Source organism: Brachycentrus maculatus, unplaced genomic scaffold (assembly GCF_059751285.1).
Source record: "Brachycentrus maculatus isolate JH-2025_06_01 unplaced genomic scaffold, ASM5975128v1 h1tg000633l, whole genome shotgun sequence".
In the NCBI taxonomy this organism is placed as follows: Eukaryota; Metazoa; Arthropoda; class Insecta; order Trichoptera; family Brachycentridae; genus Brachycentrus; species Brachycentrus maculatus.
In genome coordinates this window covers 479156-550972 of record NW_028281369.1, presented here as the reverse complement: position 1 = coordinate 550972, position 71817 = coordinate 479156, and the positions used below count along the sequence as shown (strand labels likewise).

The 71817-nt window shown below is 34.9% G+C and overlaps 7 protein-coding genes across 7 annotated transcripts; 4 read left to right on the top strand and 3 right to left on the bottom strand.

Moving 5' to 3' along the window:
- Window positions 1-893: 893 nt before the first annotated feature.
- Fdx1 (Adrenodoxin-like protein 1, mitochondrial Ferredoxin 1) lies at window positions 894-6382 on the bottom strand. Its single transcript, XM_088274102.1, has 5 exons — window positions 6216-6382; window positions 6059-6110; window positions 4371-4477; window positions 3388-3528; window positions 894-2772 (listed from the first exon to the last, which is right to left on the bottom strand). Exons 1-5 carry the CDS (start codon window positions 6337-6339, stop codon window positions 2669-2671), a joined length of 528 nt encoding a protein of 175 aa, XP_088130228.1. The 5' UTR covers window positions 6340-6382; the 3' UTR covers window positions 894-2668.
- Window positions 6383-18636: 12254 nt separating this feature from the next.
- LOC148300933 (uncharacterized) lies at window positions 18637-21505 on the bottom strand. The gene is made up of 2 exons (XM_088274083.1): window positions 21330-21505; window positions 18637-21117 (listed from the first exon to the last, which is right to left on the bottom strand). Exon 2 carries the CDS (start codon window positions 21054-21056, stop codon window positions 19083-19085), a length of 1974 nt encoding a protein of 657 aa, XP_088130209.1. The 5' UTR covers window positions 21057-21117; window positions 21330-21505; the 3' UTR covers window positions 18637-19082.
- An 818-nt stretch (window positions 21506-22323) lies between these two features.
- Window positions 22324-31400, top strand: LOC148300932 (uncharacterized). The gene is made up of 9 exons (XM_088274085.1): window positions 22324-22588; window positions 23042-23165; window positions 23574-24004; window positions 24670-24750; window positions 25567-25682; window positions 27084-27321; window positions 28237-28431; window positions 29360-29514; window positions 31187-31400. The coding sequence occupies exons 1-9, from the start codon at window positions 22460-22462 to the stop codon at window positions 31278-31280; spliced, it is 1563 nt and encodes a 520-aa protein (XP_088130211.1). The 5' UTR covers window positions 22324-22459; the 3' UTR covers window positions 31281-31400.
- Window positions 31401-32360: 960 nt separating this feature from the next.
- On the top strand, window positions 32361-45070 carry Rrp6 (exosome component Rrp6). The gene is made up of 14 exons (XM_088274082.1): window positions 32361-32489; window positions 34260-34432; window positions 35011-35206; window positions 35610-35785; window positions 36804-37018; window positions 37278-37399; window positions 38656-38819; window positions 40201-40378; window positions 40837-40985; window positions 41829-41967; window positions 43418-43530; window positions 44122-44227; window positions 44302-44376; window positions 44944-45070. Exons 1-14 carry the CDS (start codon window positions 32382-32384, stop codon window positions 44956-44958), a joined length of 1929 nt encoding a protein of 642 aa, XP_088130208.1. The 5' UTR covers window positions 32361-32381; the 3' UTR covers window positions 44959-45070.
- A 2099-nt stretch (window positions 45071-47169) lies between these two features.
- On the bottom strand, window positions 47170-58217 carry LOC148300930 (uncharacterized). Its single transcript, XM_088274084.1, has 9 exons — window positions 58026-58217; window positions 56581-56704; window positions 54246-54748; window positions 53602-53673; window positions 52273-52388; window positions 51596-51836; window positions 50304-50498; window positions 48914-49068; window positions 47170-47912 (listed from the first exon to the last, which is right to left on the bottom strand). Exons 1-9 carry the CDS (start codon window positions 58152-58154, stop codon window positions 47816-47818), a joined length of 1632 nt encoding a protein of 543 aa, XP_088130210.1. The 5' UTR covers window positions 58155-58217; the 3' UTR covers window positions 47170-47815.
- An 823-nt stretch (window positions 58218-59040) lies between these two features.
- Window positions 59041-67049, top strand: Dcps (Decapping enzyme, scavenger). The gene is made up of 5 exons (XM_088274090.1): window positions 59041-59384; window positions 61486-61631; window positions 62675-62899; window positions 63937-64054; window positions 65715-67049. The coding sequence occupies exons 1-5, from the start codon at window positions 59048-59050 to the stop codon at window positions 65864-65866; spliced, it is 978 nt and encodes a 325-aa protein (XP_088130216.1). The 5' UTR covers window positions 59041-59047; the 3' UTR covers window positions 65867-67049.
- On the top strand, window positions 66054-67468 carry LOC148300928 (uncharacterized). Its single transcript, XM_088274089.1, has one exon. It carries the CDS (start codon window positions 66054-66056, stop codon window positions 67413-67415), a length of 1362 nt encoding a protein of 453 aa, XP_088130215.1. The 3' UTR covers window positions 67416-67468.
- Window positions 67469-71817: the final 4349 nt, after the last annotated feature.

Sequence of the window (71817 nt, the reverse complement as noted above, 5' to 3'; positions counted from 1 at the left end):
AAATTGAAAGTGGTCAGGTCAAGAGAGGGAATAATCGGCAGGTATGTATGAGGAGATGCATGAATGTTGAAGAGGCGAAAATTGTTTGCAAAGACAGATGTGGTATTCTATTCTCGCCTACCTCTGCAGAAGCAACGTGATCGCTGTTTTTTTTTTTATTCCAATAATTTTAATAGTGGTTGTCAATCATGGGTAGAATAGTGTATGTTACACATGCATAAAGTGATTACTTCAAACAGCCTATGACTGGTTGTATGAAGGCTGTCTGGAGATCGGATTTATACTCGGTATAACCAAATGATCAAATGCCGCCTATACAGCGCCTGCATTGCTCCTGTTCTCTTGTACGGCTGTGAAACATGGCACCTTACAAGGGCCCAGAGCAGCCGTGTACTGAGCTTTGAAGATAGGTGTGTGGAGAATTTTAGGCGTGCGGTAGTTTTACTTTGTGAGGAATGAAGAGATAAGACGTAGGACGCAGCAAATCTTGGTCACAACTGTCGTCAAGAAAAAGCGATTCAGTTGGCTTGGCCATGTACTCCGCATGCCTCCTGAGAGCCTTAATTAAGCTTGCCTCTTTTACAAGGCATCAGGTTCGCGCCGCCCAGGACGACCACTGCTGACAATTCGTCGGCAGTTCTCGTCAGAACTTCGGTACGCGGATCTGACTTGGGAGGATGCAGGGGAGCTGCCAGCCGACAGAAAAGCCTGGAGACAGTTTGTGGACTCCATATGCTCCACCACCTAGGGAGCAGATATGGTTTAATATGACTGGTTGTAAGCGCTGTAAACACCCAGACATCTATGTTGAGATGTCAAAAAAACAAAATTAATAATAGATATATATTACCACAAAGTGACTGCTGAATCAATTAAAGAAGAAAAAAAACACATTTTAATTTGAACAATATATTTCTAAAAAATGTTCCAGTATTGATACAATACTTACTGATAACATATTTATAAATTTACATAAAATATATTTCTTAAAAAGCAAAAATAAGTAAATATCTACATTAATCTAATTTAAGCAACAAAAAGTTTAACAATGAGTTGGTTCGAGATTATTGTCCAGATATTTCATAAAAACAAAAGAAAAGCAGTTTTAATAAACATTCTTATGTTATTATTATGGTTTGTTTAATTTTACTGTCAATAAACAAGCAGAATACAGAAGTCAAAAAGAGATGTTTCAGGAGATTCAATTTTTAATGTCTGTTTACTTCTAAATTACATCTCCTTTCAATTGAAAGTAGCTACTTACATAATTTTTTCACGGCACTAAGAAAACAGAACTTTCATTCTGTATTAGAAACACACATTAAAAATTAAAATTTCACAAACTGTTAAAAAATATGTACAGGAAAAAGCCACACATCGCTCAATTTTTTTTTAAAGTAGGTATTTGTAGAAGAGGGTTGTTAAGAGAGTGTCTAATGTATTGTCACAAATTGACGGCATGTTAAATAAATGAAACTGATTAATAACTGATATGGCGGCATGTATAATCCTATAATACAGATACTGAAATAAAAACACAATATTTGTATTTTTTTAAATACTAAAATAAAATTTAAAATTAACACAATTCATACTTCATCACATAATACTAACATAATTTGTTCTTCATGCATTATTATATGTACAGAACACTTCCGATTTTCCGGGATGGATGGTGAAAAAAAATCCCATATAATTAATTAATCCAAAAACATGAAAATGTGTAAACAAAGAGAAATTAAAAACTTCGCTTATGTATACATACTTGCTTACTAAGACAACTAGAGACAACTAACCTAAAAATGGATATTATCTTCTTCTTCTTCATTTTCTAGATCCCTAAGGATCTGTTTGTGCCTCCGTTCGTAGCTCTTGGGATGTTAACTCCCAGCTGTCTTTCCACCTTTTTGGAGGTCTGCCTGGGGGTCTGCGTCCTTCAGGGATTCCTTGAAGGGCGATACGTAGAAGTCTGTCATCTGACATTCTGTTTACATGATCATTCCAGTATCGCCTTCGTTGTCGTCCCCACCTCACGATATCCGTCTTACACATGCTCCGGATGTCGGTATTTCTTACTCGGTCTCGCAATGTGTTTCCGGTTATGGATTGGAGAGTCTTCATCTCGGAGGTTCGAAGTACATATATTATCAGCTTGTAAATTATTTGTAAGTATAACACTGCAAAGTATTGTTTGGCTTAGAGGTGGGTAAGATCTGTTCATATAAAAGATCTGCATCAGTGAATCCGTGCTTTAATACTAGATCTTTCATTGGATAAATCGCACTGATAAGGCGGGGAATTTTCTTCACAAATATTATGACGACTAAGAAATAAAAAAAAAGGTTATCAAGATATTTAAAGCCATAAACATGACATATAAATGAGATACTGTTATTCTATCACTGCAGACAAAAATGTTTTCAGCCCTCAATATAAATTTTGACAATATAAGTACTATTGTGAGATATTTTTGTTATTATAAAATTGTTTTTTTTTATCATTAGATTCGACTGTCCCGGTATATCCACTTCCCGGCTAACTGGACCCCAGAAAATCGGGAGTAAACTGTATAACAACTTGATAAATAAAGCTCCTGTATTAACATATATCAGCCTCTGTCTAGGCAATAGCGTTTAGAATTGATTGCAAGCGTCGGTGCTATTAACTGCTAATGTGGGGTCGGTGTGTGTCCATCCACATAGAAGTTCCGAGTTGCTTGAGGTAGCTGAAGTTCCATCCCCTCCAACTCCCGAGTTAGGACTATTTGACAACCTAGAAACATGGCAAAATAGAAACATTTAGGTATCTACGTGAAACGTCGCTCATTAGGGAAGAGAATAGTCACTATAGCATTTGTTAATCATGTGATCGTTGTCTGATTAACCTCTTGAGTAGTAAGATATTATATAGCTCCCAAGTCACAAAATTTCTTCTATTATTCAAAGCAAACATATATATATATATATATATATATATATATATATATATATATATATATATATATATATATATATATATTGCATTAATTAAAAAAATTTTTTATTTTTTTTGAAGATGCAACAAAAATGAGATTAAAACATATCTTTTAAATTAGAGTTAGGCAATACAACAATTATTAGCTTTACTATTTTACGCCATTATATGGGTCTTGAAATTGTCACGATAGTGAAATACTTCCATATATGAGATATGATACGAACTACGCACCGTGAAATGTTCTTTTGGTGGATTTATGTACACTTAAAGAAAAAATATGTGAAATGCTCCGCGGGCCACAAATAGACACTCGGCAGGCCGCCATTTGGCCACTCTTGGGCTAGGGTATATTGTTCGAAGCACCCGACTACACTGCGTTAACGACAGATCATAAAATTGTCATCTTTTCACCTAATCTAGAATTATCCTTAAGGAATGGAGCCATGTCGAGGAGGTCGTCCTCCTGCTCTGTGGACGGAGGGAGCTGGTCACCGCGGTCCCCCAACACGTAGCAGTGACAAGTGGTGCAAGCTAGAGACGCTTCACAGGCCCCTGCAATGGTCAAACAAACAAATGTTTTAACTTATAAAGGTTTAAGTAAAATAAAGCTCAAAATAAACATTCGCATTGTGTGGAAAAATCAAACAGTTTGAAACAATCAAAGGACACTCTTAAGGTGGAGACTGACCGGAGCATTTCGTCGTAACATCGCTCGCGGCGAGCATCAGCGAGCATCCGAAACTATGGATGGAGCGCCCGGCTCGCTGTACTGACTGCCTGAATGCTCACATTGTAACGTGTTACGTTACGATGAAATGCTCCGGTCAGTCTCCACCTTAAATTGTATGATTTTTAAAAAACTTTTTTCTTCTTCTTCTAACCCTTATCCGTATCCAATGGTACATAGGGCAATACATCATATAGAGGCAGTGTTATATTGATTGTTAAATACACAAAGGAAATGTGATTAGGTACCAGTCCAGGGTCATATTAAATACACATTAAACTGAAAAAACACTAATATTAATTATGACCCTCTTGGAAATCGAACCCGGGGCCTCCAGCGTGGTAGCTTAGCGCGCTAACCACTACCCTATGGAGGTGGAGAATTGAAGTTTTACTTGGTAAATAACACTATTTTACGTGTTTCAAACACCTTATTATATTTATTACACATTATTATACGTGTATCAAACACCGCAATGAACCGTAAAATGACACGGAATACATCAAAACACGTTAAAAATGGATATTAATTACTACAAAGTGACTGCCAAATCAATTTATGAGAAAACATTTGATTCTATTCTGCACTGAAAGAAATATTAGATGTATGCGCCTGGCGCATAAGCCATAAGCCCAATGAGTTAAGCTGATGATATGGTAATAATTACCTTCCATGTGAATTCCATATCTGTGAGCGAGATAAAGGACATTGTCACCAACCTTCCCCTTTACTGGATATCTCTTTCCATTCTTGTCTATGTAAGTTATATTCACACTGAAAATTAAGGTAACTCATGAGAAATAAATTTGTACACAGTATACCCCTTCTACTAAACCGTATCCAATGGTACATTAATAATAATAATAGTAAATTTGATAATTCATTTAGCGCCATTTTCGTAAAATACTACCTCAATGGCGCTTCACTGTGAATGACTTGGGGAAAATATTATGGTGGAAATGATTTAGCAAACAAATAGAACACTATATTAGGTTAATGTGGTGTTAATGTTATAGTTTTTTATTTTATTTTATTTAATACGGTAACTAAAGTTTTTTTAATAATTATAATTCATTTATTAAACATTACTACGTACAATCTTAAAATTAAAAACGCAGTTCTCTCCAATAAAAAGACTGAACTCTTGTGCTTGGAGAGGGACTTACACTTTTTAGTTATGTTTGTTGGTAATACAATTTATTTAATATTTTTTTTTGTTTGTTTTTTCTTTCTTAGATTAACATATTTAAAATATATTGATTGATTATATAAAGGCAAATGACTTTGTGAGGAATGAAGAGACAAGGCGTAGGATGCAGAAAATCTTGGTCACAACCGTTGTTTACAAAAGGCGATTCAGTTGGCTTGGCCATGTACTCCGCATGCCTCCCGAGAGCCGCCATCAAGCTTGCCTCTTTTACAAGGCATCAGGTTCGTGCCGCCCAGGACGACCACTGCTGACAATTCATCAGCAGTTTTCGTCTGAACGTCGGGATGTAAGGGACCAGGACAGATGTAAATTTGTCCCATTCAACGCCGGTATACCCAAAACCTATACTATTGGTAAAACCGATACGAATGGTCACCTCAAGCTATGTAAATATAAAAGCCCTTTCATCAGTAAATAGTAGATCCGTAAAAATAACAGATTAATCCTTAAAATATATTGCCTATACCCAATATAACCAGCTGCCTGACATATCACTCACTCCTTTCAAGAACGTCATAAATCAAAAACCGTCAATTTTCAGTTGTGCATGTTTTCGTAATGCCCAGAAAATGTACTATATCCCAGCAAAAGCAGCATTTTTTAAACTTAATATTTACCCACTACAGGGCAGAAAGTGTTGTTTTAGCATTTTGAAGGAAAAGTATTTTTTAATATATTAAATATTTTTCAATTGGAGAAAAAACCTTCAGGTTTTACCTAAAAAGATCTGTTGCACAGTAAATAGTTCAATAAGTGGCTTGATATTTATTTTTAATACACTGTATTATTTTTTTCAACTTTAAAAACGTTCTACTGAAAAAACAAGTTTTTTGATTTATGATGTTCTTGAAAGGAGTGAGCGATTTGTTATATTTTCTCATATTTTATATTTTCTCATTTGTTTATTTTAAATATGCTTCTTATGTCTATTTATTATGCCTGTTTATTGTTTTTATATTTTGGTTATTTAAAAAAAATCTTTTTTGTAACTTTATTACTCATGTTCCAGTCTTGTTAACCTTAATCCCATGTCTCAAAATGAGAAATGGAAATTACTCATCGGGAATATTATATTTATGACTTATGTATGTAATATGTTTTGAAAAACAAATAAATAAATAAATCCGTTACAAAAAAATACTAACACTTCATCATCCGATTTGGGATCTTGCCATTCGTATTCTCCGTGAAATAATTCTGAAAAAAAAAATATTTAATAATTAATTACTGTATGAAGCTATCCAATGATCATCCCACTACAATTATGTTTATTGCGCAATATAATTCATAAAAAACACTTACGATTTGTGGTAGTTAAATACCTCCGTGGCATTGATATAGATTTTTCTTTACAACATTGCCATGTTTTCAATTGCTTCGCTCGGTTCCTTAATCCATTTAAAATATACTTCAGTCTCAAAGCCATTTTATTTTATAATTAGCGGTTGTCAAAATTTGAGGTTATGTTTACGCTTTTTACAGCTGATCAGTGCTACCATGTCTACGTAGATAATGAAAAATAAATAATTACATACAGGTTCTTACTTAACGGAAAATGTCATATGGGATGAATAGAAACGAGACTTTTATATTTACATGCCTTTTCTCAAATAATTTTCAAAACCCATATCTTATGTTATTTATTTCTTTTTAATCCATATTTTACGTATCACTCATGAAGTACAAGCTTTCTAACTTTTTACTTTTACTTTACCTTTTCCTCTTTTTTTTCAAAGTTTTTAAATATTTTTTTTAGTTTTTTATTTTATTATTGTTTTCTGTTAGTTGAGTATTCTGTATTTTGTATTAACTTTATTATTCTAGTTTTACTTCTTATAATACCTATTGTATTCTTGCCAGTGCCCTTTACTATGGCCTAAATTATATTGTTTACCTACACACAGGCCATACCTTTGTGAGATCTTTTTTTGCATTTAAATATTTTTTGTATTTGTTTTTTATATTATGTTGTATAATGCGAAAGAATTTAAAATAAAGGAAAAAAAAATCTAAAAGAAATATTAGGATTTTCAAGTGAAATATGTTTTTTTATAGTGATTTATAGGTCGTCTTCCAAAATTAAATTGAATTTATTATATTTTTCATGGTTAAGGGGTACATTTTTTCAACGGTATGTTTCTTTCATTGCACATTTGTGTTACTTGTTGGAAATTATGTTGGAAGGAAAAATTTAGGAGGAAAGAACGAGAGTTTTTGGAGGCAATAATTGTTTTTTCTTTAGTCGTCAAGAAAACAAAAATAAAAATAAATTGTGTGAGAAATATAATTTATTTAAAAACCACATAAAAATTACCTGTACAAATTAAACATCTTAACTTATTTAGATATATTATACATATTCTTATAGTTTTAAATAATCATTTAAATAATATTCAATAGTTTTATCATAAGACCAGATTAAAACGTAAGAAATTTATTTATTATGCATACATTCCGTGCTACCACACTTTGTAAAAATATATGTTTTTTTTGAGTAATGTACAAACGAAATTATAATTTTTGGTAAAAGACTTTTTTTGGTTCAGATTTAAATATCAAACAATTTTTTTTAAATATGCAGAAACCATAATATACAGGGGCTATCTACATAATAATGAACACAGTGAAACCGCTATCTAAAGTTTTTAAAAGGACCTATTAAAATAAACTATGAATGCGGGATTAAGAAGTCAATACACAAGAAGATACCATCGAGTAAAGATACCGTCCTCCCAATCTGCATAACAATTGGTAGGTTAAAATACTAAGAAGAAAACAATTTTTAGATGTAAACATTTAAAAAAGTGTGCATGCTTCTGAAAATTAAGGCACAGGCAGCGGCTCCTCTTCATCAATATCTACCTTTTCTGCTGTATCCGTTGACCTTGCGTTACACAAGCATTCAATAGTTTCTATACCACGCATTGGAATATTGTCGTTGAATGTAACAAAATTGAGAAAATTGAGAAGAATGTAAAAAACACAGACAAAATATACCAAAAATGCAGTGTAATTCAAACAATGAATGTGGTAAAATGGTAATAGAGAAACGATCAATACAATCTATTTTTGTATGAAATGAATTTAGGGCAGAAGAAAATAACGATACATCGCTCACTCCTTTCAACAATATCATGTATCAAAAATGGAAAATTTTCAGTTGTGCATGTTTTTGGAATACCCAGAATATGTACTATATCCAAGCAAAAGCGGCATTAACTTAATATTTATCCGCTACAGGGCAGAAAGTGTTATTTTTGCATTTTGAAGAAAAGGTATTGTTCAATTATTTTTTTAAATATACAAAATATTTTTCAAATGGAGAAAAAACCTTCAGGTTTTACCTAAAAAGATCTGTTGCACAGTAAAAAGTTCAATAAGTGGCTTGATATCTTTTTTTAATACATTTATTATATTCTTAAACTTTAAAAACGATCTTCTGAAAAATCTAGTTTTTTGATATATGACGTTGTTGAAAGGAGTGAGCGACATATGGAAAAAGATTATTCGAGGAACGATACATAGAGGTTTTCCTGTATTTAAAATACTTAATTCCTTATTTAATAACTTTGTAAAACCAGCTTTGTTTACTTTCACTTATTATAATCTTCAATTGGTTTCAATGCCCACAGCAAATCACTTTTCTCTCAAGACTTATTGATAACTAAAATCTGTGCATTTTTGCAACAATAAAGGTGCCAGAACTCATAAATTATTATATTATTTAAAGAATATATTTATTTATAACATAACAGTAAAAAATGTCCTTACACATTATTAACAGAAACTGATAAAACTATATAAGTATTAACAAATAATAATAATGAAGTCAAATACAGTGGAACCTCTCATACTGAGCACCTCTTATAACAGGCAATTTTTTTAATTTTAATGTTGCTCTGTTAACGAGTGACATTTTGCATAACGAGTTACAGAGAAAGGGAAAGTCCCTTTTTCACGACATTCACTTGTGAGCCGGGACTTCCGCGCCAGTCAAAACAAAAAATGTTTTGCTTAACGAATAAGATTCTGGAATAAATCATGGTCATTATGAGAGGTTCCACTGTATATCTTCTTCTTCTAATCCTTACCCGCACCCAATGGTGCATAGGGCACTGCATCATTTAAATGCAGTGTTATCTTGATCGTCAACACTTGAAGGACAGGTGATCAGCCCTCCGCTTCAGGTACCAGTCCAGGGTAATATTGAATAAATATTTCAGTGAAAAAATCACTTATATTTATTTGACCCCCCTGGGAATCGAACCCGAGACCTGCAGAACGGTAGCCGAGCGTGCTGACCATTACACTACGGAGGCGGACTGTATATACCACTGCACTGTAGGGCACTGTATATAACAGCTTAAAATGGTATCCAAAAAAATTATGAAAAACAACAATTAAAAACAGGAGGAAATTTTAAAAACTATGGTAGGTTTTATTTGGGGTGTGAGTCTATACAGGAGTTAATGTTTAAACTGCAAAGTTTAATTTTATTGATAATGCTTATCTCAGCCTTACATTCTTTACTTATATCATCATTCAATCAACTATCATACATCGTTTTGCAGCACATTCGTCTTAAAGTTAATTGAATAAGGTAATTTTTTTCAACAAGTCTCGATTTAGATGCTGTTTGCTTTGAAACTGGTTATAATTGAAAATTATAATTATCACTGTAATACGATTGTAAACCTTCCAATTGTCCCCCTCCGTAGTGTAATGGTCAGCACGCTCGGCTACCGTTCTGGAGGTCCCGGGTTCGATTCCCAGGGGGGGTCAAATAAATATAAGTGATTTTTTCACTGTAATATTTATTCAATATTACCCTGGACTGGTACCTGAAGCGGAGGGCTGATCACCTTTCCTTCATATGTTTACGATCAAGATAACACTGCGTTTATATGATGCAGTGCCCTATGCATCATTGGGATGCGGATAAGGGTTTGAATGAAAAAAAAAAATGAATAAAAAACCTTCCAATATCTAATAGGCAAAAATTAATTAAAAAATATAAAATAAATGATGCTCTTGTCATTATAAAAATATTTAAAACACAGACATAATACAAAATATTATCTGCATTTAAAAAAAATAAAATCTAAGTAAACATATATAATAATTTTAAATATTACAACAAAAAAAAATATTTTATATTAAATACATGATAATTAAGTAATTGCACAAATATTTAGGATATTAAGAAATAAATGACTCCAACTTTGTCTTTGGTTTCATTTCAAAATAAAGTAGGTTCTCGAATTTTAAAGGGATGGATGGTGAAGTCAAAATTAAATCAGTTGGTTATTATGGTTAATCGAGAAAAATGCACCATTTCAGTAGTATAATAATGAATATTGATGGTAATATATGGAATTTAAGTAGCTTGGATTTGATGTTAGTAGCAAATATGTATATGGTGAAACTCTTAAGCAAATCAATATGGCTGCAGCTACCATATCGCTCACTCCTTTCAACAACGTCATATATCAAAAATCATCAATTTTCAGTTGTGCATGTTTTCGGAATGCCCAGAAAATGTACTATATCCCAGCAAAAGCGGCATATTTTTAACTTATTATTTACCCGCTACAGGGCAGAATAAGTTGTTTTAGCGTTTTGAAGAAAAGGTATGGTTTAATTATTTTTAAAATATATAATTAATATTTTTCAAAGGGAGAAAAAACATTCAGGTTTTACCTAAAAAGATCTGTTGCACAGTAAAAAGTTCAATAAGTGGCTTGATATTTATTTTTAATACATTTCATTATATTTTTAAACTTTAAAAATGATCTCCTGAAATCTCAAGTTTTTTATTTTTGACGTTGTTGAAAGCAGTGAGCGATATATCCGGATGCCTCAGAAATTCAGTGTGGAGAAACAAACGCATGAGGATTAAGAGTAAATAATGAAGATATACAAAACATGTGTTCGACCAATAGCCACTTATGGTACAGAAGCAAAGGCAGATATGACCGATTTCCACTATATTACAATATTTTAAATAAAGCTAAATACAGTAATGTCTGTGATAATAACAGTAAAAAGAACACTCCACACAAAAGTTTATACGAGTATAAATATTAGTCAAATCTAACATCCACGTATGCTTTTTCTAGTATGTGAAAGGATATTTTACTTTGGAGTAATTAAACCAGATGTCTATAGTATGAATAATAAGCTATGTTTTAAGCAAAAAAAATGGTGGAAATTATAACCTATCCAGAGATACTGAGGTTTGAATCTTGGATACTGTGTACCAGATGAATGTCCGACATTATAAAAGGTGGCATGGACAGTGTGCTAACCGCAAGAAAAGAATGATTAAATGTAATAAAAATGAGACTTTGGCAATTTAAAATTGATCAAAATAATTGGTAATTTAAATAGATAAATTCTTTCATTTAAAATAGATAAAAATTTGACAAGCACAAAAAAAAATTATACATATTTTGGTAATATTGCCTGAATGTTAGGAAACTTTGTTTAAAATATCATTTGACGTGATATTATAAACCTATATTTTTTGATAAATAAGAAATACATAGACTCTTGATTGCTTAAGGTACATAGAAAATAATTTGCAAGATTTAAAATAAAAAATAAAAAATATTTAAAATAAAATTTTACTATATATTTCAACAAAAAACTGATAACAAAATGTGCTACACTTGAATTATTTACAGTATATTGAAATTCTTATAAAATATATACATATGTAATTCGTATACATTTTTCAAAATTTATTTACAATAAAAAAAAAACAAAATATATTATTATGTGTAATAAATTATATAAGAACTCTATTTTTAGTAAAATTATACAGGAAAATGACTCCTACTTATGTTGAAAATATGTGAATAAAGATATTAATTACGCTGGCCAAACATTTTCAACTTTTATTTTGTAACTGGCATGAAAATACCTGATTTTTATGCACTTCGCATAGCTGAATTAATGAAAGCAAAAAAAATGTAGCATGTCAAATTTTTTAGTTATGGATATTTTTAATTCTGATATTGACTAAAGTTTATCTTATTATATATGTATAAAAATATTTAAACATACAATGCTATCGTATTCATTATTTATAAGTTAATATATTTCCACTGTTACTCCAAAATTATCAATACTTTTTTTGAATCCTTTAGACCTTAGACTAAAACATGTCTAGATACCAACCACTATTACGGTTTCAACGTATGGGGTCCATACAAACAATAATATGACTGTAACATCAAAACTTGACGTGATACAAGCTTGTCACCATATAGACTTTGAATAAGAACGATTAACTTATTCCAAATCAGTCATCAAAATTTCAGTTACAAAATCATTGTTGCCCAGTATTATTAAGGTAAAATTAATTGATTTGACTGTTTGTATGCTGACAATGCTGTTCTTCTTGCCGATAGCAGAGAAGACTTGCAGGAGGTGGTGTCAAAGGTGTATAGTGTGTGCAAGGAAAGTGATTTGCTGATGAATGTTGAAAATCATCATGTGTTTCCTTTATAAGCCGCACTGAAGATATCATGAGATGTTCATGATAGTTGGAAAATGGTGGCGAAAAGGATTAGAAGAAAGACTATATATTGCATCTTACCATCAGCAACCATTGGACATTTTTTATGCTTATTTATTTTGTTATAATGTTCAATAATATAAAGTTAACTTACAAAAAAGTGTCAGTGAAAACTTCTGGTACCGTAAAGTGGGTATACTTTGCACCATGGGTGATACTTTCTGTAAAGAAATTGTGGAGCTGGTCATCTCTGATACATGTCATTTTTCATTCTACTTTCTATTGTTTCTGACAGATGGCACTTCAATCTACTTTTTAGTTTAAAGAAGTAACAGTCGGTCGCTATTGCTTCAATGCGTTTTTCCTGTCTGAACGTAAAGAAAGTTTTCTGTCTGAAAATTGTGTCCAAAAAAATCCAGTGTAATCAGTATACTGAAACAAGTTACAACAAGTGAGTGGTCTCTAAATCGTAGGTAGGTAGGCCCTGCTTTTCTCAAATGCTGTATTTTTTGGTTATGTTGTCAAGTTTATGTAAAAATGATATTTTTTTAAGAACTGACTTGTATTGATCACATTTGGGGTAACATTGCACCTGGTGCAAAGTATCCACAAAGGGCCATAGTTAATTAATTTGATCAAAAGTCTTAAAACGGCTAGTACAACTTGATATTTTTGCTAAATATCTATAGGTTTTGTGTACTTACTTAATTCCTAATGGTATATTTTTTTCAAAAATGTCAAGAACACACAAACAGCGGCCTTATGCCAGACGATACTGTGATTTTACACCGAAGAGAGTGGAGCAGTGTTTGGAGGCTATTCGAAATGGTACAATCAGTCAAAGAAAGGTTGAAGAAATTTTCCAAATCCCCAGAAGGACGATTAACTATAAGCTCAAAGGTCAGCACACAAAACCTGTGGGAAAACCTCCGATATGTGACAAGCGCGAAGAGCAATCCTTCGTAAACTGCATAGTAGACATGAGTGAGTACGGTTTCCCAGTGACTGTTTTTAACATTTGCTACATTCTAATAGCCTATTTGGATAGATTTGGCAGAAGAGTACGAATATTAAAGAACAACGTACCAGGCTCTGAATGGATAAGATCATTTTTGCAAAGACATAAAACCTTGACTGTTGCTAAAACTAGTCAGTTGCTTAATCGGTTGCCATTAAAAGCGTATGACGATGACGTGCGCCAGAGTTTTCAACAGTTTTTGGAAGAAAACAGATTCAACCCAAAGAATTCAGTCTTCAAAATTCAGAATTCAGAATTCAGAACCAGGTAAGAGCATTGCTCACGATCCAAATGTCGAAATGAACGAGACACAAATGCTACCTGAACCAACTACATCAATGATCCCACCTTCCGCATCGAAACTTCTAGCATTTCTAGCATTAACTGATAATAGTTCACACGGAAGCTTTGAGGAAGAGGGAGAAGAACAAAAACGATGACTGAAACCAGTTATCGTATTTGTTCTTCAGTTTCATTACGACCAGTAAAAAAGAAGGTGGGAGAATATGTCATATTTCATTATGAAGGAGAAAAATTTCCGGGACAGATTTTGGAAATAAAGAAAGATAGAGCAGTTAAATCCATGCAGGAGAGTCTCAAATCCTGGAAGTGACCGATGAAGGATGACTTTCTTCAATATTCTTAGAAGAATGTAGTGGGTTCCATAAAAGAACCGAAAAAGCAATCCAAAAGAGGTTTTTTTACCGTCCCGGAACTTGACCATATTTAGACCTAATTTCATTTTAATTGCTATTACCTATGTAGTACGATATGTTTTAATATCCACCATTTATTTTATATAATTTTAAACACTCAGTTTTGTAAAAAAAAAACATTTGTGTTAGATTTTTTAATATTTAAAAAAAAAAAATTCTATCAAGTGCCTTATTTTTCCATAATTATACAATATTATAATCTGCATTTAGCGAACTGTGAGCCAAAACCCTTCATAAGGTGCAACGAAACTTGTAGGATAGCCTTTACTTTGCGTCAATTTGGATTCTAGTACGAAAAGTGTAGAGAAAATATCATGGTGCAAAGTTGTACTTTACCCTGGGATACTTTGCACCAAAATATAAATATAAAAAAAAAATACAGGCAAAATATATGAAAATTTAAAAATGTATCAGACATGTTACAGGTATATGTGTTATTATATTGCAATAGTTGAAACCTCAGAAAAAGTAAAAAACCTGATCTGAATAGACAATTTTTTGAAAAAATGCAGTATTTTGGTGCAATGTATACCCACTTTACGGTATATCATTATTTGTCTCCACTGAAAATATAACTTTTTGTTTATTAGTATGTGAGATCCGAATCCTGGATTATAATCACATACATGAGAAACGCCAGAAAATATCATTTTCATTTTTATTATTTTAGCTTATAATTTGACCAGTTAATTTATTTGCAAAATTTTGAGTGTGTCCAAACACTTGTTCACAAATCTGAATTATCTCCAATTAAAGGAGTTATTATTTTTTTTCAAAAGAATAAGAACGTATACCGCAGGGGTAAGCAGAGAGAATCGAACGCCACACCTCTCTGTCTTTGCAAACATTCATCTCCTCATACATACCCGAAGATTATTGATCCAGATTTGTGAACAAGTATTTGGACACACTCAAAATGTTGTAAATAAATTAACTGGTCAAATTATAAGCTAAAAAATTACTTTTTTGTCAACGATTGTTGACATCATACACATAGATATGTTTTATTGATTTATTAAGTCACTAGAATAGCCATCTGCCACCGTAGTGTAGTGGCCAACGCTTTGTCTACCGTGCTGGATATCCCGGGTTCGATTCCCAGGAGCTCAAAGTAAGTGATTTCTCACTTAAATATTTATTTAACACATTGTTTACGGTGTGGCAAGTATGTCTGATGATAGATGGATGAAAAGGGTGCTTGTCTGGAGGCCTAGAACAGGACGCAGAAGCGTGGGAACTCAGCATTTGTTCATTGCTGGGAGAAAACGACGTTGCACTTCTCAGAAGAAGCCGGACTGTTGACTGTCATCAGCAGACCTTCCGTTCTACTAGAAGAGGGTTCGGGATTTTGTGTCCTAGCTTGGTTTATGGTACCAATGTCCTTCACTAGTTTTATCATGTATGATACCAAAAAAAGTGGTTAAAAACAAAGTTCTAGTTTTATTTTATAAATAAATATATTCCTTTTCAATACTTATTATTTAGATAAGTATCTATGTAATGATAAAATAATAAACATGATAACCGCACACCGTTCTTATCTTTATCATAATATTTTTTCAAATTGATTAGTAATTATATTTGTATTATGTTTGGGTGCTATTATATTTTATCAGTATTTCTGAATTTAGATTGGCACTGCCCTTATCAGAATTGACCAATAAACATGCAATTATGCACCAATACACTAATACAATGTGCACCTATGCATATTGTCACTTATACCATCACAAAAGAACAATGGGGACTATACTAATCCGAATGAATTGATAAGTAAAATATCAATTCAAGATATGAGCAAGGTTATTTTAAAGGTGGGTAAACTTTTCCAATAAAAGTTGTTAAAATATTGTAGAGCACACTAAACTAAGAATGAAAAAAAAAGTAATAACACATTAAGGGTGGGAAAGGTATTTTTATCCGTTCGGTCGATTGATGCTTAAGAACGGGAATGGTATTTTTACCTTCTGCCCCGGCCTTATTTCAAAGTCAGAAAACAGAGAATTATTTAATGTTTTTATATTAATATTATGTACCAATATTTATGTAAAGGTCTAAACTATATGTATACAATTATCAAATCCCGTCGCCAGCAGTCCACAGGCGTAAAAAACACCCGTCCTTAGTGTGTTAACACATTGTTGTCGGGCGGTTTTTTCACCAACCCCGACCCTAATTAGCATAATAATTAGGGTCGTGTACTAATCACAAGTAACCGCAAACCCAGCTCCGATATGTACAAAGTTTTTTGGCCTCTCATGATCTACCAAAAGTAAGCAAATAGAACACTTATAAGCGTCTCCCGCTCTCTACCAACAGTATATTAAAGACCCTTTTAAGCGTTTACCGCAAACAATGTGTTAAGATAAATAATAATAATAATAACAGTATACATTATGATATTTATGTAATTATATTGTATTCTAGGTATTATAAAAGTATTAAATTGAAAAAGAAAACTAAATATTGTATATCATCGGTGTAAAGATAAAATTAGCAAGCGACTTAACTTGAAAAATAAAAAAAATTCTAGGTGAAAAATCTAAACCATTGTCCGATTTTTAAAATATTTTTTTAACAGAATGATGTGTTGTCTAAAAGTATCGAAATCTTTCTGTCAACATTTCTTAATTTTGCGTAATCAAATGCTGAGGAAATATTTGGAGTATAACCATGAATTTTTGGTGGAATGATCGTACAACTGACCAGCCAGATCTTGAATAAATCCGCACTGAAGCGTGATTGATGATTTTGGAGGATTTTGATTTAACCCTTTCAATATAATCAATAAGTGATTCACCCTTTCAATTAAATTTTAATAATTCATGTAATATTCAAAGCGCAAAATATTTATTGCTAATCTAGTTTGTGGAGAAAACCAAATATTTAAAAAAATATAATTTAAATGTAACTTTGTTTTAAAATCACTATAAACATTTTATTATAACTTAATTAAAATGTCTACCGATATCGAAGCTAACCGCTACTTTATCAAGATTGATTAATACTATTATCAATCAGTCTTGATAATAATAGTATTAATTAGTCTTGATTAAGAAGCGGTTAGCTTGGAAACCGGTAGACATTATAATTAAGTTATAATAAAATATTTAAAGTGATTTTAAAACAAAGTTACATTTTAATTATAAAATGGAAAATCACAAAGTTAATATAAATTATATTTAAATAAATGATCATATTATTTATTGAGTATTGCAAAATAATAATTGGGACATATTGTCCCAATAGTATTGATGAGTGGGTCGTATGTGTCCCAACAGGATTTCATGATGGTGAAAAAGAAAAAAAAGTAGACAGCAAACAGCAACAAAGCACACAGGTTTGGACTTGTTTGCGAGCCTATGACCGTACAGTACTAAAATCCCAGATCCCAATGCATTTGTAAGCTTTTAAATTATTTTAGTAATTATTAGAAATTCTCTGGGACAATATGTCCCTACAGTATTGAAAGGGTTTAATAGCATATTTTTTGTATATTACTATGTATTTACTAAGATTTGGTACTACTGTATTTATTATTTTTTAAATAGGGTTATTTTCATTGTAAAATTTCAACATATACTACTGTTTACAGTATAAGTAAATATGTAATGAACGGAGGACATGTTGTAGTCAAGTCACTGCTATCTAAAAGCTACTTTTAGCATTACACCAACAGTATGCATATTTATGTTTTAATAGTACCGATTACTATAATAGATGAGTTTGCTTACACTTATCTCTGATTCACGAAGATAAGAAATACACGAGTCAGATAAATCATTAACCCAATGTCAATGAACACAAAAGGTTGCCAGAATAGTACTAAAATATTTATCTTCTCATAAAATAACTCCAGAACTGATTATAATTTTTTTGATAGTCCTCAATACACTCACAGCATCTCTCTCAAACACAACACACATGTAACCAATACAATGCCTATAAATCAACACAAAAAATGGTATCTCAAATGCATTTGGTCTGCCAACATCACAAAATTAATTGACGGTATTATTTATTTGCTTTAGGAACTTAAATATGACTTCCGTGATGTTTTCCAACCCTGTTTATGTACCACTAGTATGACTCTAGTGCGTCGCGTTTGACACTTTTCACGCCCTTTGGTGTTTAATTATAAAAATTGTGATGGCCTTCGCATGACACCCAAAATAAAAACAAATTTAAAAAATGGTACAAAAATTTCTAATGAGAATTACCCGCCCTACACACACAAGCGTACATGATACGGTGTTTTTTTCCACACTAACCCATACCACGTACGAGAAAAAATATCTGTGCCAAAAATATTTAATGTGTAAAGCAAAAACAGATGAATGAAGGGAAAAAATGGGAGAGAAACTCTCTATTATTGTCCTGACTGTAACGTGGATCTGTGTATCGCAAGTTTTAAAATTGATCGCACTAAAAAATACTATTCCATGTTTTGAAATTGATCACACTAAATCTTATTCTTTCATTTAATTTATGAAAGTAAAAAAATAACAGTGTACATCATTTACAATGGCGTGCAACCCTTGAAATTACAAAAGCGCATAAACCCATCCTAAATGCACCTATTATGTAAAAATTTTGTCAGGTATGAATACAACAAACATTGTTTAATAATTTTTTAGAAAAAAAATGAATTTTTTACACCTGTTTCTCGTAAAATAGCCTGAGAATAGTGTGGTTAATTTTAATATTGGAGTTTATCTATTTAAGTTATTGAATTGCTAATTTGATCCATTTTTTAATATGAATACTTTCAACTAATACTAGGTCGGATAGGGTAGAGGACCTCTCCGATAAAAAAGGCACGGGATAAAAAATGGCTCGGGTTTATGAGACCCATGCTTAATGATGGCAAGGCTAACAAAAACCCAAAATGTAAAAATTTCAAGTAGAAATGTTTACATTTTTACGGAAGCGACTGCAGAATTTACAGGAATCATTTCTGGGTCATTCTTGCCGATGTGTAATTTTATATTGTTATTATTTTGTATATTTTCATTCAACGAATCGAGAACGCTTTTGCTACAAATATCGGAAAATACCTGTCCGTTTTCGTAGACAGTTTCAGATTTATCGCAAGGAATATTGTCGGCACTTACACTTGTGGGAGTTTCACGAGTATCGATCGATGCTGCATCTGTGTCGAATCGCTTGGCACTTGAAATTTTATTTTTTTTACTCACTTTACGTAGCTTCTTCGGGGAAGATCCTGGAATGGAAGTAACACTATTTGGTTTCAATGTTTGCAAGTCGTTTTCAGGTTTTAAAGGTGATAGATCCGCTCCGTCGATTAAGCTGTCGATACTTAGATTAACCAAGTCTTTCTCATTGTGGTTGACAGATATGTCGTGACCTGAATTAAGGGTCTCGCTGCTATTAGAAATATTACAACCTTCGACAGGTTTATCACCATCTTTGCCATGTATTTCTTTGTGTCGTTTTAGATTGAGTAGCCTCTTCGAGGAATAGGAGCAGACGTCGCATTTGTGCCTGTAATTTTCCGAGTGGTTCAACTTGTGCTTCCGCATAGAGGAGAAATGGTCGGTGCTGTATACGCAGTCCTGGCAAAAGTACTTTCTCTTCTTGGCGTGACTCGCAACATGCTTCCTGAGACAGAGGTACGTATCGCAGGTGAATTCGCATTTCCCGCATGGCAGCCTTCCTTTGGCGTGGTTGACTTTGTGGGCGTTGAATTCGCTAGCCGATCCGGTGCTGAATTCACACCTATTGCAGTGAAACAACCGGGAACCGTCCAGATTACACTCGTGTACGGTCAAGTTGTACGGGTGATTGGCGAATAGCCCGCAATCGTTGCAAATCAAAGGATTGACGTCCGTGTCTTCGAGTATTTTGAGCATATCTTTTCGCTCGTGGGATTTTAGATGCCGTCTCAAGTGAGATCCTCTCCGGCACTTGTACTCGCAGCGGTCGCAGGCGTGCGGCTTGTCGTCGGAGTGGATTAACTTATGTCTTCGCATCGAACTTTTGTCATTAGTGAAATACTCGCAAGCCGTGCAATTTAGCAGCTTTTTATCCGAGTGCACTTGTTTGTGGGTGCTTAAAACGTTCTTCAAATCGCATGAAAAGTTGCACTTGTCGCATTGGAACTTGTGGGTGAATAGATGAGTCTTAATGTGCCTCTGGAGATGGCTGTTTCGTGTGCATTTATAATCGCATTTATCGCAAGAAAATGGTTTGTAGCCGGTGTGCGTGTACTTGTGTCTCTTGAGAGTGCTGCCGTCGTTACACGCAAAAGGGCAGAGATCGCACGCAAACGGCTTTTCGCCCGTGTGCGTGCGTTTGTGCGCTTTCAGACTGTAAGACTTACGCGTAGTGTAGTCGCATAGATCGCACGCGTATCGCTTTTCTTTCGCGTGAATCTTCATGTGCGATCGGAGCAGACTCAAGTGTTGAGTCTTGTAATCACAAATGACGCACTTCCGCAGTTCTCCCGCTGTGCAAACGTGCTCGCAGAATCCGAAACAATCGCCTATGCAGCATTCTTTTGTTCTAGAAGTGTTTATGGCACCTTTTGGTCTCGGAACGGTTAAATGACCCCCGAATTGGAAAGCATTCGGTAAATTTGATCCGTTTAATGAAACATTGTTGATGAAATGTCCGAGAATGTCCTTGGGAAGTGTAGGAACAACTTCCGTAATTGAAAGCTCTCCGCTATCTATATTTGTTTGCCATTCGTCCTCTGATTCGTGATTGTAGTATCTATTGCTCGGACGCTGTAGAGGAAACCGAGTGGAAACAAATTCTTGCAGATTGATCGATTTTCTAAATGAAATCTTGTTTTTCCGCGGATTCCATTTCTTTTCCGAGATTGTCACTACTGATCTTAATGGGCTACTATCCACACTCTTCATATTAAATTACTATATATTTATGTACATTCATAAAATGGAGCAGCATAGTTTTGAACCCAGTCTGAAAAAAAAACATTTAAAAATATATACACATCAGATTCTAATAAGAATGTACACGATATTGTAATACTTTATGAATAAGTAATATTTTCAATTTTCTATACAAGGTTTTAAAAAAAAAAGTTTCATACTATAAGACCCGAAACCATGTCAATGCAACTATAATTTTTTCTAATGGTCTGGGATAAACTTTCATATTTTTAGAGAACCAACCTTCGTTTTTCCGACGAATAAAGCACATATACAATTAATTATTTGCCTTCTACATAGATCTAGGGATTTATTATGAAAAATCTACGTGTGGAAATCTCAAATAAATAATATTATTTCCGATCAACGAAAACATACTGAATATTGACAAAACTTCAAAGTGACAGCTCGGTGAGCATAGACAATTATTTTGCATGACGACTTGTAGACGAACCGATCCTTTTATTTCGTAATATACGATAAATCACTTTGATCAACACACGGCGAAAGTATGGCGCAGTAAATTGAAAAAAGTTGCATTGCGTTGATAACGGCCAAAAATTGTCTTCAATATTTTTATTCGAGATTATTCATTTCACTTTTAAGGCTATTACGGTTGACTTCCTAGTTTGATACTTTGTTCTTTGGCTCCCCTTCTATTTACCTGCCTCTAGTGCCTCGTAGTATGTTGTTAAGTGGACCTGTTCATTTTTACGACAACGAGAATGTACCTGCGACCAGTGGATGGGGTGATCTAGAACCGCTATCGCTTACAATAATTGCAAGAAATCAGTCCTATCTGCAGGTTGACGCCATCGTGTACTTTAAAGTACAATCGAATTTAGAGTTAAAAAAGTAAATTTTATCTTACTAACGTTTTTTTAAGGATTTTAGTTTTATTTTGCATCACAATCAATTGATGTTTTTATTTTACGAATATATTTGCTAGATAGAATTAAAAAATCAAACTAAATTGCTTTGAAAAAAGTGTAGTTCTTATATTCAAAGTACTATGCATTATAATAGGAAGCAATCACGATTCTTCAACATTTAATACATATATAAGTATGTATTTGTATTTTAAGGAACCTAAACCATTTTTTAAAACAAAGATTGATGTTGTTTATTATCAATAAACTTGCAAATGTACTGCGTTTACAACCCAATTGATTTTACAATGGGTATAAATAACGGAGTATAAATAAACAGGTAATCGTTGGACAATGTTTGTGAACGCGTACATAAAATCAGTTCGTTTTACGAACATTGTTTTATTATTTATCTAGTTGACGTTTGACAGATATTTGATGTTTTTCCACCTTTTTAACACTTAAATTATAATTTGATGAATGAAAATATAATTATTTCATAAAATGAAAGAAACAGAATCATTAGGAGAAATGTGTCGGTTGTGTCTTAAAAACGATGGCTACGTTTCTATATTCACAAAAGACGATGGGATGCCGTTTTCGGATATGTTATTTGCGTTATCATCTATAAAGGTATAAAAATAAAATAATCCATCCCTTTCTTATTTTTAAACATTATTTTATGGTTTCAAAAATGTACATTAATCTTAATATATTTATATTTTACAAAACTAAATTTTACCTAGTTTTAGTGAAGCATTTAAATCTTTATTTATTTATTAAAAAACATATTAAAATCAAATTAGATGCAAAACATTTAAAGGATTTGTATTGCATTGTATTTCATTTCATGTTATGTGTTTTTCATTGTTTGTGGACCATAAACAAATAAATAAATTATAAACATAAGTCACATATATAATTTTCCCCATGAGTTATTTCCATTACTCATTTTGGGACTAATCGTTTTGCTTCTACTCTTAAGTCCCCAAAAATAAAATAAATTCTGGCGCTGGCAAAAAAAGCCCGCTTCCAATTTTTTAAAGTTCATATGTTTTAAATGATAGATTGGTATTTAAATTACAGCTAGTTCCCGGGAGCGCAGAAGCGCACAAGATGTGTTCTGTTTGCCTGTGCAGATTACGTGAAGCGTTTCTATTTAGATTGCAGTGCCTACAAAGCCAAGAGAAAATCAACACCTGCTCTAACAGTAAGCTAGTAAAACCACGCATCACCCCTTCCACATATCTACACAATTAACCTGCCCTACCCATACGAACGTATGTAATATCGCTCACTCCTTTCAACAACATCATAAATCAAAAAAATTGATTTCTCAGGAGATTGTTTTCAAAGTTTAAAAATAAAATACAAGTTTTAAAAATAAATATTAAGCCACTTATTGAACTTTTTACTGTGCAACAGATCTTTTTAGGTAAAACCTGAATGTTTTTTCTCCATTTGAAAAATATTAAAATAAACGGGCCACTAAGGCCTACAAAAATAATATAAAATTTAAATATTTGTGTAGATAATAATATATATTTTTTTCAATTATAATAAAATTACAAATATTTCACTGTAAAATGTACATAATTTTTTAAATTTTTTATCCTAGATTCCGCAGTCGAAGAAGATGCTCCGACCCATCTTCAAGAATGCTGGATCGATTCGGAAGACAGAGATTTCGAAGACAACATAACTCTATCAGAAGCCGCCAAATTGTTGAACAGCAAATCAAAGCGCTGTAAGAAGAAATCACACGGCTCAAGTAAGAAGAAAACCTTGAACCTGGGAGATCTCAAACAGATGAAAAAATTAGAATTGCTGTCGCAGGTTATTGGGGATTTCGAAATGGCGAATATCAATATGGCGACAAATCAGCTAGACATCAAAAGAGAAATAGAGAATTGTAATTATTTGCAAATCGAAGAAAGTTGTAAAAAAGAAAATGGCAAAAAGAACCAAGAATCCAATCATGATTTTTTTGTGATCAAGGAAGAATTTGACTTCGATATTGAGAGGAATACAGCGGAAAAAACCATAGAAGTAAGTGTAGAATCTTTCCTTTTACAAATATACTAGACCAGGGAAGGGGAACCTTTTCATTTCTTCTTCTTCTAACCTTTATCCGCACCCAATGGTGCATAGGGCACTGCATCGTATAGAAGCAGTGTTACCTTGATCGTTAAATACACAAAGGAAAGGTGATCAGCCTTCCGCTTCAGGTACCAGTCCAGGGTAATATTGAATAAATATGAGAGTGAAAAAAAAACACTTAAATTTATTAGACCCCCCTCTGGGAACCGAACCGGGGACCTCCAGAACGGTAGCCAAGCGTGCTGGCCATTACACTACGGAGGCGGACAAGCATTATATATAACCTAATTTTGTTTAAAAATTATTGAAAAGTTAATAATGTATACACTAATGTACCTGTATTGCTACTCAAGTACTGTAATATTAGATTGAAATGTAAAAATAACTTTAAAAATTATCGAAATGCAAAAGGCATGTACAATGTAACTACTTTAGTATAAAGTATAAATTTAGTACTGTATTACAAATTTCTCGGCCAATCTGAACTTTTCCTAATCCGAACAGGCCACAGCCCCAATGAGTTCCGATTTCTGGACTTCCACTCTATATATTGTAATTATTTATCCATTTTTTTACTGTCAAATGTTAATTAAATGTTTTTTTTTTGTTTCTAGCAATTATATGAAGAGGCAGAAAAGACAGAATTGACAGAGGTATTACCTCCAATAAAAAAGAAATCTCGGGTGAAAAAAAAGGTTATTATATTGTTTTATAAATTTTTCATTACGTACAAACACTGTAATATTTTCATGTAAATTTTGAGGTAGAAGGTTCTATTGCTAAGTTTTTATTAATATTACATTTTATTCTAAAGAACACATAATAAATTAAAAATAAGATTGCTAAAAAAAATAATTACAGGCCAAATGGTGACAAATTTCACCACACGCCAATTCAGCAAAAGAAAATGTGTAGAAAAATTTTTTTTTCTTATTTTTTTAAAATTAATTAAAAAAAAAACCACATAGATAAAAATTTAAATGTTAGTTAATTAAAAATCTCAAATCTTCTAAAGTTATTCACATATTGCTTTGAAATTTTGACACAATGTTGCATTCGAATATGAGCGTATTTTTATATACCTGGAACAGGATTAAACATGCTTTTTGTTTGGTTTTTATCACAATGGCAGCGCCAGCTGTTGAAAGTACCAGCAACATACTCTATACTATGCTAACTCTTTTTTTTTTTTTAATTAAAAATATTTTGATTTATTTTGATTTATTGACTTGGCGTTTAATTTGTAGAACTCCTTTTTAATTTACGTATTAATTTTTAAATCAAACACAGATTTTTTGAGTCTACTATGTTGTATTTTATTAAAAAAACACAAAAAATTAATATGATTAAATACAATATTAATTTTTACGTGTTTTTTTTTATATGATACAACTTAGTAAACTAAAAAAATATGTGTTTTTGATTTAAAAATTAATACATAAATCTTTTGATCTGGTCAATTTGTTACGACGGTTGAACTGAGTTAAATTGTTTTTAACTTTGTATTCTAGGGCCAGTTCTTTTGTGATATTTGCGGGCACTGTGTAAAGGTGAAATGGGACCTCATATCCCACTTCAGGATACACACGGGTGAAAAGCCATACAAATGCAGTATCTGTGACCATCGGTAAGCTTTATTATACCATAAAATCGTTCACACTACATTATATACAAACTGTACACAATGGAGTCCTGTTTCTAACCCTAATATACGGAGGCGAAGCACGGAGTTGGCAAATGAAGGATGAAAGTAGACTGAATGCAGTCGAAATGCGATCCCTAAATATAAGTGATTTTTTCACTCTAATAATGATAAAGAAAGGAGAGTGAATGCTGGGAACAGAGTGAATGGTGCACTGAAATCAGCAAATATCAAATAAAAACCTATCAGCAAAAGCTAAACTGGCAGTACACAACTGAGTCCTGGTTCCAACCTTTATATATATATGGAAGCAAAGCGTGGAGTTGGTTGAAAGCAGACTGAATGCAGTCAAAATGCGATCTCCCTGACAAATGTTCGGCAAAACGATGTATGATAGATGTTTGAATGGTGAAATAAGAAAAGAATGCATGACTGAGGTAAGTGTTATCGATAAAATTAAGAAAGGTGTGTTAAGATGGTTTGGACATGCGGAACGAATGGGTGAGGAAAGAACGATAAAACAAATTTATGAGGCGAGTGTAGTTGGAAAAAGAAGCAGAAGGTGACCGAGGAAAACTTAACACAATCAGGTACGTGAAAACTTGAAAGTGGCCAGGATAGAAATTGAAATAATCGGGAGGGGGGTTTGTATCAGGAGAAGCAATACAGATTGACTTCTGCTTTAAAAACACCAAATTCATTATAATTAAAGGCCTAGAAGATTACTTAAGATTATCTACACTTCTTTTAATCCTTATACTGTATTATATATTGAACTTCTGCTGTGAAAATGCCAAATACATTACGAACAAAGGCCTAAAAGTATATTTAAGGTAATCTACAAGTCTTCTAATCTTTAGGGCGCTTGTGCACTGGACGGACTTTACTGTCCGGCAGTCCGGTTAGCATGAAAAAACGGCTTGTGCTTTTGTCCGTCTTTCTTCGGATCAGTGCGCTCGATCGGTGCATGATCAAGGTAAATTCGATCACGCTAAACTGTCGTAGTCACTTTTATAAAAAAAAAACGGACTGCCGTTCGGTAAAATTCCGTGTAGTGCACAAGCGATCATACACAATATAATAAATTGAGCAAAAGATTACATATTTTATATTATTTTGAGAAATAAAAACACTTTGTTTTTTGATCCACTCACATTTTTACTAACCAACTAGTTTCGGCAACAACCTGTTGTCCTCTTCAGTCATAAATTAAACCCTGAAGAGGGTAACAGGTTGTTGCCGAAACAAGTTGGTTAATAAAAATGTGAGTGGATCAAAAAACAAAGTGTTTTTATTTCTCAAAATAATATATCAATATGATCCACAAAGTTGATGCTTTCAATATTCAAAAGATTATATATTTTATTGACTTTATTTGATTTTCAGGTGCGCCAACAGCAGCGGGATGGCCACCCACATGAAGCGGCACTCCGGGGAGCGGACCTTTGTGTGCGAGGTGTGCGGCAAGGCGCTGGCCACGCGGGAGACGCTCGTCTCGCACGAGCGCATCCACACCGGCGAGCTGCCCTTCCCCTGCCCCGTGTGCGGCCGCTGCTTCCGCGCCAAGCCCAACCTGCGCCTGCACCTCAGGATACACTCCGGCATCAAGAACTTCTCCTGCCCTGTGAGTCTATTATACAAGATGGCGATTATACGTGCCTGTTATACGAGATGGCATAGCCGTGCCCAGGCACCTTTAGTAGGTTAGGTTCTTTTGTATTCGTTATGAGTTGGACCGGTGAACATTGTGGATGCATTTATTAATTTAATTTTAATCCTCTGACAAATGACTACTTACGAACCAAACGTATCTGAAGAGCTAGTATATTTTTTGTTGTTATTTTTTTACAATAATCAAACCATATCTGCTCCCTATGTGGAGCACATGAAGTCCACAAACTGTCTGGAGGCTTTAAAATACCATAGACTAAAAAAATGTATTTATATATTTTTTTTAGAGGAATAACCCGCCTAACAAGCCTCTATTAGAGGCTTGTCTGCAGGTAGGATAGTAAGGATATGGAAGGTAAATGTGAAAAATACATTGCAAATACCCAGACCAATTAAAAATAATTCTTTCTTGAATTTATTTTGCACTTGGCGGGAATTGTACCCGCGATACCAGTTTCACAGTTGAGTGTCTACCCAACTACGCCACGGCGCCTGTTTAGTTTAAGTTTTACTTGGTAAATACCACTATTTCTTAAAAACTATTGTGACACGTATTTCGATGCATTCCGATTACCATTACAGCATTTTTTACCAACACCGATGCGCAATCCATCAGAACATGCATCACAATAGATTTTAAGAAAAAGTGGTATTTACTTAGATTAAAACTCCTGTTATGTAGACTTTTGACTCAACCAGATTTTAGGTTCTAGTTGATGTGGAGGACAGCATCGAATCAATGCTGTATCAACTTGATCACGAATTACATAATGGCAAAGTGATCAGTCCTGGCTCCATTCTCGAATCTACTTTATTTTTATATGTTATATCAATGATTTGTGCATGCTGAATCTGAACCTTGTTACAGATTTGCGGCAAACTATTCTACACCGGCGCAGATATGAAAGATCACGCCCGGCGCCATACGGGAGAGCGTCCGTTCGCGTGCACCTTGTGCCCGCGTCGTTTCACCGGCATCGCGAGTCAACGCACGCACATGAAACTTCACACGGGGCAGAAGGACTTCAAGTGCACGCAGTGTCCAAAGTCATTTGTTTGTCGGGTATGTTGTTAATTGACACACTTTTGTTTATTAAAAAAATACCAGCTGTATAATATGCAGTACCAAAATTATGTAATGTTGCGCCACTCATTATGTATCAAATTTCAAATATATGGTATTATTTTAGAGGTTTGGTTTTTAAACTGGCAACATGTTGTCTGTTTCTACAGACTGTCGATTTGGCAGTTGATAGTTGATTTGTAGTCAGTACGTTTTGCTATGAATAGAGTATGACCATTATGCGCGCTGTAGGTTTGGTGAACAGGCCGAAACAATATTCAGCTTGATCTTCTTTTTCAATACAAAATTTTGCTCACCGATGAGGCACATTTTAGGTTCACTGGTTATGAACCGAATTACCGAATTACCGAATTACCGAAGAATTACCGAATTTGGAGTGGAGAAAACCCAGAGGCCTTTGTCGAGACGCCCTTACATCCATTAAAAGTCACTGATTGATGTGCTTTATGGGCAGGTGGAATCATTAGCTCTTTTTTTAAAGACGATGTTGGCTAGAATGTTACGGTCAATGAAGAGCCCTACAGAACCATTATTACTGACTTCTTCGTATCTCAGTTGAATGGCATTAATGTGACAAAGCTGTGGTTTCAACAAGATGGTGCAACATACCATACGGCGGGCGCTACCATCAATTTATTGCAGGAAATTTGAATTAATTTATTTAAGGAGTGAAAGTTGAACTAATGTTTTTGTACATTTTGGGATTTAATCTGAATCCAGTGAAACAGAAACTGATCCTCAGTTGATTTTCAGGGTACATATTTAAACTTAGCTTCAGTTAAACTAATATCTTTGTACACAAACTTAGCTTCAGTTCAGCTAATGTTTTTGTAAATTTCATGAGTCAATCAGAACCCAGCATACATAAACTCAGCTTCAGTTGAACTAATGTTTTTGTACATTTCAGGAGTCAATGCGTCGCCATGAATTGGTCCACACCAATAAGAAAGCTTTTGAGTGCTTCGAATGTGGAAGCAAATTTACCCATCGCAAGTCTTTGTCTGCGCATAAAGCAAAACACTCAAAATCAAAGGATTTTGTGTGCGGCATTTGTGATCAGAGGTGAGAATAAAAATAATGTTTTTTTTTTATTAATAACTCAACACGAATAAACATTACTTTGTTTTTTCTATTACCTTTATTTGACACAAGGCACTGCATCAGATTAAGGCAAAGCTTACTTGATCATAAATCGAGGCGATCAGTCCTGCCTTTCAGGTACCTGTCTAGGGTAACTTTAAATAAATATTATAAGATAATTCATTTGAATCATTTATCTACTTTCTCTCTTTCAAATATTTTTATTTTTATAAATATTTCATTTTAATCAACATTGACCTGACGATGAAATGATTATTTAGAAACCGGGAGTCACAAAATAGTGTTTTTTAAAGTGCTATTACACAAAGTAAAGGATGAATGATAAGGAGAGTGTTACATTACCATACCACAAAGTTAACAATGCTTTTTATATACAAAATAAAATATTATAAGGTCTGAAAATGCACCCAGTGAAACGAGTTGACCACTACTCTAAGGAGACTAATATTTTTTTAATAACCACCCAAGGCTGAGTAAAGATGAAGCTGTCAATATTGCATCATGCAGAGACATCTCTTGGGATAATTACAGTATGCTAAGGCATGATAATTTTAACTAACTATGTAACTAACCAACAAGCCGCTTCTCCGAAGGGGTAGGCAGAGAGAATAGAACGCCACACCAATCTGTCTTTGGACACAACCTTCGCCCCACATTTATACATATTTCATACATATATGCCGTAATTTTAACTAACTAACTAACCAACACGCCACTTCTCCGAAGGGGTAGGCAGAGAATACAGAACACCACACAATCTGTCTTTGGACACAATCTTCGTCCCACATTCATACATATTTTATACATTCATGCCGATTATTCCAACGCCTGACCTGACCACTTTCAAGTATTTGAAATACTTTATCAAGCCAAGTTTTCCTCGGTCTTCCTCTGCTTCCCATTTCCAACCACGTTCGCCTAGTAAATTTGTTCAACTATCTTCTTCTTCTTCTAAGCCTTATCCGCACCTAACGGTGCATAGGGCACTTCATCATATAAATAGCCAATCACTAGACAATTTTTGATCGCTAAAATTATGGCTCCGACTAAAAGTCTGACCAACCTGTTCACTTTATTTCCAAATATATAATAATAATATTTTCGCTCACTCCTTTCAAGAACGTCATAAATCAAAAAACTTGATTTTTCAGGAGAACGTTTTTAAAGTTTAAAAATATAATACAATGTATTTTAAATAAATATCAAGCCACTTATTGAACTTTTTACTGCTTTTTAAGTAAAACCTGAAGGTTTTTTCTTCATTTGAAAAATATAAAGTATATTTATAAAAAATAATTAAACAATACCTTTTCTTCAAAATGCAAAAACAACTCTTTCTGCCCTGTAGCGGGTAAATATTAAGTTAAAAATATGCCTCTTTTGCTGGGATATGTTACATTTTCTGGGCATTCCGAAAACATGCACGAGTGAAAATTGACGATTTTTGATTTATGACGTTCTTGAAAGGAGTGAGCGATTTGTAAAAGAGCACAACTCTATAAGGTTTCTTAGAGAATTGAAAAATCTGGTGTAGACCATAAGAAGAAAATTATCTTTAAGTAAGTCATCAATCAGTTCAGTAAATCAATATGTATATTATATAAACTAATTGTATTTGTATTTTATTTTACAGATTTGGGTATGCTGGTAGCCTTTACGTTCATAGAAAAAGAAAACACAATGTCCAACCATCACGGATTGTAACACCGTCAGCGCAGACGGAATAGTGTTTCTAAATATAGTAACAAATGCCATTTCTACAGTATTAAATCTAGTTTTACTTTACGATACTGATTTTTATTTTAATTATGGTTTAAAATAAAGTAAAAAAACATTGAATAAATTGGTTTTCTATTTTTATTTACACATATATAATAATAATAAAACCCTTATCCGCACCCCAATGGTGCATAGGGCACTGCGTCATATAAACGCAGTGTTATCTTGATCGTATTACACATGAAGGAAAGGTGATCAGCCCTCCGCTTCAGGTAACAGTCCAGGGTAATATTGAATAAATATTACAGTGAAAAAAACACTCACATTTATTTTACCCCTAGATGACAAATATACAAAAAAATTGATACAATTAATAGAAAATTTTGTGATAAACTTGATAATTTCTATGGAAGTTTTATCATTTGTCGGAAAAATTAAAGGAACCGCAAACATTGAACTTCTGAAAAACTTCTTGAAAAATCAAAATAGTTAAAAAGGCAACTTTTTGTTTCTTTATCCTCACCAATTGGTGCATGGGGCACTAAAGCAGATAATGTAATTAAATATTAGATGAAAGCAGGGTGATCAGTTTTATGCTTTGGATGACTGGTTATGCTAAAATATTAACATATTATTTAAATTCTATTTTTATTATTTACAAAAATACTTCAATTTCATATTATTTCTATGAGCCTAAGCGGGTCATTATTAGAAATAGGTATCAAACTATGGTAGAGTGGGTTCGAACCGAGAAACTCTGACTCAAGAGTCCAAAACACTAACCACGGGACCACAACCCGACACATTTGAAGAAAAAAAACACATTCCCAGTTGACTTACAGACTAATTATTTACAATTGGAATTGACTAATTATTTACTTTAACAGGACCTCAAATGTAAAATTAAAATAATAAACGAAAATGCATCATAATTGCATATTTATTTTTTCCACATTCACAAAAATAGTTCTGAACGACCTCTATTTTTTTTGTTCTATTGTTTCGTTTCATACGTTTCGGTTCATTTATGAACACGCATTGTAATTTAACTTACATCTATGGACATACGATATTTGTCTATGAATGTCAACTGTCACCAGCACGCTGTCATGGGAGACAATAATGTAAATACGAATATGGAAATAAACGATAGTTTTCCCCCCAAAGATCCCGACGAATTTCTCCCTGGCTTTAAAAATGCCGGAGATTATGTACAGGTTAGTATTTGAGTAATTTTTATGATAAACTAGTTTTAAACAAGAATAAATTGATACTTTTTCGAATTGTTGATTATAACCTACAAGAAATCGCGTTTATTTCTATTTGTTTTTGTATTACTGTATTATTTTATAAATTTTTGAGATTATATTAATGTATGACAACCCTTTAATTATCTGTTTGTTATCGTGTTGTGTACCTTGTACACATTGCTTCTAATAACCATCAATATCTCTAAAAATATAATAAATATAAGGCTAAGATTTTAGATATTCCTCCATAACATATTAACGCATTGATTTAAAAAATAATATTAATAATAATCAGAATTTATCATGTACATCGGAGGTATTTTTTGAATATAGGAAACAAATTCGCGTATAAACAGCGCGTGAAGAGTGTACGGGAAGCGCGACACTATATTCGCATTCCACTCTTGTATACTTGCACTGTGCAAGCGTGAGGAGCTCAAAGCTCCATGTTCTCTGGCTAGCGGCAGTAGCTCTTGGGCTTCCGACAAAAATGGACCTATGCTTGTTCTGTGAGCGTTGCCAGATGATTGTTTAATGTTTTCATCTAATAAATCTAAATTATTATAATTTTTTACCTTATTTATAATTAATTAAGGGGATTAGCTATGAATGTCCGTATGTTTCCGATTTGAAATTGCTAATTTTTTATTTTGTAGTGACTACCCAACATCGGGATGCGCATTTTTATTTTAGCACCAGGGAATGGTTAAAGAACGTATATTTGTTTTTTTTTTGTATATATAGAATATATGGTATTCAACAAATATTTTCATGTATTTTTTTGAACTCCTAACTTTTCAAAACCATATAATTATTTCGATAAAAAACTTATTTTTTCAATATAAATACAGTGTGTTATAAGAAAAAAGTAAATTATTTAAAATGTTTCCTGGATTTAGATTAAATTAAGTTGCGACTTCTCGAATACTTGACTTTTTTTAAAATTCTTTTGTATTGACATGACAAACTCAAATACAAAAAAATATGAATAAAATATAAATATAAATACAAAAAAAGATCCCACAAAGGCATGGCCTGTGTGGGTAAAAAAAAAAAAAAACTAACTAACCATCACGCCGTTTCACCGCAGGGGTAGGCAGAGAGAATAGAGCGCCACACCACTCTGTCCTTGCAAACATTCTTCGCCTCTTCCACGTTCATGCATCTCCTCATACATACCCGCCGATTATTACGACTCCTAACCTGACCACTTTCAAGTATTTGGCATACCTGATCGTGCCGTGTTTTTCTCGGTCTTCCTCTGCTTTTTTTCCCACTAACATTCGCCTCATAAATTTGTTTTACCGTTCTTTCCTCACTCATTCGTTCTACATGTCCAAACCATTTCAACACACCTTTCTTAATTTTATCGATAATGCTTATCTCAGCTTTGCATTCCTTCCTTATTTCACTATTCAATTATACTATTATTGTGTGTAGGTATACAATATAATTTAGTTCATAGTAAAGGGTATAAGGGTGTAGGTATTATAAGTAGAACTAGAATAATAGTGTTAATATAAAATACAAAAAATACATGACCATCAGAAAAACAAAAATTATTATGACAATTTAAAAAAAAAAAAATTAAAAACATAAAAAAGAAGAAAAAGTTATCAAGCATGTACTACAAGAAAAAAGAGCTTAAATCTGTCTCTTCAATAAATAATCTAGGCAAAATTTTAAATCTACACAAACTTAGGTAATTAACATCTAATCTAATCTTTTACATTCCAGCACGGGTTCGGACTGCTCATGGCGGCGACGCGCTGGTCCAACACGCTCCCCGCCGCGCACACGCTGTTCGGGTACGACAACCCGACCTCGGGCTACCGGAAGGCCTGCGCGGCCCTGCGACACAATGCCGGAGAGGTCATGAAGACGGTCTTCACCAACGAGAAAGTGGAAAGGTTAATATATTTCTATTTACAACATTTTGAGTGTGTCCAATTACTTGTTAGTAATTGATTTGGCGTTTAATTTTACAACTCCGTAATTTATATTTTAAATATAAAAATCATTTTTTTATAAAATGAACTTTATAAAATTAATTAACTTTGTTTTCACCACTTTTTTTTATTAATACAATTTAACCTACCGGTTTTGACAATACCTTGTCATCATCAGGGTTTATTTTAAATCAAAAACATTTAAATACTCTCACCAAAAACTTCCACACACTCCATAAAAATAAATTTTTAGGATTTTAAGTTCATAAAATGTGCCACAAAGTATCTGCGGAAAACATTCAAGAAACAAATTCACCAGTTCGTCAAACTGGTAAAAGTACCCAATTTAATTTGCTTTGATTGTTGCTTCTTGCAGAATCATAGCATAAGGGCAAATGGCAGCTGTGATGCTTCTTTTAACATTCGCAATTGCTATTTCCATGTATCTCCCATGTAACATATATACACACACATATACACAATATAAAAACACAAGGTTAATAACGATTTATCATTTTTGTTGATATTTTTTGTTCCAGTAACAAAATTGGCAAAGATTTTGAGAATCTCCCCGATATCAACGACCTGATAGTAGACTCCATAAATGCAGACCTGGCCTTCATAGAAGGGGGATATCAGCCGGTGGAAACCCCCTTGGTGACCACTCCCAGACCCAACAAGTCGGTGACGAATCAACCCTCCTGGAATTCCTCTCCAATCGTCTGTTCCTTGCAGGTAAACAGGCTTATATGAAATCAGAGAATTAAAGAAAATATGAAACAAAATTGTATCCCCATTTTACTGTGAATCATTAATTTTTTTTTAAGGAATGAATAACAGAAAAGCGTCTATTTTTGATGCTTGTCTGCAGGTAGGATAGTAAGGATAGAGAAGGTGAATGTGAAAAATACACCACAAACACCCAGACCAAATGAAAATAAATGTTTCTTGAATTCATTTTGCAATTGGCGGGAATCGAACCCGCGACGCCAGTTTCGCAGTCGAGCGTCGACCCAACTACGCCACGGCGTCTGTCACATTTAAAATCTATCAATGCCGATCTGAAATCAAGGATGTATAAACATAAACATGCATACATTCATAGATAGATTGAATAATCGTTTGTGTTTCTCTACAGCTGGGAAAAACCAAAATGCTGGCGGCCAAAAATGTGGAGAGACCGCAAGTGTCTTTCAAAGACAAAGTAGACAACTCTACAAAGACGCTGTGGGAGCCGCGGATCAAAGACAAACCGAATAATATGAAGCCCCTGGCTGTTATGCCGCTGTATAATGACAATGGAGAAATTTACGAGTGAGTGAATGACACCCAATTCATTAGGGAAACACCCAAGTTATGTCTTAGTTGATTCTGATACAATGACAAAAAAAACTCTCCATGTGTATGTATTTATATTTTCAGCCGTAAATATTGTTTGTTTAAGGCTTTAATATGTATAATATTGATTAAATATGTGTAAAAAAAATTGTTAATGATATTATAAGTATGATTGTAAAATATTGATCCTGCGATGTTGATTCTCAGCTATCAATCCAGCTCTTTGGTGGTCTGCCCGGAACTTGTATACCTTGGGGCAGTGCAGTGCAATGTGGGGGAGTCTGGATGGTTTCATTCTCCTCACACGCGCATACCATTGTCTCCTTCGTTGTCTTCCCCGCCTAACGACATCTTGCATATTTCTCTTATCCTGGTGTTCCTTATTCTATCTCGTAGACTCTTGCCAGATATGTTCCTTAGAGTCATTATAAGTTTCATCCAGACATTATTTATTTATTTATTGAATGGCTAATGCCTTTAACATAATACATATATACAGTATCTAATATAAAAATATACTTATGAATACACTAATAGAGAAACAAAAAGTCTTAAACATAAAAATAATAATAAAATAACACTGGTAAATACACGTCTCCTTCACACACTATCAGCGAGCAGCGAGAGAGAGTGAAACACAACATTTAAATTTATCCATTATAACATGGAGAAGAATTGCTGAGAAAGTACAGACTTCAAGGTGGATAACAATATATTAAATAAATCTATACTTTCAAAAGCATTGGCTAACATGTGAAGCCGCGTAATCGGAGAGAACATGGCATAGTTTGCATTATGTAAAAATACTGCGAATATAGATTTTTGCCCAGTACCTCTTCGACGCACACTAAGCTTTATTTGATTACAAGTACTATTGTAAGATATTTTTCGATGACTCAAGTGTCCCGGATAATTTGCTCTCCGGTCGACCTGACCCCGGAAAATCTAGAGTGTACTGTAGTTTCATAAATAGTGGCTTTTAACAAATTTTCAGCTACACCCATCCCTACGAGGTAGAGCTGGAAGCCTTCACGCCCCCCGCGCAGTGGTTGTCACCCAGCTTGGGCCGCTTGAAGCTGAAGAAGCTGGAAGACACTCCGCTCACGATGGTCAGCACGCCGGAGGAACTCGCCAAATTGCTGAAACACCTCAAAACCGTCAAAGAAATAGCTGTCGACTTGGAGCACCATTCCTATAGAACATATCAAGGTAAAGCCTGTTTTTTTTTTTGAAAGGAGTTGCATGGTAAATATTAAGTTAAAAAAATACCGCTTTTGCTGGGATATAGTACATTTTCTGGGCATTCCGAAAACATGCACAACTGTAAATTGACGATTTTTGATATATGGCGTTGAAAAGAGTTAGCGATTTGAAACATATTATATTATTTAATCTTTTTTAGGCATCACCATATTGACCATTATTTAATATTATAAACCATATTGACCATTATTCAATATTTTTTTAGGCATCACCTGTCTTTTGCAAATCAGCACAGAGGAAGGAGGCGATTTTCTCGTGGATACATTGACTCTTCGCGAGCATTTGCACCAGTTGAACGAGACGTTTACAAACCCCAAAATACTCAAGGTATTTTTTATATACGTTTCTACACTAAATATGCACTCTATGTATTGTCCGCCTCCGTAGAGTAACGGTCAGCACGCTCAGCTTCCGTTCGAGAGATCCCGGGTTCGATTCTCAGGGGGTTTTCACTTGTGAAAACTGATTTTTAAGCCGGCCTATGATATATCGTACCCCTGTATATCCAGACTCCCATATTCTTCTTTATCTTTTATTTTTTTGACATCTCAATATAGATAAAGAAGAAAATGGATATCTAAGCATTTACGGGGCTCACGACCGTCATTGATTGGTTGTGATCACTTTACACACGTGTAACATTCATCCAGGGGGAGGTCAAATAAATAAATGTGATTTTTTCACTCTAATATTTATTCAATATTACCTTGGTCTGGTACCTGAAGCGGAGGGCTGATCACCTTTCCTTCATGTATTAATGATCAAGATAACACTGTGTTTATATGATGCAGTGCCCTATGCACCATTGGGGTACGGATAAGGGTTTGAAGAAGAAGTATGTATGTGACGGGATCGAATCCTGCCAGTAGAGAAGGAACGATTGGGGGATGTAATTTTTTTAAATGACTGAATATTCACATTCTCAAAGTTGAGAGCAAAACCATGATTGATCAAATTCTGTTGTGATAAGTTTCAAATACCACCTGTCGATGTTTTAGAGCAGATTTTTTTTAAAGATATATTTGCAGTAATTCCTTTACTGTCCAAGCGGCTAGACTCTGGAATGAACTACCTCTACACGTAAAAAATGCACCTTCTATTTTAACCTTCAAAAAACGCCTGAAACATCATTATCTTACCTTAGAACCCTAACTGTCCATCTCCTCCTCCCCTGAACCCTCCTCTCTTCCTTAAACTTGCTACCTGATTCTACCTATTTATCATTAGAATCCTAACTGTCCATCAAAACCTCCTCCCTTAGTTTTTCTTCTACCTCCTTCCCTAAACTCCCTTTTTCCTTTGATCATCTTTTGTAATTTATGTTTTTTTAAATCTTAATTTCTTATTTATGTTTTTTTAAATGCTCAAGTACTATCTACCCTCATATATCGATTGCAAATAGCTTTATATGATATCAAACGTTTTGATCAATATCACTGGTCTGTTTTTGGTTGGTTGGAAGATATTGCTTTCTAGCAATAAGCCCGCCAATGTACTTATTTATTTTCTGTACATGAAGTTTAAATAAATAAATAAATAAATTTGGTCGTGGCATAAAACTGACTTGTCTACAAATGTCTTAGGTGTTTCACGGTGCCGATATGGACATAATATGGCTGCAGCGAGACTTGGGCGTTTACGTGGTCGGGATGTTCGACACGCACCAGGCGGCCATCTTGTTGGAGCTGTCCAAGCTCTCTTTGCAAGCTCTTACCACCAAATATTGTAAGATCTTCCTCGAAAAGAAGTAAGTGTACCGGATATTTTCTTTTTCTCTAGCTAGGACTATCTGTTATTCTCCGGTCCGCTCCTGGGAGGTGGAAGACCAGCTATCTCTCCATCGTTTGGGTGGCCTTCCTTAGGGTCTGCTACCTCTTAAGGCGAAGACTGACCGGAACATTTAGTCGTAACAAAACATCGTAACATCGCTCGCGGCGAGCATGTTACGTTATGACATTACGGCATTGCTGACTGACCGCGATCAGTGCTCGCTAGTGGCCTTGTGCTCAGTGTCGCCATATGTCACACCAAAAAATCTGAAAATCTGAATCAATAACCCAAAATCTGTATGAATCTTCGCAACATTGCATTCGTACTGTAGTTAAAATGTCGGACGACGAAGGCGTGATTCTTGGTTCTGTGATTTTAATAAATTACTGCTTACTCCAAACGAAGAAAAAAAAATATATATTGCCAATCCCCACAAATTCCCCGCAGTTTGGGGAATTTCCCACAGATTGGCAACCCTGTACTAACCTAAAATTGTATCCGACTTCGGATGGAGCATTCGGAAGGAGCGGCGAGCAGCTCGGCTCGGTGTACTGACTGCCTGAATGCTCGCATCGTAAAATGTTACGTTACGACAAAATGCTCCGGTCAGTCTCCGCCTTTATGCTGCTGTCTGCTGCTACTATATTCTCACCATTCAATCTGAACTTGCTTTTGCCACATGATCTCTCCAGAAACATCTTACTCTGCCCCATCGCACAACATCTTCGACATCGCAGATTCTTCTCATTTCAGATATTCAATTTTATTTATTTATTTATTTTTATTTCATCATACACTTAATAACGTATAATGTAACTGGCTACCGTACCCGTCACACGTCACAATCTTTATTCAGAGTACATGTCCTTCCAACTAATTATGCGCGGAGTTCACCTTGTTTTGTATGGCTAGTGAGTACAACTCATGTTTTAGCCAAGTTGACATTTTCAACTACATTCCATTCATAGTTGTCATTAGGAGTTGATGTATTTGCTACGCAATGCAAAATGAAAACAACATTTAGGAGTTTTTAAATCATATTTTCATATGGGTACGGAGTGCGTGGAAGTTTTTGGTAAGGGAAGGGTAATTAACTATGAGTATTTTAATGTTTTAGAATTTAGTACATAAACCCTGATGGTGACAAGGTTCTTGTCGAAACCGGTTGGATAAAGTGTACCAATAAAAAAGTGGTCAAAACAAAGTTGTTTTATTTTATAAAGTTTACATAAATTTCAAATTGTTTTCAAATGAAATTTGAAATTTTAAGTTGAAAATTATATTTTAAGGCGTTTCCCAAAATGTTTCAGGTATGATGCGAGTTCACAGGTTTTTACTATTTTTCAATCATTTTTCAGATACCAAATGGCGGATTGGCGGATCCGGCCTCTCCCCCAGGAGCTGTGCGAGTACGCGCGCAGCGACACGCACAGCCTGCTGTACATCTGGAGGGCCATGCGGGAGGAGCTGCTCAAGGCCCCCGCCCCCAACCTGCTCGAGACAGCCTTCTCCAAGAGTGCCACCATCTGCTTGAAGGTTAGCTCTCAGCTTAGTGAAGTATCTCTCTCTCTGCGCACTGAAAGCTGTTCCACCGCATACCCAGATCTGATACAGAAGCATCTAGGCTTCCTGACAGATCTGCTCTTGCTAAGCAATTTTTTTAAAACTAATTGCGAAATATATTGAAAATGTGAAACAATATAAAATTGTATCCCGATTTTACTGTGAATTTACATTTAAAAGCTTTTGATATACCTGTCACTGCCAATCTAAATAAATACAAGATTGTAAGTCCATCACCAAATTTTCTAGAAGTACCCCAGTGTATAAGCTATACATATAGATGATATGCGATGTATCAGCTATACATATAGATGAAAGCAATGTATCAACTATACATATAGATGGTACATGATATATCAGCCATACATACAGATGTGACGCGATGTATAGATGATATGCGATGATACCAGCTGACATTTGTACAATTGCAGACATACCAGAAGCCGGTCATCCATGAGGACAGCTACATGGGCCTGTACCTCAAGTGCCGCAAGCACCTGAACGTCAAGCAGCTGGCCGCCTTCAAGGCGCTCTACCAGTGGAGGGACGGTGTCGCCAGGCTGGAAGACGAAAGCATCGGGTAGGTCTACGCTGTCTCCGCGCGGAGTGTGGCAACACCTCGAGCTTGCAGCTAGCCAAGCCCCAAACCTTACTATACTAAAACTTATAACTATATAATTATTGACTTTGGGCTGGGCTATAGTCAGTAAAACATTGATCAATGTCAAATAGTTCTTTAATGCAAATATCTCCTAAAAGCTTATGTAGGTAGGAAAGAAAAAAATGATAACGGCAAGGTGTGGATACTTCATTGCAGTTTTTAAACCAATTAGATTTTTTTTTTGGACAAACCCGTTGTTTCTTTATTAGGTCTGCTGTCCAACCTTAAAACACAGTAAGGGACAATTTTTTTTGAATTTTTGGACTAAGTAGATTCTACTTAGTCCAATAATGCAAAAAAATAGTCCTTTACTGTGTTTTGAGTTTGGACAGCCGAGGTATCTACCCAACTGCGTCCATAGATACTTGTTTTCATTGTTTTGTTGAGATTTTGAGCTCTTGGCATTTAGAATTTTTGTATTTCGAGCCTTTGGTGTATTGAGCTGTAGGCTTTTCAAGCTGTTGGCATTTTGAGCCCTTGATATTTTGAGCTGATAGCATTTTGAGCCATAGACAAATTGAGCTGATGGCATTTCGAACTGTTGGCATTTTGAACTGTTGGCATTTTGAGCTGATGGCATTTCGACCCATTAGTATTTAGAGCTGTTGGTATTTTGAGCCATTGGTATTTAGAGCTGCTGGCATTTCCAGCTGTAAGCAATTTGAGACATTGGCATTCGAGCCGTTGGAATAGGGACCTGTTGGCATTTCAGATTGGTTGAAATTATAAGCCATTTAATTAATTTGAACGTTCCCTTTCCAGGTATGTCCTCCCCAGCCACATGCTGCTGCAGATAGCGGAGACCCTCCCGAGAGAGATGCAGGGCCTGCTGGCGTGCTGCAACCCGGTACCGCCCCTCCTCAAGAGACACCTCCTCGTCGTCCATCAAATGGTTTTACGTGTAAGTTATTCAGTTCGGTGACGAAAATCGGCGTTTATTATAGTTAAAAAAATACATATTCAGTGTGCAATAGTAAAAAAGAAACACTTACCTAGTAATATTAAAATTATAAGCAAACATTTTGAGTGTCTCCAAATACTTTTTCACAAATCTGGGCTTCTCCACTTGATGAATTAAAACCATGGTTAACTTTTTGGTACTTTTTTGGTACAAAACTTGATTTTTCAGTAGATCGTTTTTAAAGTTTGAAAATATAATAAAACCTATTAAAAATAAATATCAAGCCACTTATGAAACTTTTTACTGTGCAATAGATCTTTTTAGGTAAAACCTGACTGTTTTTTCTTCATTTGAAAAATATTAAATAAATTTAAAAAATATTTAAACAACACCTTTTCTTCAAAATGCAAAAACAACACTTTCCACCCTATAGTGGGTAAATATTAAGTTAAAAACATGCCGCTTTTGCTGGGGTATAGTACATTTTCTGGGCATTTCGAAAACATGCGCAAGTAAAAATTTATGATTTTTGATATATGACGTTGTTGATAGGAGTGAGCGATATAACAGTCTCCGTATCATTCATTGTTTATTTTGTGTATTACCACTTAAAGACTCTACCGGTTTCGAAATAACCATTCCGTCATCATTCACTTTGCGTAACACATTATTGTCGGGCGGTTTTGTCCATCAACCTTGATGCTTACTTGTGATTAGTTTACTGACGGTCGGGCGGCAGACTGTCCGAGTATAATTAGGATCGTGGTTGACGAAAAAACTGCCCGACAACAATGTGTTGAACATAAAGGTGGAGACTGACCAGTCATTTCGTCATAACGTAACACATTACGATGCGAGCATTCGTATAGTCCAAGGGCTCCCAATCTTTTTCAGCCCGCGGCGCACTTACAAGCTTAGTATTTTCTCACGGCGCCCTGCATTAGTAAGCTATTTGAAATATATATAGTGACTATATATAGGGTCTTTCAATAAAGACTTTCAAACTTTCACAGTTAATAGCGACCATATTGTTTATGCTACATCTCTGACGCACACTTTGTTTTATTAAAATTTAAAGATAGAAATCACTTAATGAATGATCCTGTATATATTATAGTCGAAAGAAATAAGCACCTACAATAATAGTAGTTGATAGACACAAAAATTAAAACATCCACACAATGAAATTGTTTTTTGTTATATTTGAATTGAAACGGAGAACAACAAAAAAGAAAATATTTGTGGTTTCGGATGATGATAAAGGATCGACTCACGGCGCCCCTCTTTACTTTCTACGGCGCACCAAGGCACCGCTGCGCACACTTTGGGAACCCCTGGTATAGTCAGCACAGCGAGCTGAGCTCGTTCCGAGTACTCCATCCGATGTGCGGATGCTCGCCACAAATATTTTTATTTATGTTTTTCAATTGTTTTGTTTCTGATATTGTAGGCGCGGGAACAGGTAGCTGCTCCGGACACGGAGAAAAAGACCATCGTGGTGTCCATGCCACCTCCCACTCCGGACATACTCAAGTTTGTGCACGACAAACCAGACGAAAATAGGTAACACAGCCAACTAACATCGCTTACTAACTTACTGCTTACTTCAGCCTTCTTCTTGTGTCCGAAATTTTATCAAAAATGATTTTACATTACGTTATTTTGTTAGTTATTTAAAAATAACGGTTTATCTCTGAACTGATATTAACAAGTTATTTCATAATAACGGTTTATTTCTTTATTGATATTTATAAAGTATGTACTTATTATTAGTATCTAAATATAACTAGAATTATGTTTAGAGCTTGCGTTCAAAGCAATTTTCAACCAAATGTTTTTTTAATGTTCAATATTTTATGAAGTGGTCAATATATATTTTGTCCGCCTCCATAGTGTAGTGGTTAGCGCTCTCGGCTACCACGCTGGAGGTCCGGGTTCGATTCCCAAGAGGGTCAAAATAAATATCGGTGATTTTTCAGTCTAACATTTATTTAATATGACCCTGGACTGGTACCCGAAGCGGAAGGCTGATCACCTTTCCTTCATGTATTTAACGATCAGATAACAGTGCTTCCATACAATGCAGTGCCCTATACACCACTGGGTGCGGATAAGGGTTAGTAGTAGTAGTACTTATTATATTGTCTGTTTCAGAGAGGGGTTGCCAGTATATTTGAACGGAGGCGGAGTTATAAAGAGGCAGAAAAAAAAGCATAATAGGAAACCTTGGTCACTTGAGGCACCTCCCGTTACTTCCAAGGTACGTTACCTTACATTTTCTTGCTGTTTTTTTTAAAAAATGGTTTCTACTTTATATTTGTATTTTTTTTACAGGACATGGAATTATGCAATGTAAAAATCCGGTTTGTACCCCCATACCAGAGATGTCTTATGGTCAAAGATTATAAGGTAGGAATTTTTCATTCAATACAGAATAGTAGACTATTTTAACTACAACATTTTCAGTGTGTCCAAATACTTGTAAATGCCCAGACTTCCATATTATAATTTAAGTTTTACTTAGTAAATACCACTTTTTCTTAAAATCTATTGTGACGTGTGTTTTGATGCATTGCTAAAGTGACCATACGTCCCGTTTTGACCGTCCCGCTTTTAAACAACCTGAACAACATAATTTTTTCATATTTCTACTATCCATTCCTCTTTTTTCTTTATCAACATTCCTTTTCTTTTTCTTAATATGTACATAAAAACTATGAAAAATACGTGTTTTCTTGAATATACATACTATTACATAAAAATTGGTAAATGTCCTATTTTGAGGACAAAAATAAATGGTCACATTATGCATTCCGCATCATTTTCACCAAATGAAATATGTAGTGGTATCTACTAATTAAAACTTAAATTAAAAATGGATAGATTTTTATCATAAAGTGGCTGCCGAATCGATTTATGAAATTCTATATTTTACTTGACCACATATAACTTTTAATTCTATTTTTTTTTTTACAGCAATCAACAAGATGAGGACTATGAAAACTTCTTTGACGAGTGAAAAGACGTATTGAACATACACAAAAATATAAGAAAAAAATAAAATAAAATACAAAAATTTATTAAAAGAATTTATTTTAGTAAATTTTAAAATATTTATTTATTGCTAAAATATCACTGGTTATACATTTCGCTCACTCCTTTCAAGAACGTCATAAATCAAAAAACATTTTTTTTCAGGAGAACGTTTTTAAAGTATAAAAATATAATACAATGTATTAAAAATAAATATCAAGCCACTTATTGAACTTTTTAATGTTCATCATATCTTTTTAGGTAAAACCTGAAGGTTTTTTCTCCATTTGAAAAATATTTAGTATATTTAAAAAAATAATTAATCAATCCCTTTTCTTTAAAATGCAAAAACAACACATTCTGCCCTGTAGCGGGTAAATATTAAGTTAAAAATATGCCGCTTTTGCTGGGATATAGTACATTTTCTGGGCATTCCAAAAACATGAACAACTTAAAATTGTCGATTTTTGATTTATGACGTTCTTGAAAGGAGTGAGCGATTTCTGTTATTTAACATGTTAAACACCATGGGGGGCTCCGGTGACCTCAATGAAGAAAACTAACTAACCATCACGCCGCTTCACCGCAGGGGTAGGCAGAGAGAATAGAACGCCACATCACTCTGTCTTTGCAAACATTCTTTGTCTCTTCCACGTTCATACATCTCCTCATACATACCCGCCGATTGTTACGACTCCTAACCTGACCACTTTCAAGTATTTGGCATACCTGATCGTGCCATGTTTTTCTCGGTCTTCCTCTGCTCCTTTTCCCAATTACATTCGCCTCTTAAATTTGTTTAACCCTTCTTTCCTCACTCATTCATTCTGCATGTCCAAACCATCTCAACACACCTTTCTTAATTTTATCGATAATGCTTGTCTCAGCTCTGCATTCCTTCCTTATTTTACTATTCGAACATCTATCATACATCGTTTTGTCGCAAACTCTTCTGAGAGATCGCATTTCGACTGCATTCAGTCTACTTTCATCCTTCTTTTGCCAACTCCATGTTTCACTTCCGTACACTAGGATTGAAACCAGGACTCCGTTGTGTACTGCCAGTTTAGCTTTCCTATATTTAAAATGCCTCGACTATGGCATAGTTCAAGTTGTTAGAGCGCCGCAACAATAATAAATTAATTCTAGTACAAAATTATAAATATACACTTCTTATTCTAATAGTAATTTTTCTTTTAATAATGACAAAATATATCAAATTAAAAATATTGAGCATTTCATTACTTATACATAAATAAAATAATAATAACCATATCCGCTCCCTAGGTGGAGCATATGGAGTCCACAAACTGCCTCCAGACTTTTCTGTCGGCTGCCAGCTCCCTTGCATCCTCCCAAGTCAGATCCGCGTCCCGAAGTTCTGACGAGAACTGCCGACGAATTGTCAGCAGTGGTCGTCCTGGGCGGCGCGAACCTGATGCCTTGTAAAAGAGGCAAGCTTGATGGCGGCTCTCAGGAGGCATGCGGAGTACATGGCCAAGCGTTGGCAACTGAATCGCCTTTTTTTGACTTATACATAAGTCACTTATAAAATATTTGAAAATGAGCATTTTAAATTGTTTCTTAAATAATGAGAAAAATATATTTGTATAATTCATCGATAAATAATATTACAAAGGCTGAAGATTTTACTAATCCTCGGAATGGAACTGTCATATATCATCCGAACAAAGTTAGTTCCAAAAGAGTATGGGCGAGATTTCATATCTGCACTTTATTTGCTTAAAAATAAGTGATGCAGGTTTTACACTTCTTACTGGACGTTTTACAAACCAAATTCAACATGGATGGGTAATATATCCAAAATTAAACACGGTTATGGGATTGAATTCTACTTTTATTTACGTATCGCTCACTCCTTTCAACGTCATATAAAAAATTGAATTTTTTTAGTTGTGCATGTTTTCGGAATGCCCAGAAAATGCACTATATCCCAGCAAAAGTAGCATATTTTTAACTTAATATTTACCTACTACAGGGCAGAAAGTGTTGTTTTTGCATTTTGAAGAAAAGGTATTGTTTAATTATTTATTTTAAATATACTAAATCGAGAAAATACCTTCAGGTTTTACATAAAAAGATCTGTTGCACAGTAAAAAGTTCAATAAGTGGCTTGATATTTATTTGTATTATATTTATTGTATTACATTTATAAACTTTAAAAACGTTCTCCTGAAAAATCAAGTTTTATTTATATATGACGTTGTTGAAAGGAGTAACAGATATAATATGTGACGCGTTTCGTCTTGTTAAGACATTATCAAACACTGACCCATGTCAGTGACCCCTGTCAGTGTTTGATAATGTCCTAGTAAGACGAAACGCGTCGCATATTATCATATATATGTAAATAAAAGTAGAATTCAATCCAATAACCATGTTTCTTTTGGATATACTACCCAACAATTCAATATGGAATTCTACCAACTGTCTGCAGTTACAATAAGCAAATTGAACATACCCGCAAATTCTGGCAAGCACATTCTAGATTTATCTCTCCTAGAAATCACTTAGAGCTACCTAGTAATACTTATTTATGATAAACAAAAGTCAAAGTACTAGCGAGTTATTGCCGGTCATCATCCACCATCTTCTTACATAACAAAAATAAAAAAGTTTCCTCCTACCCTTGGTCCATACAAAGCTAATTGAATCACTTGTCAACAGATGGCACTATCGTCCACTTGTCACTCGAATCTCTGTGGTTTAGAATAATGAGCAACCAAAGATTATCACATACTTAGTTACTAAAACGTCTATGGTTTTCGCCCGTTCATACACACATTTAATGGCACTATTGGTCTGGAAGAAGTGTTTGGGATATTATTCGGGTAGGCTGAATGTTGTGCTTCTTTTTTCTATGGACATAGAGACCGGACGGATATCCAAACCTATAAAACAAAAGAAGATCACATAAATATACATTTTTTTTTTAAATATTGCCAGATGAGTTTGAGTAATTTATTTCGAAAAAGGGCTGTTTTTTTATAATTTCTGATAATGAAATGCATTAGTACAAGTCATGAAATAATAAATAAATAAAGATTTTCCAGTTTTTATGTTTTTACGGAATGTTTTAACTAAGAGAGTTTTCAACTACATACTCTGAAAACTGATCTTAGAAACACAAAGGATTTCCATCTAGTATTTCTATTGTGGTAAAACCAGGTACAGGCAAATCCACAAAGGCCTGTTTTTTTGCCCATACAGCTAAAGGGCTAGAGTAAAAAGACTTGAGGTAGTACAAAGCTTGAGCATATATTTTACAAAAGAGAAAAATTGGTAAGTCCAATGATCATTTGAAATTTAATTTGAAAAAGGTTAAAAAACGGTTGAATGAAGATCAAAATTGGATTAGTAAAAGAGCGCATATTGCATTTAAATTGGATGGTTGAATGTGTCCAAATGCTTGTTCACAAATCTGGATTATCCCCAATTATAGGTTTATATTATCCACTGACACTTGGTGATGGTATTGCATTTTTAATATATTATTAGATTAAAACCAATATTTTTAGCTTTTCCACTTTATTTTTATTTGACCAGCGACCGGGTTTCGTCGTTACCGACATCATCAGTCTGATGATGTCGGTAACGACAAAACCCGGTCGCTGGTCAAATAAAAATAAAGTGGAAAAGCTAAAAATATTGGTTTCAATCTAATAATATCCCAATTATAGGAGTTATTTATCATATTATTTTTTGACATCTGTGTAAAGTGATCACTTAAACCAGCCTATGACAGTCGTCAACCACGTAAATGCCCAGACTTCCATATTATTCTTCATCTTTGATGAGATGTCAAAAAAAAAATTATAGTGCATATTGTATTTAAATTGAATGGTTGAATTTGAGGAGAGGATACATCAAGTCCAAGTGATGGTTAGTTTACCTCTGGTTGCAAATATTGCAGACGTAGTCCTTAGTCTTGGAGTGCATCCCCCGGTGCGACTTGAGGGAAGAGCGGTGGGTGAACTTGCGCCCGCACTCGAGGCACTGGAAGGCCTGCTCGCCACTGTGCGTGAGCTCGTGGCGCTGCATCGAGTCCTGAAAATCAACCAAAACACTCGGGTCACTCGCATCAAATACAGACATAGCCAATAAATTTGTCAATTCAAACCATTGTCCGCACCCCAATGGTAAATAGGGCACTGCATTACATAAACACAACAATCTGTCTTTGCAAACAATCTTCCTCTCTTTCACATTCCTGCATCTCCTGATACATTCATTTTTTCTAATCCTTTCCGCACCCCAATGGTGCATAGGGCACTGCATCATATAAACACAGTGTTATCTTGATCATTAACACACAAAGGAAAGGTGATCAGCCCTCCGCTACAGGTACCAGTCTAGGGTAATATTGGATAAATATTAGAGTGAAAAAATCACTTATATTTATTTGACCCCCCCTGGGAATCGAACCCGGGACCTTCAGAACGGTAGCCGTGCTGACCATTATACTACCGAGGCACACATCTATATAAAAATAGAATAGAAATGAATTACTCATTGCCTTTATAAATTGCCTCTCTGTGCACAAATAGACTCCGAAAGATTGTGAGGAACGCACTGATCCAATTTGCTGACCTTTCTGATGGCATGAAGATGTCGTTGAATAGTTAAATGACCAAACCTAAGCTTCTCTGCCAGTTCTTCAAAAGTTGTGATAGGGTTGTTCTACCATATTCCGCAGGACATCCTCATTGAGCTCCACGGAGGCACAAAAACACCTGTCCGAAATATGTTAATACAACCCCAGAAAATCAGGAGTATACTTTACCATATCGCACACTCCTTTGAAGAACGCCATAAATCAAAAACCGTAAACTTTTAGTTGAGCATGTTTTCGGAATGCCCAGAAATGTACTATATCCCAGCAGAAGAGGCATATTTTTAACTTAATATTTACTCGCTACAGGGCAGAAAGTGTTGTTTTTGCATTTTGAAGAAAAGGTATTGTTTAATAATTTTTTTAAATATACTAAATATTTTTCAAATGGAGAAAAAACCTTCAGGTTTCACCTAAAAAGATCTGTTGCACAGTAAAAAGTTCAATAAGTGGATTGATATTTATTTTTAATCCATTGTATTATATTTTTAAACTTTAAAAACATTCTCCTGAAAAATCAAGTTTTTCGATTTATGACGTTCTTTAAAGGAGTGAGCGATATGTATTAAAAACCGCTACAAATAGCATGCGTTCAACAGGCAATCCAAACAGGAAGCAGTGTGTATGGGGAGCTTGTACAGAGAAAACGTCCTAAAGTTCAGACTCTTACCCGGCTAATGAAGGACTTAGGGCATCGTGCGCACTTGAAGTCCCTTTGTCCCGTGTGTATTTTCATGTGCAGGCGCTGGTTGTACTTGCCCGTGAAGCGCTGCGGGCACAGCGTGCACGCGTATGGGCGCTCCCCGGAATGCCGCCGCGCGTGCTCGCGCATCTCCGAACCCGTGTAGAACATTTTTGCGCACACCTGGAATGTTACAAGGGGTGTAACAAAAATAGCAATCTGATCTCCTGGTGAGATAATCGGGGATTAAAATAATTATGTATAGTCGGAAGTACCATGTCTAAGCTAGAAAAAATCTGGAAAGACTGGGGTGTGAGTAACAACACCAAGATAAAGCTTGTCAGGAGTTTGGTCGACATCATTTTTCTCCATGCTGCTGGAACATGGACTATAAAAGCAACAGAAAGGAGAAAAATGTGCACTTTTGAAATGTGGTATTGGAGACGCATGCTCCGAATCCCATGGACAGCTAGATGCACCAACAAATCCATTCGTCAGAATGGACTCGTTGGTGCATCGCAGTCCATTGGATAGTTACACTTGGATGGCTTGACTCTGGCCAATGTCTATACATGACGGATTCTTCAGTTTATTTATTGATTTGGCGTTTAATTTGTAGAACTCCGTTTTAATTTATGTATTAATTTTAAATCAAACACAGATTTTTGTATTTTAACAAAAACACATAAAAAATTCATATTGTGACAAATGCCCTAACAAGGCGAAACAATTGTCACAATATTAATTTTTTATGTGTTTTTGTTGGTAAAATACAACTTAGTAGACTCAAAAAATCTGTTTTTGATTTAAAATTAATACATAGATTCTTCAGTTCTTGAGCATAGCTTGGAGCAACTGGTTTGTGATCGGTAGCTTGGAGGGGAAGAGAGGTATAGGAACGTCGGTGGTTGGAGCGCTACATGCAGCGCAGTCAAGGGATAACTGGAGAAGAGTCATTACTTCCACGAGGGTCACAACCCTCAGTAATAAGGAGTAAGGCAGAGAAGACCCAGGTAACATCGCCAGTAACTACTCTACCAATCAATTGTCCTTCAAGGGGAAGAGAGGGAGAACAAAATGAACGATGAACCGATGGAGTTAAGGCAGCAGCAGGCACCTCGGTGGTTGGAGCGCTACGTGCAGCGCAGTCAAGGGATAACTGGAGAAGAGTCATTGCTTCCACAAGGGTCACAACCCTTAGCAAATGAGTACTAAGACGAAGAAGAAAAGATAAAGAGAGACAGACCTCTTTATAAGAGCAAAGGGTCCCGGGCACTTACGGGACAGGAGTGCTTCTTGATCCCGGTGTGTATGCGGTGGTGCGAGCGCATGTTGGCGAGCGCGCGGAAGGCGCGGCCGCACACGGGGCAGGTGAAGGGTAGCTCGCCGGTGTGCAGGCGCTTGTGCGCCGCCAGCGTGTCCTTGCTGCCGAGCCCCTTGCCGCACGTGTCGCACACAAAGGGCTTGGAGCCGCCCGCGTGCGTGCGCATGTGCTGACGGAGCCCCTTGCCGTGCGCGTACCTGGAACGCCCGCCCAACTCGGTACATTTCCATGTAACCATGGTGAGCAAATGGCAATTTCACATATCGCTCACTCCTTTCAACAACGTCATAAATAAAAAAAACTTGATTTTTCAGGAGATCGTTTTTAAAGTTTAAAAATATATTGAAATGTATTGAAAAAAAATAAAAAGCCGCTTATTGAACTTTTCATTGTGCAACTTTATGTAAAACATGAATGTTTTTTCTCCATTTGAAAAATATTAAGTATATTTAAAAAAATAATTAAACAATACCTTTTCTTCGAAAATTGACGATTTTTGATATATGACGTTCTTGAAAGGAGTGAGCGATATTGCAAGACAGAACCCCACAAGATGGACCCCAAAATACACTCAGCAGTGATTACTTCTATAAAGGTCTTAAACATACCAACCCTAAATTAAGTTGAACTTACAGAAGGCCGCAGATTTTGCATTTGTACGGCTTTTCACCCGTGTGTATCCGGATGTGGACCACCAAGTCCCACTTCAGTTTGGAGCAGTGCCCGCAAATATCACAAATGTACTGGCCCTACAAACAAAACAGTTTTTTATTTAACCTTTCTCACTCAAGTATTATTATTTATTTTATTATTTTATTTGTTCGGGAATTGTACAGCTTTACATTTAAAAAAGTATATAATAAAAAATAGTTACATTAGCAATAATAAACATTACATTACATTAACAAAAATAGTTACTGGGTAATATATCCAAAATTAAGTGTTTGATAATGCCCTAAGAAGAGGAAACGCGTCACGTATTAACATATACATAAATAAATGTAGAATTCAATCCAACAAACCTTTTGGATATATTACCCAACAATTCAATATGGAATTTTACCAACTGTTTGCAGTTACAATAAATAAAAAAATATTACATTGATAAAAATAAAGCCAATGAAGTATTTATGTTATACATAATAACTATTTAAATATTAAGAGATAAAAATAAAGAGTGGGAGTGTGTGTGAGGAAGGGAGTAAAAGGATAAGGGTATGGTATAAAAAATAGATTTTAAAGGAAGGAGAAGGAAAGGAGAGGAATTAAGGAGAGTGGTTAAAGGATTTTTTAGCTCAAAATTACGCATGCTCATGCTAAGGCGGGTACAATAATACCCCGCTTAGCCCAGGTAATATGTGCCAGAAAAATAGCGCGCTGAATGAATCAGCGCTAAGCAGGGTCTATTTTCCACAAATATAGGGTGTTTTTTTTAGGGGTACACAAATTCAAAGAAATAGTCCTATTCATAGAAATATTACATCTAAAGGTGGAGACTGACCTCCACATTTCGTCGAGGTCAGTCTCCATTCGAGCATTCAGGCAGTCAGTACAGCGAGCCGAGCGCTCCATACATAGTTTCGGATGCTCGCTAATGCTCACCGCGAGCGATGTTACGACGTTATGTTACGACGAAATGCTCCGGTCAGTCTCCACCTTAATGATAATACGGAGCTAGAGTCAAACCAAGTGCAGTCGGTAGCATGTTCACAGATTGCCTGCGCGAATGCTGTGTAGCTCGAGGACCCTAAACCAAATATTATCACTCGAAACTGTGATTTATTTATCTAAATAAATAAATTGTTTGGCAAATGAAATAATCTTTTTGCAAAAATTGATTCTTTTAAATGTAGAGGACTTAACTCTGTTCCACAAAATATTCTGATATAACCAGCTTATCTATTGAGATAATGTTCTAATATTTTTGGTCTCTGTATATTAAAAATTAATGGAGAAAAATACCGGTTTTTTCCTATAAGATGGTTTCTTCAGGGCTTCTTTCATCGCTTTGATTTCTGAATCTTCATACAGTTGCTAAAATACACAAAAAGGAACATAAATGCATATTTCAGTACTTTCAATTTTAGTTTAATAAAAGTAATGAATTTTAACGGATTTTGATAATATATGCAAAATAAAATTAGTGTAATGTATCAATCTTGCTTCAGGACAAATATAGAATAATCATGTGAAGAAAAAAATATGTGTGTAATAGTACCGTATGAATTACTATTAGTATGGTATATGTATATGGCTGTACCAGTATAGTATGAAATTGACTGAATTTGACTATTATGTGTAGTATGGTTTGTAGGGCCAAAATAATACAGCATTAATGATAATAACTATGGCCATGATAATACAGTATGAATGACTATTAGTGTGTTATATATGGTTGTAATAATACAATATAAATGACTATTATATGTAGTATGCTTTGCATGGCCATAATAATACGGCATTAATGATTATTACTGTGGCCGTGATATTACAATATGAATGACAATTAGCATGGTATGTTTGGTCGTAATACGGCAAGAATAACTATTACTTTGGTATGGGTGGACGTAATAGTGCAGCTATATTAGTTCACGAGTCAAACTTACCCCGATACTTTTATCTTGAATCTTCATAGGATCAACGATTGCAGAAAATTCATTCTTTATCAGTAAAATTAAGTTATCATCACTAGTATCTTGAGTTTTTACACAGTCGTCATCACAATCTCCCACATGTTTGTTCAGCATTTCTTTTTTTATAGTATTCTCGTGTATAACACCATTATTTCTATTGTTAAAACTTAAAAACTGATCTAAATCGCTCCGTACTTGCGGCAAATTGTCTAATATTTTGTTATTTTTGTCATTATTATCTAAATTTGCCTTCTTTTTGCGAATTTTGGTGAGGTTTTGCAGTTTTTCGCTCTTTTTTCGTTTTTTACGATCTTTGCTCGATTTCTGGTCTTTTTTGACCTGGTGCTTGTAGTCTTTGAGAGGTATATCATCATCGTAAAAATCTCTATCGTCAAAGTCATTCATCCAATTTTCTTGAAGATCATTTGATGTGTTTTCCGTGTTCTCCAAATCGACCAGCAGCTCTGGTTTTATATCTGCAAAAATAATTTGGTTTATCATGATTTGAACCGCTTAATACATTTCAGATGAGTATTTTTTATGCCGGGATTTGATAATTATGTACATATAGTTAAGATCTTAACAAAGAGATTGGTGTATAATATTCATATAAAAACATTGAAGAATTCCTTCTTTTCCACCTTTGAAATGAGGCCGGCGCAGAAGGTAAAAATACCCTTCCCATCCTTAAGCATCAATCGACCGAACGGGTAGAAATACCTTTTCCGTCCGAAGTGTTTTAACAGTCAAATTTCAGTGACAAAATTTGTCACTGCGTGAAATTGTCACCAACAAGTCTAAACCAGACTGCCCGAATACCGCTCAGGTTAGTCAATAAAAACAAATCCATACAGTAAAACCTCAATATAACAGACCTCTATTTAATGAACTTCAGATGAAACTGACAAAAATCCGATCAAATGCGAAAAAAAATTAAAACGTCATGTTAATATTATACATATATAATATTAACATGATGTTTTAATATAATATTATACATGACTTCATGACTCCACAGTACGCAGATTTTGGATGAAGGATAACAAAACGCCAATCCACATTCTCTATAATTGTGACGCACTCGCTCACAAATGAAGCCACATCCTTGGAGGACCACTACTGGACTCTGGGAAGATGAAGCTCTTACCACCAAGACAGGTCGTGAGTTACATGACTCACGTAGGTCTTGGGAGTGAGCTGTGATACAGAGGGAGGTCGCAATAGACCTAGTATGGTCACAGTGACATAAGGGATGCAAGATCTCTTGACCTCAAAAAAATAATAATAATAAAAAATATTACACATGCTTAATCTCAAGTGTTACACAAATTATGTTTCAAAATTTCACAATGTATCAATTTTACGAAACTGTCGAGTAAAGATGTGAACTGGTTGTGGCAACATTCTGAATGGGGAACATGCTCATTTTAATAATTTATATATAACTAACTAAAACCTAACTGACCATCACGCCGCTTCACCGCAGGGGTAGGCAGAGAAGATAGAATGCCACACCACCCTGTCTTTGAAAACATTATTCGCCTCTTCCATGAACGTGCATCTCCTCAAACATACCCGCCGATTATTTCGACTCTTGACCCGGCCACTTTTGAGTATTTGACATACCTGATCATGCCATGTTTTTCTCGGTCTTTCTCTGCTCCTTCTTCCAACTACATTCGCTTCATAAATGTGTTTTTATCTTCATTTCCTCACTCATTCGTTCCACAAGTCCAAACCATCTCAACACACCTTTTTTAATTTCATCGATAGTGCTTATCTCGGCCTTGCATTTTTTCCTTATTCACCATTTGAACATCTATCGTACACCGTTTTGCCATATCGCTCACTCCTTTCAAGAACGTCATAGAATTGTAAATTCTCAGTTGTGCATGTTTTCGGAATGCCCAGAAAATGTACTATATCCCAGCAAAAGCGGCATATTTTTAACTTAATATTTACCCGCTACAGGGCAGAAAGTGTTATTTTTGCATTTTGAAGAAAACATATTGTTTAATTATTTTTTTTAATAAATACAAAATATTTTTCAAATGGAGAAAAAACCTTCAGGTTTTACTTAAAAAGATCTGTGTACAGTAAAAACTTTTATAAGTTTTTAATACATTGTATTATATATAAACTTTAAAAACGTTCTCCTGAAAAATCAGTTCTTTTATTTATGACGTTCTTGAAAGGAGTGAGCAATATGTGCGCTAAGGGATCACATTTCGACTGCATAGTTCTAGTTTTAAAAATGTGCCACAAAGTATCTGCAAAATACATGAAAAAGTACGGATAACAAACTTACTTAAGATACTGCTAGCAATTTTTTCTTCACTTCTTAGACACTGCAGTCTGAAAAGGAAGGCGTCTCTTAGCCGGCACAAACACGCGGAACACATTTTATCCACTTTAGTATTCTCTGGAACAAGCTGCAAATAGATGGTTCCATACGTTAGAATACAAAGCATATAAGAAAACAAAGGAAGATAACATTTGATTTCAACAGGGCTATTCTCAGTAACTATTGCGAAAAGTATGCATAAAAAAAGAGATAAAATTATTTTATTTTATTTATTTTTAAGACATATTACAAACGTAAGTCATATAAACAGCAGGACCTCTATAATCTGAATGCCAAAAGTTTACCCTCTTTTTGGACTAGTGGAGCGTTCAGGTTACAGTATAGAGAATCTTTAGGATATTTTTATCAAATAAAACAAATATGTATTGTGAAATTTTAAATGTATTTAATAAACTTTTTTTAAATAAATCAAATATTTCTGTTTTGGTCGAGATTAATTTGTTTTTATAGTGCATGTTTGACCTTGGCTCGTAACGCATGTTTGTGCATGTTGGTCTTCGGGTCGACCAAAAATCGCATGTGTTAAACATTTTGTGTAGTGTGTAAATGGTGCTATGGTGGTGAAGGGTGGTATTGTTTGCATGCTGTGGTAGTGATTGTCCTGACGAAGAGACGGGTACGTCTCGAAACCGGTGGACTTAAAAAATCTCGGTGAGTGGTTATATACTAATATTATTAACATTTTTGTAAAAAAATAAATAAGAGATTTATTTAATGACAAGTAAGAAGCTTTGTCTCGTAATTTGCATAAAAGCTCCTTCTCTGGCACTGGAATATCCACTTTGTCAGCCCATTCTAGGTATGAGCAGGCGTTCAGATAACAGAGGTGTTCGGATTAGCGGGGGTTTGGATCATAGAGGTCCTGCTGTATATAATATTCCCAATGAGTAATTTCCATTTCCATTACTCATTTTGGGACATGGGATTAAGGTTAACAAGACTGAAACACAAGTAAAAAGAAAAAAACCTAAAAAAATTAAACAAAACTAACACAGGGCAAAATGTAAAATATAAAACAATAAACAGGTATAGTAAATAGAGATATAATAAACATAAGGTAAGAAGCGTGTTTAAAGGAAAAAAATTAAAAAATATAACGAATCACTAACACAAATATCTTTCCATATTATTTTTTGAGTTCATTCATTTTGGATCCCTGACTGGGTTCTATTTTATATATGTAAGGCAGCTGGTTAATTTGGGTATAGGCAATATATTGTAAAGACCTTACTCCTAACTTAGTTGTGTTTATAGGCTCAACATACATTTTATTATGTCCTTGTGTATTATGACGATGAATTTCCCTGTTATAAATCGGTTTGGTGTTGCTGTGAGTCGTTGAAAATTATTTGAGATTAAATTACATTTTATGTTTTTGATAAACTTGCCTTGATAGACGTGCACGCGAATAGCTTGTCTGTAATTAAAACCTCCTCGTCGTTAGTGAATAAAGAAATAGAGCCATTATTTTCGAGGCACAGTCGACACATCTTTCCAAAAGATTCCATCTCCTCCATTTTTAAAATTTATAAACAACAACAAAATCCGACTCACGCATATCCTCGCGTCAAAATTGACACGATCTGTCAAAACAATGTAATAGACTCAGATTAGAGATATAGAAAAAGAATATCATAGAATTACTTTCTTTTCTACCGTCGTATGAGGGAAAGGAAAATTCATTCCGGGGTGAATAAAAATGAAAATCGTTTTAATTTTATAAAAAAATATCAATTTGGTTTTCAAAGGTTTTATTTCTATCATATCACCAACCAGTTTTGACTTCTAATAACACTAGTTTTTTTCCAGCATGACTAATCGATGGGTGGCTATATCTTCATTAATTGATTCGGCAGTTACTTTGTAGTAATGCCTATCCATTTTTTATTTGAATTTTACTTGTTCGTGTCACAATAGATTTTAAGAAATAGTAGGATTTACTTAGTAAAACTTTATTTAGAAACAGCTTTTTTTAAATTAGAAAAAAACAATATAAAATAAAATACTGTTAATAACGAAGGATAAATAATCATCGCTAAAAAATAATAATAAATAATGTTCCTTTTTGTCCTCTTCAAGGCATTTACTATTACAAACTTACTACCTACGCATTACACTGCTTCTCCAGCAGGTGTAAGCAAAGAGAATAGACGCCATATTACTATTTCTTTTTTAAACATTCTTCGTTTCATCAACACTCATTCCATACATATCATTTATAATATGTCATACATAGGATTATTATTCCGATTATTCCGAATTTGACTTTCCATGTATGGGCGAAAAGCCATTAAAAAGAAGAAGAAGACCTTTCATGTAGGTACCATCATGATAATTGAACTATGAGAATAATTGTTTATGGTAATATTTTTTATCTATGCATTAAAAAAAAGACCGAAATTATTTCAACATGTCTGACGTCGGGAAGGACGACGCTGTCATTGAGTCTCGTGGCGCCGATAATCCAGTATTAGAAAATGCGGTCGACGACGAGGAAAATAATTTTCAACTTGGCGACTTCTCTTTAATTCGTGTGTTGAATAGCAACACCGAACGTAAAAATGTTTTTCTGCTGGGAAGCTTGAAAGGGAAAGATGGTTATGCTATCCTGACTCTGGAAAAACGAGCGTTTAGAAATTCAGAGCTGAATGAAGAAGGATATTTTAACAATGTAACCAAGCTGATAAAACATTTCCAGAACGATGTCTATAGCGATTTTGAGTGTTTTCCTAAGCCTTCACTCAATGGTAAGCACACGACTTGGATACCTTAGAGCGAATTTCATACCATATTGCGTTTTAAATATTTTGTTTAATTCCTTCATTCATTATGTCTGACTCATTGAAATATTTCAATATGTGTAATATATGCTACACTCAATCATATATATCAATTTAATATGTAAATTTCATTAAAAACATGTTTTCCAATTTTTAACATGACGAAAAATTGTTTACGTCAATAAAGAATTTTCAAAAGCCCATAACTTTATTCAATACCAAATTCTACTTTCTATTTAAACATAAATAATTGTATTCCTTCGTGTTTTTCAAAACACATATTGTATTTAACTTCTACTATTACACTCCTTAACTTTATTCAATACGATTCCAATATTTGTATGGACGTGTCCATACAAATATTGGAGCTTTTTTTTTTTTTTTTGGAATCTGAGCCCGCCATCCACCCGCAGCAGTTATAGAGTCCTGAGGGACTCTCTGTCAGCTGCACATAGAGGAAAATCATCAAAATATTTCTGAAGAAATAAATAATGCTCTATTCAATTAATGAGGGGGGAGGAGGATGTACGGACAGAGGCCGACATTTCGTCCCCACCCCTCGGGATCCCCTCATTACCTCTTTTACTTTTAACAAAATAAAACAATAAGAAAACAAACAAAAAAAACAAAAAAATAAAAAACAATGTTTGCAAAAAAAAAAAATATACAATTTAAGACGAACACAAACAATGACTTAAAGACTAAAGTAACAGAGAACTAGTAACTAATATTAAAAAAAACACTACACGGGAGCTATGTTTGACGCACAGAACATGTTAATCAGTGTTTCCCAACGTGGGGCGCACGCCCCATCGGGGGCAATTTGAATGTTTTGGAAGGCAATGCGCTAATCACTAATATTTGTTACATTGAAAAAAAACTTGAGTTTTTGAGACCATGAAGGCAGCACTTTCTTTCCTCACTCAAGTGTTCCACATATCCAAACCATCCCAACATATCTTTCTTAATTTTATCAATATTGCTTGTTCAATTCAATTCAATTTAATTTATTTATAGATAATATACACATTACAAACTTAAATTTAAATCGTATACATTAACAAAAATAGAAAATAAGCCAGAATACTATTGCTAAAGGTGTAGAAGAATCGAACTTCGGAAAACTCCTTCAGACACATAAAACAGATCAACATCCAATGAGATATTATTCAACATAGCGGTAGCTCTTCCTACAGGCATAACCATCGGCAGGTTGGTCCTGTGTATAGGAATGTGAAACAATCTATGTCGACGCTGTCTTAGGTAACTATCAGGAACATACAGACCAATGTTCCGGATAATTTCAGGATTATCGGTCATACCGTGCAACAATGGATAAAAATGCGTAATCAAATACACATTCCTTCTAGTCTCTAAACTATTGTAGCCAAGCATACCCTGGAGAAACTTATCTCAACTTGACCCTGGTCAATAAAAGAAAAGGCTACTGCTCACTGCCTATGTATCTCTTTAAGATAAAGTGCGTTACATCACCATATTGTGAATGCGGACAAGATATAGGGGATGCAAACCACACGTTCTTTCAGTGTCTGCTCACAACAGAGAAGGAGTACTTTCTAAATAGCTCAACACGGGCAGGAATCCAATTCCCCACCCAAGTATCCACCCTCCCTTCTGAACCTAATTCTAGTATTGCGGTCATAATTTCTAAAATGATAAAGCTTAACGCATTTAAACTATGAAATTTTGTATTAATTGTTATTATTATTTTCTATTATTATTTTGTCCGCCTCCATCGTGTAATGGTTAGCGTGTTTAGCTACCGTGCTGGAGGTCCCGGGTTCGATTCCCAGGGTGGTGATAGTAAATATTTGTGATATTACCCGCTAATATTTATTTAATATTACCCTGGACTGGTATCTGAAGACCAGGAGTGATCACCTTGCCTTCGTGTAATGATCAAGATAACACTGCGTCAATACGATGCAGTGCCCTATGCACCATTGGGTGCGGATTAGGGTTGGAAGAAATAAAAATTATATTTAAAAAAAAAAAATTAAAATGTGTGTGATATTGTTAAAGAATTGTATTTTTTTTTTATTTCCAGGTGTAAAGTTGACTCTAATGCACCCAGCTGACGAGAAGCATATAAATAAATTTAGCCAAAAACGGGCTCATTTGATATTTGAAACGCAGGAGTTGTACGAGACTGTTACCAAGCCTTTTCTCCTGCACGATCAATTCAAACTAGAGGTGAGATTGCTATTACACTTTCTGAATGCCACAAATTTCCACACAGTCTTTATTTATTTACGGCATCACTGCCTTTTACAAAAAATAACATTAGAAATGAAGATAGATTACATAGAAAATAATAATAAATGTACTAAATGACCGCCTCCGTAGTGTAATGGTCAGCACGCTCGGCTACCGTTCCGGAGGTCCCGGGTTCAATTCCCAAGGGGGAATTCATATTTATTCACTGTCATATTTATTCAATATTACCCTGGACTGGTACCTGAAGCGGAGGGCTGATCACCTTTCCTTCATGTGTAAACGATCAAGATAACACTGCGTTTATATGACGCAGGGCCCTATGCACCATTGGGGTGCGGGAAGGGTTTTCAAAATAAAAATAATAAATGACGTATAATAAAAATAAAAATAAAATTGGTACAAATTAGGCAAGCTAATAATTACCTTAAAATTCATAGCAAGAGATCCAAATAGTGCTCTATAAAATTTGACTTAAAAGACATCAATTGATGTACTAAAAATATCAACCAATGGCCCGTTTTCATTGCCATATCTTAGAATTCTCGGAATAGGAGAGAACATATCGCTCACTCCTTTCAGTAACGTCATAAATAAAATAACTTGATTTTTCAGGAGATTGTTTTTAAAGTTTAAGAATAAAATAAAATGTATTAAAAATAAATATCAAGCCACTAATTGAACTTTTTACTGCGCAATAGATCTTTTTAGGTAAAACCTGAATGTGTTTTCTCCATTTGAAAAATATTTAGTATATTTAAAAAATAATTAAACAATAAAATAATTAAACAACCTTTTTTTAAAAATGCAAAAACAACACTTTCTGCCCTGTAGCGGGTAAATATTAAGTGAAAAATGTGCTGCTTTTGCTGGGATATAGTACATTTTCTGGGGATTCTAAAAACATGCACAACTGAAAATTGGTGATTTTTTATATATGACGTTGTTGAAAGAAGTGAGCGATATGGTAATCAAACGACGTTACGTTACCCCACCTTAACACTACCGCCTTGATCCCCCAGTGGCTGTACAACGTCCTCGACGGTAAGAAGGAGCAGGAGCGCATCGTGTTCGACGACCAGACCCCCGGCGTGGGCTTCCTGCTGGTGCAGGACATCAAATGGGACGGGAGCTCCCCCGAGACGCTGCACATCGTCGCGCTCGTCCGCGCCCGGGGCATTCTGTCCATCCGGGACCTGCACTCGGAGCATCTTCCGCTGCTGAAGAACATCAGGGACAAGGGGCAGGTGAGGACTTGGGCGGCAGACACGGCGAGTCGATTGATCCGTAACAATCACGATCCATGTTGAATTGTTGGGTAATATATCCAAAATTAAACAAGGTTTATTGGATTGAATTCTACATTTATGTACAGTGAAACCTCTATGTATCGTTTTTAAAGAGACCTAGTGAAATAAACTATGAATGAGAGAAAACAACGAATGCGGGATAAAGAAGTCAATACATCAGGACATACGATCGAGTAAAAATATCGTCCTCCCAATCGGCATAAACCATTGGTAGGTTGAAATATTAAGAATACGAGTTTTAGATGTAAATAAATGTATCTATTAACAAAAGAAAATGCAAAGTTGAACAGAACCCTAAGATCTTCAGACCTCTTCTGCTGTATCATCACACTAGCTTATGATAGTCTGTATCCCATACATAGGAATATTGTCGTTGAATGTAACAAAATTGAGAAATTTTTTAAGAAATGTAAAAAAAACAGACAAATTATATCAAATATGTAGCATAATTCAAATGATGAATACGGTAAAATGGAGGACAGAAACGATCGATGCCATCTATTTTTGTATGAAATTAATTCGGGGTAAAAGAAATAAACGACACATCCGAGAAAACGATTATTCGAGGAACAATAGATAGAGGTTTCACTGTATATGATAATACGTGACGCGTTTCGTCTTATTAAGACATGATCACTTAAACCAGCCTATGACGGTCATCAGCCCCGTAAATGCCCAGACTTCCGTATTCTTCTTCATCTTAGATGAGATGTCAAAAAATAATATATCTAGAAGTATCAAAAATTAGTGTGGTTGTTAATCATGGGTACAATTGGTGAATGTTACACGTGTGTAAGGTGATCACATAAACTAGCCATGGCTGTCGTAAGCTCTGTAAAAGTCCAGACTTCCATATTCTTGTTCATCTTTGATGAGATGTCAAAAAATAAAATGAAAATAACTCCTGTGATTGGAGATAATCCAGATTTGGGCACACTCAAAATGTTGTCAGTAAAAAATTGTTCAATTTGCAGAAGGCGATTCTAGACCGCTACGGGCTGGAGAGCAGCCGGCTCCGCGTGTATTTCCACTATCAGCCCACCTTCTTCCACCTCCACGTACACTTCACCTTCCTCCAGCACGATCCACCAGGTGAGCTTCAAAACCCTTCTCTTCTCGCCCATCAATCAAATCAAAAGGATGATCCGTCATTACGAGTTTATTTAAAAAAAAAAATATTAAGTATCTAACGTCCAAATGACTCTGATATCTAGCTACGGCTTATGCAACACCGTTTATCATGTCCCTACTCAGGCTTCAACTTTATAAGTTTCATAGCCTATGCCTACTTGTGAGTGGATTTACTCTTTATGTTTAAAGTTACCGTAATTTCATGAGCTAATTCAGCTGGCTTTTGTTGCGATTATTTCATTATGATTTATATTTAAAGCGATAACTTTGTGATTTTCCATTTTATAATTAAAATGTAACTTTGTTTTAAAATTATTATAAATATTTTATTATAACTTTATTACAATGTCTACCGGTTTCGAAGCTAACTGCTTATTTTTCAAGACTGAAACTAACTAAGTAACTAACCATCACGCTGCTTCCCTGCAGGGGTAGGCAGAGAGAATAGAACGCCATACCACTCTGTCTTTGCAAACATTCTTTGCCTCTTCCACGTTCATGCATCTCCTCATACATACCCGCCGATTGTTACGACTCCTGACCTGACCACTTTCAAGTATTTGGTATACCTGATCGTCCCATGTTTTTCTCGGTATTCCTCTGCTCCTTTTTCCACTTACATTCGCCTCATAAATTTGTTTTACCGTTCTTTCTTCACTCATTCGTTCTACATGTCCAAACCATCTCAGAACACCTTTCTTAATTTTATCGATAATGCTTATCTCAGCTTTGCATTCCTTCCTTATTTCACTATTCGCATTTAAGATAATATGATTATCTTTCACCATCACACAATTAAAATGGCTTTTTCATTGATTGATTTGGCTAGTCAATTTGGCTGAGTATCAATCGTTCTTTTTCAAGACCGATTGATACTCAGTCTCAGTAATAATCAGTCTTGAAAAGAATCGGTTAGCTTCGAAACCGGTAGACATTGTAATTAAATTATAATAAAATATTTATAGTAATTTTAAAACAAAGTTATATTTTAATTGTAATTATGTCGTTGTTGGATATTTGTTGGTAAGACATCCAAAATATTCTTCTTCTTGGTGTAGACCCTGTGGCCTATTTTTAAGAGGGATTACCATTCTGCGCTGTTGATTCCCAGCTGTACCTACCTGATAGAAATACCTAAATACCTTTCCCGTCCTTAGTGTGTTAATATACAAAATAAATTATGGCAAAACGACGATATAAGAAAGGAATGTAAGGCTGAACGAGGAATAATTGAAAAGATTAGGAAGAGCTCTTTGCGGTGGTATTGACATGTGGAGCGAATGGATAGCGAGAGAATGACTAAGAAAATATATGTGGCGAATGTGAGAGGGAAAACAGAACGTGGACGACCGAAAAAGACTTGGCACGATCAGATCAATCAGAACCTAAAATCTGGCGGTGTCAAAAGTCTGCGTAATCGGAGGGCATGTATGACTAGATGTATGGATGTGAAGGAGGCGAGGAGTGTATGTCAGGACAGAAGAGTGTGGCGTTCCATCCTCTCTGCCTACCCCTGCGGGGAAACGGCGTGATGATAGTAGTAGTAGTAGTAGTAGTAATTATGGCAATGTTCGAAAGTGTGTTTTTTTTTAATTATTTATCATTATATTTTTTTTTTCAGGAATAAGAACGGAAAAGGCACATCTGCTGGATGTTGTAATAAGTAATATAGAATTAGTTCCGGATTACTATCAGAGGGCAACCTTACCGTGCGTAGTTGCAGAGAACGACATCATTTACAAGTTGATGAAGGAGAGCATGTTGCTCAAATAGACTCTACGCATTTCTATATGTCAATGTGAATGTTTTATTTGATATTACAGCTGAACGGATATTACAAATATATTTTAGAACAATTTTTAGATCGTAAGCGCGACCGTTTGTGATAAAAGATTAATGTAAGGATTTATTTTTATGGTGTGTTTTTTTATTCTTTGAAGTGTAAAACAGGGTACGCAAAATGGAGATAGTTAAAAGTGTCGTTATAGAATTGAGACCGCGGCTTCGATGTTGTAACGTTTTTCTCATGACAACTCAAATGGTGTTACAGGACCATCTTCGAATTACGATACGACCCGATTGTATCGTAGTCAGTTATAGCCAATTCCCTGAAAGGGAGAAGGTAAAGTTGACTAGAAAGAGACGCATATCGCGACACGATTCTACTTCAAGTTGTGAGAGCTATTCCGACAGTGAGGATGAATCGTTTGTCTATAGTAAATTCATGGATATGAAGCCGTTCTGCAAGCTCGTACCCGGTTCCCTTTCTAATTTAAAGATCGAACCGAACGCCCTCTCTTTTCGCATTTTAACGGAACCTTCCGGGCCGGATTCATCCGGCAGTTTTTACAACGAAGTCCTGAATGCAAATGCTGAATCTCTCAATCATAATTTGCCGATTTCCACCGAGCAACAAGTCATGGAGTTGGATAAAAACGTTCCGGTTTTGTTACACTGCTCGAATTGTCTGAACAATATTACCAAAGATAAAGGTTGCGATTTCGCGAGGATTCTGGGGTTGCCGTCGGAAAATATGGACATGTCCGAGTGGTTTTGTCACGGCCCTAACAAAGAACATTGCCACTCTGAAAAAAAATCCGCATCCAAGAATTCCAATTATGCCAATTTTAAACCATCGACTGCCGATTTATTTTACGGTGTCTGCTATTTTCTCGTCGATAGTTCGAACTTCAACGAGATTTTTATAAAATTTAACTCGAAGAGGGATTTGATTCATTGCAACAGATGTCTCTCGTGTCTAGGATCGAAACAAGACAATGCGTTTAAATTTTGGAATTCTTGCTTAAAATTTAGCAAAATTGTGGATAATTCGTCAGAAGTACCTACTTATATATTTTCTTACGTCAAAAATGGGTGCATCACTAGTGGTAGTAATATACCTCTTTCTGATACGCTTTTTCTGGTCAAAAGTCTAATAAAAGAGTCGTTGATTGGTCTGCAAATGCCCACGGCTTGTAAAATGATTCTGGAATGTGAGGGGGTTAAGAAACAGTCAATGCTGATCTGGGTGATTGACAGAAATCTAGAGATTTTAAAGAACATATCGCAAGACGCCAATTGTAACAGTGAATTTAATAAAAGACATATTAAACTCGGTCGAGTTGTAACGGCCAAGCTTCTCTACAATATTGTAGGTATTGATGGCATCACCGATGAATGGAAAGAGCCTGTCGTGCAAATTGCTTCTGTGTCCAAAGAGATGTTTAGAGCAATTACGACACATTTTGCTCACAACTCCAGTTTGATTCCGGAAAGTTCCAGGAAAACTTCCGGTTATTTTGTTAGTTATGTATTTATTTAATGAATAAATAAATGTTCTACTCTACGAAATGCTGTACATATTTCTTTTCTGACAATGAAGTTTAAATAATAATAAAAAATTATAAAATAAATGGTCTTTTTCATTCTTGAATGTTTTCCGCAGATACTTTGTGGCACATTTTATAAACTTCATAAAACAAGTTAACTTTGTTTTCACCACTTTTTTTATGAATACAATTTGACCTACCGGTTTCAACAAGAACCTTGTCATCATCAGGGTTTATTTTAATTCAAGAATATTAAAATACTCTCACCAAAAACTTCCACACACTCCGTAAAAATCCTAAATGTTATTTTTATTATTCATTGCATAATAAAATCAAATAACTAATCTTTTTTAATTTGTATGATATAAAATATGAGTAGTGTTTGTCATTTTGACATCCCAGCGTAGCTAAGGGAAAATATGGAGGTCTGAGTTTTACAGTGCTCATGACCTGTCATAGGCTGGTTAAGTGATCTCTTTTTACAAGTGTGACATTCACCATTCTACCCATGATTGACAACCATACTACTCAAAATTGTGGAACTCCTGCATATATTATAAATTTCATGACGCTTTATGTGCGAGTTCACTCGAGCCATCTATGGTTGGTTTGAGAAAACTTATTTTGCAGCAACCCTTTTATTTAGATGTATGCAAGATCCTAACCGGATTATTTTACAATTTTTATCCGGGAGGGAGACACTTTTCTCAATTTTTTTTCAGAATCTAAAACATTCATTAAAAATCGCTTCGGTAAATCTATTCGGAATCTCGACGCTCACTCACGTAATGGTTTTGTCGTTTTCAAAAAAAAGAAAAAGATCCCTTCATGGCAACATTTTTTTCGGAAAACCGAAAAATCATAGAAAAAGTCGATTGTGTCTAATTATGCTATGCGAAACTGACAGCGCCTGTCAAGTGCCAAAAGTCAATAAAAAGTTTAATGTTTTGTGATGAATTTTAAATTATTCCCAGATCTTTAATACCCATACGGTTTACGTGTATTATAAAAATAGTAAAATTCCAAAAATTAGCCTTAAGATATCGTATTTTTGAAACATCTATTGAAATAACCGTGCATAAACTTCCAAAATACTTTTAAAACAGGGAAACCTGAAACTTATTATTTTTAATACAAAATTTTCAACTCATTAATAATCATAATATAAATTAAAATAGTTTTATATGAGGTTTAGTGTGTGATTTTTAGGTTAGATTCAAGTTTTATTTTCAAAATAAACGCTTTATTCTGTAAATACAGATACTATGCAGGCATCTGGTACGGTCGGTAAAAGCAAAATAAAAAGGCCCCAGCGCAAATTTAATAATCAAAGCACGCCCCACGTAAGACGAAGAAAACAAATTTTAAGTCTAGGGCAAAAAGTTGATATATTGGACAGATTGCGCTCTGGTGAGGGGTCTACCTCCGTCGCGAAAGCTTTCAAATTGAACGAGTCTACAGTCAGATCCGTGAAGAAGAACGAGTCGAAGGTTCGAGAGAGTTTAGCTGCCGGAATTCCCAAAGATATAAAAACAGTGGTTCATAATCACGGCATCAAGAAGATGGAAAAGATTCTCTCTGCTTGGATCAAGAAGCGGGAAGCCAGAGGTAATGTGATAGAGACCCCAGTTGTTACTAGTACTACTACTGCTACCATCACGCAGTTTCCCCACAGGGGTAGGCAGAAAGGATGGAATGCCACACTCTTCTGTCCTGACATACACTCCTCGCCTCCTTCACATCCATACATCTAGTCATACATGCCCTCTGATTACACAGACTTTTGACACCACCAGATTTTAGGTTCTGATTGATCTGATCGTGCCAAGTCTTTTTCGGTCGTCTTCGTTCTGTTTTCCCTCTCACATTCGCCACATATATTTTTTTTAATTACCTAACGTCCAAGTGACTGAAATCTACTACTACTACTACTACCATCACGCCGTTTCCCCGCAGGGGTAGGCAGAGGGATGGAACGCCACACTCTTATGTCCTGACATACACTCCTCGCCTCCTTCACATCCATACATCTAGTCATACACGCCTTCCGATTACGCAGACTTTTGACACCGCCAGATTTTAGGTTCTGATTGATCTGATCGTGCCAAGTCTTTTTCGGTCGTCCACGTTCTGTTTTCCCTCTCACATTTGCCACATATATTTTCTTAGTCATTCTCTCGCTATCCATTCGCTCCACATGTCCATACCACCGCAAAGAGCTCTTTCTAATCTTTTCAATTATTCCTCGTTCAGCCTTACATTCCTTTCTTATATCTTCGTTTTTAATTCTGTCATACAATGATTTTCCACACATTCGTCTGAGGGAGCGCATTTCAACAGCATTCACTCTGCTTTCATCCTTCCATCTTGAAATCTAGCTATGGCTTATTAAGCTAATGCAACAACGCTTATCATGACCCTACTCAGGCTTTTACTTTTAAAGTTTTATAGCCTATGCCTACTCGTGAGTGGATAAACTTTTTTATGTATGTTTAAAGTTACTATAATTTTATGTAATTCATGAGTGAAAATTCTAGGCAAAAATACTCGCTATCTCGCTAGAGGCATGAGTTTATACATTTAATTGATTCTAAGTTAGCAGTGAAGTTACTTAGGAGTATGATTTTAGTTCTATGATTTTACTTAGGATGTGAGTTTACTTATGTACTAGGTATATGTAACATACTTACACGCCTCCTTATCCGGGATTCGGATCTCACATACTAATATAAGAGTTTCTGCTTAATAAAAAAGCTTCTTTACATCTCACCAATAGATGTCTCTAGTGAAGTTCTAGTGATTCAAGAACAAAGTTTCTAAATTGGTTCATATATATAGAACTTCCAAGAATTTGAGTAGTGTGGTTGTCCATAATGGGTAGAATTGGTGAATGTTACACGTGTGTAAAGTGATCACTCAAACCAGCCTATGACGGTCGTAAGCCCCGTAAATGCCCAGACTTCCATATACTTTTTCATCTTTGATGAAATGTCAAAAAATAATATGAAAATAACTCCTGTAATTGGAGATAATCCAGATTTTGTGAACAAGTATTTGGACACACTCAAAATGTTGCACTTAGTATATATTATAGAACATAGAAAATAAGAAGAAAAAAAACTAAAAGTAGACTGCAGTCGAAAAAGTCGTTCAAATAGTGATATAACTCACATATCGGTCACTCCTTTCAAGAATGTCATAAATCAAAAATCGTCAATTTTTAGTTGGGCATGTTTTTGGTATGTCCAGAAAAAGTACTATATCCCAGCAAAAGAGGCATATTTTTAACTTAATGTTTACCCGCTACAGGGCAGAAAGTGTTGTTTTTGCGTTTTGAAGAAAAGGTATTGTTTAAGTATTTTTTTTAAATATACTAAATATTTTTCAAATGGAGAAAAAACCTTCAGCTTTTATCTAAATAGATCTGTTGCACAGTAAAAAGTTAAATTAGTGGCTTGATATTTATTTTTAATACATTAATTAAAGCTCTATACATTTAAATCTTTAAAAAAATATATTAAAAAAACTATTATATATTTTATTATATAACATTAAACCACGAGTGTAAGTCCCTTTCCAAGCACAAGAGCACAGACTCTTTTATGGAGAGGCACAGCGAATCGAAATATAAAAGTTCTACATATGTATAAATGATTCAAATGTTATTATGTTATAAATAAAAATGTAAATATATTAAATGAATAAAAAAAAAAAAAAAAAAATTGTATTATATTTTTAATCTTTAAAAACGTTCTCCTGAAATATCAAGTTTTTTTATTATGACGTTCTCTTGAAAGGAGTGAGCGATATGTATCAATGTAGCCATCTTCTTTTCCATCTTTGTTTAGATGTGAAAGTGGTTTAATATAACTAACTTTGGAATGATTGAATTAATTTGAGCAATTTCATTCCAGGAATCACATTGAGCTATGTGACCATACGGAAGAAAGCCAGAAGTCTCTACGAACAAATCAAATCGGAAAATGCGTCCATCAAAGCGACTAGTAGATTTTCCCCGCCTTTTCTGGCGAGCAAGGGCTGGTTTTTGAATTTCAAAAAGAGACACACCCTGTACCGAGAACTCTCAGACTCCCGCGAAAACAGCCCCATCACTTTGCAGAGCGACATCACAATCGATTACGAGGCGGCCGAGAAGTTCACCGTAGAACTCGCAAAACTAATCAGAGAAAGAGGCTATAAACCGGAGCATGTGTTCAACGCGACTGAATCCAGAATGTTCTGGAAGCGCTTGCCAAAAAATACTTGCATAACGAAACTGGAATCGCAACCCCTGGAATACAAAGCCTCCAATGATAAAGTGAGCTTTGTTTTATGCGTCAACGCCTCCTGCGACTTCCTCGTCAAACCCATGTTTGTTTACCGGACTCAGAACCC

What these genes read in the sequence shown, in the direction of transcription:
- Fdx1 (XM_088274102.1), bottom strand. Translation starts at nt 6,339, where the DNA reads ATGGCTTTGAGACTGAAGTATATTTTAAATGGATTAAGGAACCGAGCG. An exon ending in GTATTTAACTACCACAAATC is followed by an intron (nt 6,111 to 6,215) that starts GTAAGTGTTTTT and finishes TTTTTTTTTCAG; the next exon opens with AATTATTTCACGGAGAATAC. An exon ending in ATATGGAATTCACATGGAAG is followed by an intron (nt 3,529 to 4,370) that starts GTAATTATTACC and finishes TGACCATTGCAG; the next exon opens with GGGCCTGTGAAGCGTCTCTA.
- LOC148300933 (XM_088274083.1), bottom strand. Translation starts at nt 21,056, where the DNA reads ATGAAGAGTGTGGATAGTAGCCCATTAAGATCAGTAGTGACAATCTCG.
- LOC148300932 (XM_088274085.1), top strand. Translation starts at nt 22,460, where the DNA reads ATGAAAGAAACAGAATCATTAGGAGAAATGTGTCGGTTGTGTCTTAAA. An exon ending in AATCAACACCTGCTCTAACA is followed by an intron (nt 23,166 to 23,573) that starts GTAAGCTAGTAA and finishes TTTTTATCCTAG; the next exon opens with ATTCCGCAGTCGAAGAAGAT. An exon ending in CAGCGGAAAAAACCATAGAA is followed by an intron (nt 24,005 to 24,669) that starts GTAAGTGTAGAA and finishes TTTTGTTTCTAG; the next exon opens with CAATTATATGAAGAGGCAGA.
- Rrp6 (XM_088274082.1), top strand. Translation starts at nt 32,382, where the DNA reads ATGGGAGACAATAATGTAAATACGAATATGGAAATAAACGATAGTTTT. An exon ending in AAGATCTTCCTCGAAAAGAA is followed by an intron (nt 38,820 to 40,200) that starts GTAAGTGTACCG and finishes ATCATTTTTCAG; the next exon opens with ATACCAAATGGCGGATTGGC. An exon ending in GACAAACCAGACGAAAATAG is followed by an intron (nt 43,531 to 44,121) that starts GTAACACAGCCA and finishes TGTCTGTTTCAG; the next exon opens with AGAGGGGTTGCCAGTATATT.
- LOC148300930 (XM_088274084.1), bottom strand. Translation starts at nt 58,154, where the DNA reads ATGGAGGAGATGGAATCTTTTGGAAAGATGTGTCGACTGTGCCTCGAA. An exon ending in TTCAAGATAAAAGTATCGGG is followed by an intron (nt 53,674 to 54,245) that starts GTAAGTTTGACT and finishes TGTGTATTTTAG; the next exon opens with CAACTGTATGAAGATTCAGA. An exon ending in CATCTTATAGGAAAAAACCG is followed by an intron (nt 52,389 to 53,601) that starts GTATTTTTCTCC and finishes TTTTGTTTGTAG; the next exon opens with GGCCAGTACATTTGTGATAT.
- Dcps (XM_088274090.1), top strand. Translation starts at nt 59,048, where the DNA reads ATGTCTGACGTCGGGAAGGACGACGCTGTCATTGAGTCTCGTGGCGCC. An exon ending in TCCTAAGCCTTCACTCAATG is followed by an intron (nt 59,385 to 61,485) that starts GTAAGCACACGA and finishes TTTTATTTCCAG; the next exon opens with GTGTAAAGTTGACTCTAATG. An exon ending in CCTCCAGCACGATCCACCAG is followed by an intron (nt 64,055 to 65,714) that starts GTGAGCTTCAAA and finishes TTTTTTTTTCAG; the next exon opens with GAATAAGAACGGAAAAGGCA.
- LOC148300928 (XM_088274089.1), top strand. Translation starts at nt 66,054, where the DNA reads ATGGAGATAGTTAAAAGTGTCGTTATAGAATTGAGACCGCGGCTTCGA.